The sequence below is a fragment of the Podarcis bocagei genome, assembly GCF_964188305.1.
Source record: "Podarcis bocagei genome assembly, chromosome: 8".
Classification (NCBI taxonomy): domain Eukaryota; kingdom Metazoa; phylum Chordata; class Lepidosauria; order Squamata; family Lacertidae; genus Podarcis; species Podarcis bocagei.
Window position 1 is genome coordinate 28,825,586 of NC_138133.1, and position 55,255 is coordinate 28,880,840.

The 55,255-nt window shown below is 45.3% G+C and overlaps 1 protein-coding gene across 4 annotated transcripts; it reads left to right on the forward strand.

The window, feature by feature from the left end:
- Nucleotides 1–8,383: 8,383 nt before the first annotated feature.
- On the forward strand, nt 8,384–50,781 carry GCNT2 (glucosaminyl (N-acetyl) transferase 2 (I blood group)). Of its 4 annotated transcripts, XM_081206482.1 has the most exons (5): nt 8,395–8,513; nt 12,615–12,748; nt 14,420–15,358; nt 46,909–47,001; nt 48,913–50,781. In XM_081206482.1, the coding sequence occupies exons 2-5, from the start codon at nt 12,730–12,732 to the stop codon at nt 49,101–49,103; spliced, it is 1,242 nt and encodes a 413-aa protein (XP_081062608.1). In that variant the 5' UTR covers nt 8,395–8,513; nt 12,615–12,729; the 3' UTR covers nt 49,104–50,781. The 4 variants fall into 4 exon arrangements, with proteins under 4 accessions (XP_081062609.1, XP_081062608.1, XP_081062610.1 ...); XM_081206483.1 differs by lacking the exon at nt 12,615–12,748 and having other exon boundaries at nt 8,384–8,513; XM_081206484.1 differs by lacking the exons at nt 8,395–8,513; nt 12,615–12,748 and adding an exon at nt 10,457–11,350.
- The last annotated feature ends 4,474 nt before the right edge of the window (nt 50,782–55,255 follow it).

Here is a 55,255-nt window from a genome sequence, read left to right on the forward strand (position 1 = left end):
TGGACAAAATCCATCCCCGGAATGTCCCCAGAATTTAATTAATGTCCCCTGATTTTTCCCAGAGAATGGGAAACCCAAGCTGAGGAGGTGCAGGACAGGCCCTTCCCTCACACACTGGGCCACCGCTCTTGCCCTCCAAGCAGCCGCCACACCCACCTGTCACTCTCCTTGGGCATCCCCAAGTACCACCAGCAGTCCCAGCAGCAGCCAGAGGCACAGCATGCTCGGTGATGGCCACAGCACCAGCAGCAAGAAGGTGCTTGGCACCTCCACCGCTGCACCATTGGGCGGTCTCACTGCTCTTCTGCACAGAGCCCGACCTCTCTGGCTGTGTGACAAACGGGCAGAGAGAGAGAGAGAAGAGAGAGGGAGGGAGGCGGAGGCAAGCTGTGCCCCCTGCGGTGGGAGCAAGTCAGCGGGGCCTGTCGCAAATTCCTCGCTGCGCTTTTAGCAGAATGCTCAGAGTCCCAGGTTCTTTAGTGCAGTATTTATTATTGTGAGCTAAATATATATACAAATATCTACAGAAGCAGTTCATATAATCAGACAGAGTACCTGGCTGCACCTTGAGGCAAAAAGAAGACACTCCTCTACACCCTTTTAAACTGGTGACAGCCAGCACCTCCACAGAGAGTATTGCATCAGCCTGTTGTATAATCTAGCAAACTGAAGCCTGCAGACTTACTTACACAGCATCCTGTGAATCTCAACAGGGCCAGCAGTGTGACCAGCAGGAGAGAAGAGACGTGCAATGGACGGTGCTTGGCTAGGTGAGGAGGAGAGAAGAGAGGGATTGGGGGTGGTGACCAGATGCTTCAGAGAGGCAAGATTGGGTTGCTTTACCCACCGAGGATGCCGGGGGGGGGGGAGCAGGAGAGATTTTGCCAGATTTCACTGAGGGTGGCAACCCCAGGAAGCGTTGGCTTGACAACAGTGCATTATGAAAAGGATATAGGGTATTAGTAGACCAGAAGCTTAATATGCTTCAACAGGCTGATGCAGCAGTAAAAAATGATAATGTAATTCTAGGCTGCATCAACAGAAGTACAGTGTCCAGATCAAGGGAAGTAATAGTACCCTATTCTCCCTTGGTCAGGCCACACCTGGAGTCCTTTGTCCAGTTCTGGGCACCACAGTTTAAGAAGGATATGGACAAGCTAGAATGTGTGCTGAGAAGGTCAGCCAATATGATATTGGGTCTGGAAACCAAGCCTTATGAGCCAAGGCGAATGGGTTGGCCAGGTTGGTTCTGTCAAGAGTGCCTGGGGGAGCAAAAATCATGCCTTGCTACTCTGGCATGGTGTGGCTAGAAGCCCACACACTCCCTGGACTGCTCCTCCACTGCTCTGGGTGACCAGGTGAGATGTGCAGGCTCCTCTGGCAAGGGCAAATGAAGCAGGGGACACCGATACAGCTCCTTGCCAAGGAATTGTAGCTCTGTGAAGGGAATGGGAGTCTCCAAGCAACTCGCACTAGCCTTGCCAAACTACACTTGCCAGGATCTTTGGGGGAACCCATGACTGTTTCAAGTTGTATGAAATTCAATGTAGCCCATTTAGCACCATCCACACACCAGAGGGAACTGTGAGCTTAGAGTAACCTCAAGGTCAGCAGCACTCCCCAAAAATCTTTAGGGTGGGAAATCCTCAAGGGGGACCAAGGCCCAAAACAGCCCAATGCGGACTGGTCACAAAATGCTCAGAAATAGCTCAAAAATGTCCAATTTCTTTGCAAAAAAGCTCAACAACTTCTAAAAACAGGTAGGTAGCTGTGTTATTCTGACGCAATAGAAATGTATTTAAAAATATAACAAAATTGTCCAGTAGCACCTTAGAGACCAACTAAGTTTGTTCTGGGTATAAGCTGTCTGAAGAAGTGTGCGTGCACACGAAAGCTTACACCCAGAACAAACTTATTTTAAAATTCTTTTTTGAAAAAGTGTCCCCGGGTTCATTGAAAAAAATCTGGTAACCATAGGTAGAGTGGAATCTACTCACATGCTGATTTGGGCTTGCATCTCAAGACATCAGAAGCTGTCTTAGGCCTTGTCCACACTTGACTTCTTCTGTGCCTAGGGAGGGCAGGTTCATGTGGATGCTGCTTGCCCTATGCTTCCTATGCACAGATCTGAGCAGCTTTCCATTTGCTCTGCCATGTCCTCCCAGGGAAACCCAAGTTACATTTGCTCTGATTCAGCAGTAAAGGGCAGGTTTTCTGAGGAGAAAACAGCAAGGCAAGCAGTTGTGTGAATGATTGGATCCCAGCCAAGCAAAGCTGTTCAAAGAGAACACAGAGTCCTTCTCACACAGCCTTCCTGGAGCCAGCTCAGCTTTATGAGACTGGGATCGGATCAGATCCCAGCCTTGCAAAGGAGCACAGGGCTAGTTTGGGGAGGGTGGCATGAGTAAAAGGTAAAGGGACCCCTGACCATTAGGTCCAGTTGTGGCCGACTCTGGGGTTGTGGCGCTCATCTCGCTTTATTGGCCGAGGCAGCCAGCATACAGCTTCCGGGTCATGTGGCCAGCATGACTAAGCCACTTCTGGCAAAACAGAGCAGCGCACAGAAATGCCGTTTACCTATTTATCTATTTGCACTTTGACGTGCTTTCGAACTGCTAGGTGGGCAGGAACTGGGACCGAGCAATGGGAGCTCACCCCGTCACGGGGATTTGAACCACTGACCTTCTGATCAGCAAGTCCTAGGCTCTGTGGCATGAGTAGCACCCCCCTAAACACACCCAGGGCGATTGCCCCAGCAGTACTCCTCATGCTATGCCCCTGCATACAAGGAATACAGATCTTAGCACCTCTGCTGGTTGTCGTTTTATACATTTGCCTATGTCTGCCTAACTTGCCAAAGCAGAGTGAGGAGCATGTTCTGAACTGACTTCCAAGACATGTTAAAAAGAAAGCAAGATAGTAACTGATGGTCAGTTTGCACAATGAATGGAATGAAATGGCACTCACCCAGGGTCTGTGTTCCTTTGGAAAACAGACATGGCGGAAGCTGCGTAGCTTTAATAAATGGTTTATTCACCTATTTACACCTCCAGTCTGCATGGAGGGGTCCAGATCTTGCAGCATGGTCATTTCAAGAGGGACAGTGCAGCATCAGAACTCCCAGCCTGCCTTCAGTCAGCCTGCCCAAGATGGATCCCAGTCATTGTTCTCCTTCATCCCAGAACACCTTGCTCAAAAACCCTCTTGGCCTGGCTGCAGGCGGGGTCATCCTCTTATATACCTGCTGGGATTGACAAGGCATCTGACCCTCACCTGAATCTCATAGCTCTCTTGATTAGTTATCATTTAACTCTTGGGGAAAATAATTAGCATCACACGTCATGTGCATGGAAGTTGCTGAACCAATTAACCAACTAGAAGGGTTACTGTTAATAGCACCAGTTTTCCTATAACTTGTTATTACTGGATAGTTCTGATGAACTGTAAAAGCATTTGAAGTTTGCTTTCTGTTGCTACCCTGGAACTTTTCTTTATTAGTGCTACTTTGTTTTGTACGATTCCTTGCAAATGAAGGAAAACAACTTTTCTGCTTATATATGTTGATACTATAATTTTGGTTACTAAGGACAAACAGGATTGTACAAAAACAAGATTGGGTGCAGGCCTGGCCAGGACATAGGCATCCTGACTGTGACAAAGGTGACCTGTGTGCTTGCTTGGTTGATTAACAGCTGTTGGGAACTTCAAGGTCCCTGCTCTTCCTTCTTATGCTCTTTGTATTGGACCTGGAGACTCCAATAGAGAGCATTCCATGTCAAGAAGGAGGGCAAGTGGGCACTCTATCAAATGACAGGGTAGGAGTTACACGGAGCAGGGCCATTTCACTGGTGGTGCCCATTGTATGCCTCGCTCTTCCCAGACCTACTCTCTTTTGGCCTGTATTTTGGAGCTTTATAATTTAGGAAGACTATGGAAGAACTGGTTGACAAGTTTTATCAGTCGCTGATATATGAGCAGATTTTATTTGCTGCTATTCTGGGCTCACCTAATAGCAACAGTTCTGCTACTCCTCCTTGCCAAAGTTGCGCTTTGTGTGTGGAGGGAAAGCGGCAGGTTTAACCTTTTGCGTGGAAGCCTGCTCTCATTTCATTTTAAAGCACATAAATATATATCAGTCACCCCCACCTCCACGCAGTCTCCACTTTTCTTTTTCCCCCAACCGCGATGGATGACAAGAAGGGCAGATGCCAGGAGCACAAAAAGTGTAGCACAACAAGCAAGCCGGCGGGAGATGTGATTGGGGGCAGGGGGGAAGTGTTTCCAAGCCTCAGCCCCCGCTCCAAAAGCAATCACGGAGAGCGACGGCCGTGAATGAACTGCCGCAGCCCCAAAAAACACAGACACCGAGCAAGCCCTATGGCGTGCCTAGAAGAAAGGAGGAAGAAGAGCCGAGCGGAGGAAGAGAAGGAAGAAGAGGAGACAACAGCTTGCTACCTACCTCCCACCCTTTGCACCCTGCTGCCCGCTCTGGCCCCACTTGCGCTGCTTGTCTTTTTTTTCTTTTTTTTTCTTTTTTTTTGCAAATCTATGCAATATTGCACTTGACCTTCCCAGCTCGCCAGAGCCGCCAGCGCGAGACGGGAAGCCGAGGGGAGAGCAGCAGAGCCGGCGTGAGGCCCCAGCCAAGTGGGTGGGGCTCGAGTCGCCTGCAGCCCAGAAACTGGACGGGGATGGGAGCAGAGAAGATAGAGACCCTGTCTGGGCAGAGGCGAGGTCACGTGGCAGGGAGCTGCGCTCACCTCTTGTAAAAGAGAGGGGGCGGCAGAGGGTCTCTCTCCGACACGTCACACCGCCGCCAAGCTCCCGGATTGCACATGGGCGCGCGCCCCAACACATTTGGAGCCTCCCTCCTCCTTGGCCGGCAAGGAGGGAGGTGGAGGAGCTGCTTCTTTTGAAACCCGGGAAATTTAAGGGACTTTATCAATCCGGGACAGCAGCGGGACATGGCGCTGGGATAAGGGACTGTCCCGCTAAATAAGGGACGGTTGACAGCTATGCCCAGAAGAAGGCTGGAGAAGGAAGGGTGTGTGTGTGTGTGTGTGTGTGTGTGTGTGTGTGTGTGTGTAAACCTCTGGCCTTTTGTACAGCTGGAAATGTCACCTACTGTACATTTTCTCACCTGGCCCCACTTAGCACCGTCATGCTGTCCCCATAACGTTGCCCCAGTGAAGCCCTTGCATTGAAAAGGTTTCTCCACCATTGGGGTAAATGAAAGTCAACGAGCCCGGTATGTATTTGTTTCCCTACAGTTCCTTTTTCTCAAGCGGAGACGCACTTGGGAAGTTACTACATGTTTCTTTGAAGGTTGAGATGCCTCCTTCCTTCCACAGTTAGTGTATTTTACAGTGCAGCATGACAGCATGCTGCTGACAGAGAAAGAGAAAAATCTCATATGATTTTTATTGAAAATTAATTGTACAATTTCTCGTTCTTTCTCTAGTAACACTGGCTTACCCTTTCTGAACCAGGCGTGGAGAAAATGAGCCAAGACTACCATCTGCTGGTAGTAAATCATATATATTCCTCCTGGATTCACCATGATCTGTTATCTCACTGTTGCAATTGCTTGGTTTATTTTTTTTTCCATACAGAGAGAGCTTTGAATTATATCCTTGCATTGAAAAGTTCACAAGGTGATATTCCCTTATTTAAAAAAGAAAAAGTTCAGAAGAAGAGGTGCATCTGAGAAAGTGGACTCCGGTCCATAAAAGCTTATGCCATAAAAATTTGTTCATATTCAGGGTCCTACAAGAATTAATTGCTGTTCATTTTGTTGCTTTTAATGAACTGCTCATTTGTATGATATATATTTGATGATGACTGTTCTTTGATTTATGTTTTCTGATGCTCCGAGTACGTTAGAAGGAGAACAGGATACAGAAATAAATAAACTTAGTTTTTCTGAGGTTTTGCTGCAATAGACGAACGTCGCTGGAAATTTTGCCACTGATATCGAGCCCTACAAATCATAGAATCACAGAATTCCCAGTTTCACCCAGACTTGGGAATTGGATTGCAGCTTGTCTGCCTATTTGTCCAATGGCAGGCAGGCTGCAGCCCCAGTCCCAACACTGGGGCAGATCCGACTGAAGCAGCAGGCTTCACTCTGGTTCGCCCCATGGATTTTAAGAAATAATTTTACAGTTTCGAGCTTCAAGGTGTCATATTTACAACAACATATTTCTTTACAATGTTGTAGGATGTAGGTAGAAATAAAGATACATAAAAGAATGCAAATTTGTCACGGCATCCTTCTGTTTGTTTGCTTAAAGAAGGTAGATTTCGATGGGGGGGGGCTGAGTTATTTATTTATTTATTTTCTGAAAAGGGAGTGGTAGGCCAAATAAGTTTGGAAACCTCTGATGTAAATGTTTCACATTTTATCAAAACTCAAAGCATAGGCATGGTGTCCAAATGTAACCACTTCTTCCTTAAAGGAAAGCTTTCTCTAGTCCTTCCATAGAAAGCAAGACATTCCAAACTGACAACTGATGTAGCTATAGATATAGATGCAGAAAGATAGATATCCAACTTCTGCTAATGTGGGCACATGCAAATGTACAGTGGAACCTCGGTTCCCGAACACCCACATTGTCAAACGTTTCAGTTCTCGAACGCCAAAAACCCGGAAGTAAATGCTTCCATTTTTGAACGTTCCTTGGAACTTGAACGTCTAACACAGCTTCCGCTGAGTGCAAGAAGCTCTTGCAACCAAACAGAAGCCACACCTCGGTTGTTAAATGTTTCAGAAGTCGAACGGTCTTCCAGAATGGATTACATTTGACAACTGAGGTATCACTGTACATTAAATTCTTTTCTGTATGTATGTATGTATGTATGTATGACAAAGAGCTCTGTGCAACGCAAAACTTGGCATGTTCTGAATTTATCCCACACAATTTCTCCCTTTTCTTATTCAAGATCTTCTATGCCCTGGGGACTAAACAGTCTATTTCAAGCCTCCTATGGTCACCTGATACACTGGGTGCCTTTGACTCCCATGGTTCTGCTCACATTGCTGACCGTCAGTGGAAGGAAACAGCCAGAGAACAATCTTAGAGAGTGCTAGGCAACATATTGGCAGGTGCTACAGCAGATCTCAACCTATAATTTGGAAAGCTCCAAAAGCAACTGCTGCAGTTCTTTAACACAAATGCAAGCCATAACTAGCAGAGTTCTTAAGATATTGTGTTCCCCCAATTTACACCTTGCCCATGAGAAGATTTGTTACTTGATGCTAACAAGTTCGGGAGAGTTATTTTCCTTTGTTTGCTTTTAATAAGATGATCCCAGTTTAGTTGACTTCAATGGAATTACAGGAAGGTCTGCCCATCAAATGATTAATCCATTTCTTGAACAGATTTAGCCCCCAAAAAACCTGCAAGGATCAAGAGATTGAAAACACCCTTCTTTTGATCACAGGGTTTGATGGTTCAATGGGGAAGAGATTTTTGCTATGTTTTCAATAGACTAGCTTTCTTTCTCATGTTAGCTGCTACTCATTCTTTCTTGCAGGAGAGTGTTTTCTTCACACCCCTCCGAAATGAGGACAAGCTAGAGCCTAGCATATGCTGCAGAGTCTTCTATGACTCCTGTCTGCCAAGCAGGGAGGCATTATTCAAAAGTAGAAAAATCAAAGAAGATGAAGAAACCACCTAGAGTAGGGAACTAAAGTGCAGTTCTTTGATTTCCAAGTGATATTATGTTGTTTTGCAAAGAATAATTGAGCACCTTCACTACCCCTTTGTGTGGTCTGGCTGTACTGAAGCTCTGACACAGCTGGAGCTTTCTGACACAGAAAATTTATTTGCCCTAGCGAGCAGTTCCCATAATGTACCATGTTTGGACTCACAGCATTTCTGACAAGAGTCCAAAATGGATGCTGAGCAGAAAAACTTGTGAGGTGCAGGAGGAAACAGCAACATGGGCACTTGATGGCCTAATTGCAGTGCTGTCTATTGCTGGGAAAACAACTTTACTCAGTGACACAACCCTGGTACGCATCCCTATTACAAAACCCTATAAAATTTGCAGTATAAAATATCATCATAAAACATGTTCTCCGTTTGACATGTGTCAAATGCCATGGTCCAGCTGATTCCACTTCATGCCATATTCTTAGGTTTGTTGGATGAGAACAGCTTCAGCTCCTGGTTATAATTGTTTTAATTATACTGCATTTCCCCTACTGCCTTGAAAACTCCAATTGATGTGTATGTATATATGATGGATGATTCAGTCTGCTTGGCACAGTGGCATCAGATGGCGCTTGTTTATACAAGTGCTTTTTTACTTTGTTTTTTGCTTAGCTCACATCTCTGTTGCAACAAAGCCAGCTGCATTCAAACAGAGAAATAGAGAGAGAGAGAGAGGGAGAGACAGAGAATGCAGTTCAGCAAACTGGCAGGGCAGGAGAAGAGGGGAATTATGGAGCTTGTTCGAAACCTGAGTTCGCCTTAAGAATCTCCAAGCAAAAATGCTGGATGGCTGATGTAAGTTTATGGACGATTTGATATTCTGCCACTTGCTAGATAATGAACTGGCTGGGCCATCTGCCCTTGTAGAGGTGTAAGATGGCAGTGAACCCATCATTTGCTTTTTTTTTTTTGCTAGAAATATATATTGAATGCTGAAATCAGGACATTTTGCTTATGTTTTAATGAGCCAAGATGATACTTCAAGCTCTATTTCCCTCCCACTCGCTTGGAAAATTGTTGCTTTAAAAAAATAATAATCCAGAATCTGTGGAGCTTTTTGTCTTGTCATCAGGCAGGCTTCTATTTTTCTTCCATTCTTTTCTTTGTTGCCTCATTTGAGGACCCTTAGCCAACAGTTGCAGGATAAAATACTCAGAGCTGAAGTTGATTGCATGGAAATAAATGCCAGTCAGTAAGTGGGCATTGCTCTCCAGAGGGAGAGTGCATTGAAACTAAGAGCAAATAAAAAGGGGATATAATCTGAGATTTTAAGGGGGAGGGGGTATTTCCTCCAGAAATGTTGTGTGCATAGCAGAATTTAAATGCATGGACAAGCACTGCCCCTGTAAAATTCAGATTATAAGAAATACACAGTGGCTGGTTACTCACTTAAGAGAGTGTTTCAGCTGTAGAACAAACTACTTCAGGACATGGTGAGCGCTCCTTTGCTAGAAGCATTTAAGCAGAAGCTGGGAGACCACCTGTCAGGGATTCATCTTTAACCATTGATCCTTGCAGTGGGGAGGAGTTGGTCAGGAAGACCTCTAAAATTCCTTCCAATTCTAGGATCAAATGCTAGGATTCTGTGCACCTCACAAATATGCTTGAATCTAGCTCTTGAACAAAAACATAACAGTCCAGTCATGATTATGATTATTTCTAATTATATTTTATTAAGTTTCAATGTTTTTAACATATGCAGTCAAAACACAGTTTCATCTTTTCTCTTGTTTTTGTCGACTTTCCACCCCTTTTCCCCATGGAGTTGTTGTTTCTCTCCTTCTGCTGCACCCTATCTTCAAATCATAACCACAGTATTATAATCTAAATACTTCTGTTGCTCATAGCTCAAATCCTGCTTGCACGTTCCCCATATTGTAATATTCCCTGCAGTAAATAGTCCAAAAAAGGCACCCATTCTTCCATAAAACACGCATTAGATTCTCTAAATTTTGCTGTTCTTTTTGCCAGTTCTGCATAGTCCATTATCTTACTTATCCATGAGGATTGAATAGGAAACATGACGTCATGTAAAATAGTATACTGATCCAAATATCTAATAAAGGGGCAGACTGACTGCAGGGCAATCTTTACAATGGGCATGAATGACATATATGACCAGCACAGAGCAGATGCTGTGGCTAGGGCACACTGCAGGCCCAGCCCTGCTCGCGGGGCTAGTGCCTGCCAGTTGTGTCCTTCTCAGCCACCCTCTGGCAGCTGGCACTCTGAGAGCCCAGCCCCAGGCCACACTGCTTTGGAGAGCAGCATGCCAGGCTCTGGGGTGTCTGGGCTTATGCATCACCTTGGGCTTATGCGTGCCACCCCTAGAGGTAAGTGCCACCGGGGGCGCCCTGCCCTCTTACCCCCTAGCTATGCTACTGTGTCACAGACTCTTCTTGTCCACTAACCCATTATCTATTCAGCTCCTGACATCTCCTCCTCCTCCCAGTCTTCTCCCTCCCCCCCCCAACCACTCATTGTTGTCCCACCAGAAATCCTCTGGCTCTTAGCCTTCTTCCCTTGTGGATTCCCCAACTGGTGCCTCTCACCACTCGTGCATCCAGCCACTCAATGGCATTAAAGGGACCCCTGACCATTAGGTCCAGTCGTGACCGTCTCTGGGGTTACGGTGCTCATCTCGCTTTATTGGCCGAGGGAGCTGGCGTACAGCTTCCGGGTCACGTGGCCAGCATGACTAAGCCGCTTCTGGCGATCCAGAGCAGCGCACGGAAATGCCGTTTACCTTCCCGCCAGAGCAGTACCTATTTATCTACTTGCACTTTGACGTGCTTTCGAACTGCTAGGTTGGCAGGAGCAGGAACCGAGCAACGGAAGCTCACCCCGTCGCGGGGATTCGAACCACCAACCTTCTGATCAGCAAGTCCTAGGCTCTGTGGTTTAACCCACAGCACCACCCGCGTCCCTCCCGTCAATGGCATTAGGGATAAATAAATAATTCTTTGTAACGTTTTCTGTTGCTTTGAACTTCCATGCAAATAAGGAACTATCTCATGCTGCATCAGCTATGTTCCTTTTCCTTTCCCCGTGTGCCCCCAAAATCTGCTCTGGAGCGTCCCCCCAACCCTGCAGAAGTGATCTGAGAGCATGCGGGGGGGGGCTGGAGAGGGACCTCCTTTGAGCACACAGAAGTCTGTTGCACCAGCAAAGCTGCAGCATTGGATATGGCCCAAGGAACAACTTCATCGCCATAGCGTCTACAAGCGTAGCTTGGTCACCAAAAGAGCTCGGATGCAAATAATAATGATCAGGCAGACCCTGCACAGCCAAAGAAACTATTTTTTAAAAACTCCTTTTCAAATGGATATAGCCAGAAGGAAGGGCAAATAAGGAGGGTATTTCTGAGTTGTGTCAGAGGAAGAGAATGTGGGGCACTGTTTTAGAAGGGGAGGGGAGGAAACAAGCAACCAATAAAGCTGAAGAGAACTGCCCTTCTTTTGGGAAATATGATTTCTCTATTCTCCATGGGAGTGTGGGAAAAAGTGGTTTCACAATATATAATTATGTGTGAATCAGATAGTAGATAGGCAGTCAAAAACCTGGGAATCTTACACAACTCATGGATTAAATAAGAGCATTACCATCGGTGTACATAACCTAAGAATATACCGGTAAGTGGTATACTAACACTCTGTAGTTGCTGCAGTGTAGTATTTTTATCAACATGCTACAGTAACACTAATGGGATGATAACAAAATGCAAAAATAATGATAGTACATTACAGTGGTACCTCGCAAGACGAATGCCTCGCAAGACGAAAAACGCGCAAGACGAAAGAGTTTTCCATTTTTTGAGTCATTCCGCAAGACGAATTTCCCTATGGGCTTGCTTCGCAAGACGAAACGTCTTGCAAGTTCTTGCGAGTTTGTTTCCTTTTTCTTAAAGCCGCTAAGCCGTTAATAGCCGCTAAGCCGCTAATAGCCGTGCTTCGCAAGACGAAAAAACCGCAAGACGAAGAGACTTGCGGAACGGATTAATTTCATCTTGAGAGGCACCACTGTAATTGCCATTGATGCGACTTAAGGGAATGAAATGTTGTCAGCATGGTGGGAAACAGGAGACAGGGCAGGTGCACACTTAATTTCAGAAGCTGTAAGTTTTCATATGTGTAGTGCATGTCTGAAGCTGCCGTAATGGCATAATGCTGTGTGTGCTTACTCAGTATGTTCAGTTTGCCTTCCTTCCAAGTCAGTGTGCACAGGACTGCAGCATAGCAGGGCAGTCCCACGTTCCTTTCCTGTGAACATCTTGTATATAAATATTTTTTACAAATAAAGATGAAGTGAAATTAGTTGCAAACAAGTGGCTTTGGAAATAGCAACTTCTGCTCAAGGCATTTGAGCTCTGCAATGCATTTTGCCACCTCAAAAAGGCAAAGGGACCCCTGACCATTCACCTCATACTTGCCAGATAAAATCTCCATCTCTTCTACTGCTGAGTAATTTGTACTCTGATAAGATTGCTCCTATCCCTTTCTAGCATTCTCCTGGGTTTAGGAGATTCCACTTAGATAAGGATGCCGCTGCTCTGCTTCCAGAAATTCAAGTCCTATCCATTTGCATATCTCCTTTCTCACATAGATTCATTTTACTTTCCAACCTGTGCATACTGGAGCCTTTGGTTTAAGGGCATGTGAAAGAAACAGAGATCTTGAATGAGTGTGGGTGAGTGGGCAGGTTGGAGCCCATCTCTTCAGGTTGGTTAGAACCATACTAACCACCAAGAGGGTGCCTGAGGGGAAGAGAGCAGACAAAGATTCCAGTTCTGTCCCATTAGCTGGTTCTTCCAGCTCCTCCAGCTTGATCTCCTGTTTTTCTCTCCACTGTGCTCTTCTGCGCTCCCTCCCTCCCTCTTGCTTTCTGTTCCAGTTTGGGATGCAGCATTCCTACCACCACTACTCTGTTGACAAATAACTTACTCTCCCCTCACCAAATACCTGAAAGGGGCTAGGCCTGCTCAAGGGTCCTTTTCTGCTGGTCACTCTGCTCCATGACTGACTCTCCGGATGGTAAGTGCTTACTTCTGACCATCTTTTCCAATTCCACAGACTCACTTTCATACAAACAAACAAACAACAAGTGTTGACAGGCTGGTCCTAGACCAGGAGTCAGCAAACTTTTTCAGCAGGGGGCCAGTCCACTGTCCCTTGTAGGGGGCTGGACTATTTGGGGGGGGGGAATGAACGAATTCCTATGCCCCACAAATAACCCAGAGATGCATTTTAAATAAAAGGACACATTCTACTCATGTAAAAACATGCTGATTCCTGGACTGTCCATGGGCTGGATTTAGAAGGCGATTGGGCTGGATCTGGCCCCCAGGCCTTAGTTTGCCTACCCATGTCCTAGACCAAATATCACCTCAGGCAAGGAAAGGCTTTGACACCTTTCTTCAAAGTTTTAACTTTTGAAGAGCCTCTTTTTAAAAAATATATTTGCTTTCCAGTTCATGACTGGGATGCATGATTTGCAGACATGATTTATCAGGCTAGGATCAGATTAACTGTTTATATTATTTATTTCAACTGTTGACAGGATATTTAAGTAGATATTTAAGCAGGTGTGCACTCCCCCCCCAAGCCTGGCACCCCAGGGAAATTTAGGGTCAATTGGTCCTAAAACCAGCCCTGCATGCGCAGCACCGATTCACTCAAATACAACAGCATGGACCATGAGAATCTCCCCCCACCCCCGCCTTCATGTGCCCTTGTCCTGTGCTGCAGCTTTGGATTCTTGGTGTAAGAAGTGACTCACTCAGCTATGTATGGCTCTTTTGGTAACTCAGTGGGGAATCAGTGACAAGTCTCAGTGGAACGTTTGTAAAAAGCAGGTTGAAATATACGCTCTGTGCTCAGCTTTGCAGCTAAACAAGCAAGTGTGCAAACTGCTGGATCAGCTACTCTGTTTGTTGATGGTGGGGGTCAGTAGAAAGAATTGAGGGCAAATAGAGAGGACTGTATCAGGGCTTGATTTCCCAGAACAAACTGTATATCTTGTTACGTATATCTGTATATCTCCCCTTTGGGAGAGGGGCAGACTCGCCATAATCTCTAGAGTCGGTGAAGAGTTAGAATTTGAGCAAACTCATAAATTCACGAAGTAAGCAAAGTCTGGTTTGTTAAAACTAAGCCAAGTGCTGTTGCATTCAGTTTAGGAGCAGGTAGCTAGCCAGGGATAAGCCAAGCCGATGACAAAAGGCATTGATAGTCCATCTAAGTAACCACCCAGTAACAATAGCATGTGCATTTGTGGTTTCTTTAGCAGGAGTTGAGGCTGTCTCACCTTGCCTGGGAGAAGCTGCACTGAATTCAATGGGACTTACCGTACTTCTGAGAACACAGGGTTAGGATTGCACTGTAAGTCTATGAATGTGTATACACCATACATTTCAAGCACATGACTCCCTCCCCCCCCCCAAAAAAAACCAATAATGGGAACTGTAGTTTGTTGAGGGTGATGGGAATTATAGCTATGTGGGGGGTAAACTACAATTCCCATTATTGTTTTCTCTGTGTGTGTGATTTACATCCTTTAACTATGCTTTAAATGTATGATATCAGTAATATTTAATCTTTTACTGCACCTTTAGACCAAACATTAATTTGGGGACCCATTTCTCCTTTTTTCCTATTTTTAAAACCACCAACTTTAATGCTGTGTATCTTCTTTGTTTTACCCAGCATTTTCAGCAATGGCCATGAATTCACAAATGCGTCCCATTCTGACTCTTTTCGTCTTTGCGGTTTTCCTCTCCATCCTATTCTACACCTCAAGACTATCGGATGAAAACATCCCAAGGAGATTCAACCAGTCGGCCACCTCGTTCTTAGCAGAAACTTGCAAAGCTATTACTGAAGGGAAAAAGCACTTCTCACCCCGAAAGATGCTGAAGACATCCTTTGGGGAACCCAACTGCAGTGACTATGTGACCCAAAGCCACTACATTACCAGACCCCTCTCTGCCGAAGAAGCTGCCTTTCCTTTAGCCTACGTGATAACCCTGCACAAAGAGTTTGATACTTTTGAGAGGCTCTTTAGGGCCATATATATGCCCCAAAATGTCTACTGTGTCCACGTGGACAAGAAGGCCACCCGTGCATTTAAGAGAAAGGTGGAGCAATTGCTAGGCTGTTTCCCCAATGCTTTCCTTGCTTCAAAATTGGAGCTGGTGGTTTATGCTGGGGTATCGAGGCTCCAGGCTGATCTGAACTGCATGAAGGATCTTGTAAAATCCAAAGTGCCATGGAAATACCTTCTCAACGCTTGTGGGCAAGATTTCCCCTTGAAAACCAACAAGGAGATAGTTCGGTACCTGAAAGGGTTCAAAGGGCAGAACATCACTCCGGGGGTGTTGCCTCCACATCATATTCTTAAGAGGACAAAATACATCTACCGAGAACAGGTTTACAGCATCTTTTCCTTCATGCTGTGGACTTTTCTGCGGAAATCACCAGCTCCGCACAACCTGACCATCTATTTCGGCTCTGCTTACATTGCACTTTCAAGGGATTTTGCAGACTTCATCCTCAATGACGAGAGGTCTCTTGATCTCCTTGAATGGTCTAAAGATACCTACAGTCCAGATGAACATTTCTGGGTGACACTCAACAGGCTTCCAGGTATGCTCCGTTTCCTTCAAAAAGTTGTTCTGTTGTTGATAATAATGGTGGTAATAATAATAGTGTTACAAACATCAGGTGCCCACCCCCTCTGCCAAGCGATGGCAAGAGTTCATGGGGTTCCAGGCACTCACCCAGGGTCTGTGGTCCTTTGGAGAACTGAGACATAACGGAGACTGTCATAGCTTTAAGATTTACACCTTCAGTCTGCATGGAGGGAGTCCCAGTCTTACTGCATGGTCATTTCAAGAAGGATTTGTTCCCTACAGCAGTGCAACCAGCCTTCAGGCAGCCTGCCCAAAATGGATGCCAGTCCATCTTTCACCAGCAACCCTTGCTCAAAACTCTCTTTTCCTATCATGCCCAGTTACCCAGGCAACCTTCCAAACCCCTGTCTCTGTTCACACCTCAGGGCATGGGGCAGGGGAGGACAATTCTCTTGCGTTGCCAATGGCCCTCAATGGCTCTGTATTGTTTCTTAATGGCCCTAGCTTGGCCAGGTCATTTTGCATAGGCTAGCCCAGGAATTCCTCTGCAGTTTCCATTTCTCCCTTCACATCTGAAATCATCAAAATCCTACAATTCATAAATTCCTACAGTCCCACGCCCAATCTATAACAATATTAACCAACTTTTCAAGCCAATCTTCCAGTGATGGAAAGGAGGGATGGGGACCTATGGCCATCCACTCTACAGCTCCCATCAGCAGGTTGAGGGGCTTGGCTCTTCAGAGAGGTGGGCTGCCTTTGCCATCCTGGCTCCTTCCATAGGCTTTGAACTTTGGTTCCCATCAGCCCCAGTCAACATGCCTTAGATCGGAAATGTTGTGAGAGCCCTCCAGATGTCACTGGGATACAGCTCCCATAATCCTTGACCTTAGGCCATACTGGCTGAGGCTGATGGGAGTTGGAGTTGGGGTTCAACAGCATCTAGGAGGTTTCTCATCTCAAGCTTAGATGTAAAAAGATGACTGGTGGCTCTTTTTCAACTTTTAAAAGAAGAGGCTCACAGTGGCACTAGCGCTCCTATGCCCAATCTTTCCATTGGCATTTCCTAAAAGGGCTTCAGCACAATGCAACACAACATGCCATTGTTTTTGCTCTGGTTGCACTCCAGATGAGTATGGCAAGAGGGGGAGCCACAAACTAGACTTCCAGGACTGGGTCTGGAGTGCCTTTATGCAAAGACTCAGATCCCTTCTGTGGACCCCTGTTGGCCCAGAGAACGGGTGGTTTCTGATCTACCTTCCTGCCCTCTGGAACCAGACTTGAAGGTGGGGATGGAGAGGCATGAGTCCTCAATTAAGAGCTTGGACAGAGATATAGACTGTGAACACACCATACATTTAAAGCAGATTTAAAGCCCTTGACTCCCCCCCCCCCATTAATCCTGGGAACTGTAGTTGACTCCTCACAGAGCTACAATTCCCAGAACCCTTTCCAAACTACAGTTCCCAAGATTCTTGGGAGCAGTCATGATCTTTCAATGTATGGTGTGTACACAGCCAAAGATCCACAGCAGTTAACACTCCAGTAGTCAATGTTTGATGTGATGGTCCTGGGGCAGGGTGGGAATTGAAACTGCCATTATTTTTAGTTGGTCTGATATTGTATCCAGTTACTCCAGCCTCCAGTATGGAAGATCCTAAGTGGCTTACAGAGCACATAGTTCTACATAAATACCTAATGCCTCCCCGAATTTTTTTGTGTGTAAGATCTGTGCATTTTATTTCTCAAGCAAAGTTTCAAAAAGGTATGTGTCCTTGACACACATACTGTGAAACTATTCTATAATCAAACCTTCCTGGAAAACTATGTAGATTTCAACTTGAGTTTGTTCTACCTCATTTAACCATGTGATATGTTGTCATTTCTCCACCACATAGTCCTCCAGAACCAAATGCAAATCAAATACAAGCATCTGGAAAGATGATTGAAGTACTTCTCCTTTCTGAGAGAGGGCAGTCTAGAATAACATTTGAAAACTGGTTTGCCTTCAGAGGGAAGAACGTGAGATGAAGTTGATTAGGCAGAGCTGGCAGAAAAAGAGCAACCGTTCCACGCATCTGCGCAAAGTATCCTTCTCTCTCCCCATAGTGGAAACACATTACGTAACATTGTGTTGTGTGTTCCCACCCCTGCGCCACATTATTGGCTGCTGTAAAGGTAAAGGTAAAGGTACCCCTGCCCGAACGGGCCAGTCTTGACAGACTCTGGGGTTTGTGCGCCCATCTCACTCTATAGGCCGTGGGCCAGCGCTGTCCGGAGACACTTCCGGGTCACGTGGCCAGCGTGACAAAGCTGCATCTGGCGAGCCAGCGCAGCACACGGAACGCCGTTTACCTTCCCGCTGGTAAGCGGTACCTATTTATCTACTTGCACCCAGGGGTGCTTTCGAACTGCTAGGTTGGCAGGCGCTGGGACCGAGCAGCGGGAGCACACCCTGCCGCGGGGCTTCGAACCGCCGACCTTTCGATCGGCAAGCCCTAGGCGCTGAGGCTTTTACCCACAGCGCCACCCGCGCTGTAGAGTTTTGTAATTCTATGAAAGGAGGACCTGAATGTGGAGCTAAACATCTGGCAGCAGTGGAGATACCATAGGACCCACTGTGCTTGCAGAAGCTCCTAGCTGGAGCCCTTAGCATCACCAATTAAAGGTACCATGGATCAGATGATAGTAAAGGTGTCTGTCTGAGACCTTGGTGAGCCAATGTTAGTCAAGACTTTGTGCAAGTTAGTCATGGAGGGTAGGATGTTCAATGGCCACTTGCCATGGTGGCATTGCTCTACCTCCGGGAATGGAGGCAGTATGCCTTTGAGCATCAGTTGCAAGGAATCACAAGTGGAGGAAGCAGAACGCAGGTGGTGCTGTGGATTAAACCACAGAGCCTAGGGCTTGCCGATTGGAAGGTCGGCAGTTCAAATCCCCATGAAAGGGTGAGCTCCCATTGCTCGGTCCCAGCTCCTGCCAACCTAGCTGTTCGAAAGCACATCAAAGTGCAAGTAGATAAATAGGTACCGCTCTGGCGGGAAGGTAAACGGCCTTTCCATGCGCTGCTCTGGTTTGCCGGAAGTGGCTTAGTCATGCTGGCCACATGACCCGGAAGCTGTACGCCGGCTCCCTCAGCCAATAAAGCGAGATGAGCGCCGCAACCCGAGAGTCGGCCACGACTGGACCTAATGGTCAAGGGTCCCTTTACCTTTTTACACACTGAGGCAGGGAAGATTGCGGAGGAATCACTGAAGTCCTTGGGAAATGTATGTGTGATGTTTGCCTGAAAGTTCAGGAAATCTGGCTGCATCTGCACCTTCTATTAATAGAGAGAGAACTAGAAATGCCAAAAGAGGAACAAGGAAGAAGAACCAGGAGCCAACAACTTCACTCTCTTTGCTGGTAAGAGAGGAGGTGGTTTTCATTCAGGGGACAGGAATGAGGATGAAACTTATCAAAAGAGAATGGAACCACAGTATTACAATGCATTACAGTCATCATCACAGCAGCTTTCCCTGCAGCCCGTATCATGCCTAACTTCTTCAATCTAGGGAAATGTAATCGATGGGGATGAGATGGGTATCAGGATGGTAAGAGGGAAGGGCTTGTGTTGTTTGTTTATGGAGCATTCAGTCTGATTTGTTTGTGCAAAGTTTGCAGGGAGGTCACATGACACCAGCTGTTTATTGAGGATTCAGTCTGATTTGTTTGCAAGGAGGTTAAGGGATGCCACTTCAAGAAGTTGTTATCCCACACCAGGGGTCAGCAACCTTTTTCAGCCATGGGCTGGTCCACTGTCCCTCAGACCATGTGGTGGGCCGGATTATATTTTTGGGGAACAAATTCCTATGCCCCACAAATAACCCAGATATGCATATTAAATAAAAGCATACATTCTACTAATGTAAAAACATGCTGATTCCCGGACCATCCGTGGGCCAGATTTAGAAGGCGATTGGGCGCATCTGGCCCCCGGGCCTTAGTTTGCCTACCCCTGTCCCACACTTTCCACCAGGGCATTTCCCTGTCACTTTCTTAACCACAAACAGTCCACGGGGCAGGAGGAGAGAGAAAGAGGGTTTGCTGTTCAGGAGCACCTAATCTACTTTAACTGGGCAACCTGAATTTACAGGTATGCATTTTCATCCCACCCACAAAACAGTGACAGTCTGGAAGTGACCCTAGAGAAGAAATTGTGGGCTCAGGCTGTTAAGAGGTGTGGAACAGAAGAAAAGGAGGCATGTGAATTAAGAGATTGTGAGGAAACAGGGATGGGGCTGTGAGAATGTGCAGCAACTCACTCTCTCCAATGTAGCTATTAGAGATACAGCCTGGAGTTGTACTAAATTGAAAACCGAAGCAACAACTTTGAAACAGCAATTGATTAGAAAAGAAAGAAAAGCAAATGGGAATTTGGGAAATGTTTATTGATTATGCATCCTGATGTGTTTGCAGAGAGATTATATGAAGCTGGCTATTTAATAAGCATTCACCCTGATTTGTGTTGCATCAAAGCACATTTTCCAGTGCATTTTCCTGTGTGTGTGTGTGTGTGTGTGTGTGTGTGTGTGTGTGTGTAGTCCAATCTTTTCAGGAACTGGGTTGTTACACAAGAACTCCACCTGACTGTAATGGCGCAACCTGGATTTCTAAGTATGTGATTGATTCCCACCTGAAAGTAGTGATATCTGGAAGCGCCCTTGGTAAAGTAAGAGGGATAGCCATGAAAGGTGTTGTCTGGCTGAACACCTGGTATAGACAAGTTTCATGGAATAGACAAGTAGAAGTATAAAGGTCACATATGCCTTTTGGGAAATTTTTAGGTGGAGTAAACCTAATGGTTGAATTCAATGTCATTTCTGCTTGCCTGATGGAACCATCTCCTCTCTCTTCCTCCCTGTTCTATGGGCTCTCCCAGCCCCTCTAGAGAGGAGCTATGGGGTGCTCAGGGGTGCTGGGGAGAAGGGGGGAAACCCTGTTGCACTAGCAGGACTTGTTGCATTGCCTCCCACTACCTCAACTATTTAGTTGGATCCAACTCAAGGACTTGATCTGGAGCTGTATTGGTGGTAACAGCCCATTCCTGATTTGATAACTGATTGCAACATGGTGGCATCCTCAGCTGAAGGTACAGCACCACCACTCTTATCACTGTTATGTGACTCTTTGTACAACCTTTGGACATTACAGATACCATCTTCGTCATGCTTCCTTACATTTGCAAAATCCAAAATGCCACCCATAGCTTCTTCCCTATCGCACTCGGTAATCAACATTTCCTCTTTGATTTGGAGAGGGTGTTTTCATGTCTTTCATAATCTACCTCCAGGTAACGTATAGGGGTGCCCCATTAAAACAGGACTCTCTGCATTTTTCTCCTCATATGGAGCAAGCACAGCTTCTGTCCCCCAGGGCCCCGGCCTCCAAATGCATTGGACAGAAGAAGCATGTCAGTAGAAGTGTCTGTCTTGCCATGTGGAGTCACTAATGTCTTTGGACCCGTTTGGAAATTTGAGAAAGTATTGTGGGCACCACCCCTCCCCACCTTGTCATTCTGCACATGCAGAGAAAGCACACACACACTTTTTGCTTTTCCATGGCGCTGGGTAAAAGTCGAACCTAGCAGAATAAAAAATGGATCCTCTTGGTTTTACATACGGTACCTCCTCCAAACTACCATCAGATTAAAATTTACATTGGTAGGTAAAGGTAAAGGTACCCCTGCCCGTACGGGTCTAATTTTTTTATTTTTTTATTTATATATTGCATTAGCCATGTGGCCATAGCATGATATACATTAAAATAACAACATAAAATGGGGGTGGGGAGGTAAAGGTAGATATCGTCCTGGGCGATTACTTAGAGAAAGAAAAGAAAAAAAACAAACAAAAAACCACAAAACTGCTGAGGCTGGAGGAGGACCGTTAAAGGGTCCTTCGGCTCCTCAGATTTGTCCTAACTCGATTGTCCTTGTACAATAAGGCTACTTGGAATTTCGTTCGATTGTGCGGTGTGTCGCCTGCAGCTGTGGTGTTAAGGAAGAAGTTAGTGCCGCTTTCCTCTTCATCACACTAAGCAGGAAGTTAGCTGTCATCTCGGTAATCCAACAATCAGAATCCTGCAAAAAGAGGGACACTATCCAAGGTTGGATTGGGAGATGGAACTTATTCACGAGGGGAGTTAAAAACCGAGATCTTTCATCTGTCCAGTTGGGGCAGAAGAGCATTACATGTTCCATAGTCTCCAGGGTCGTGTCATTACAGGTGCATGTTCTATTTGTGATGGGAACTCTGGAATAACGACCCGAGAGAACTGCTGTAGGAAAACAGTTGAGACGGGCACAGGTAAAGGCCCTTCGCTTAGCCTCCGAAGGAATTGTGAAGCAGTATAGAGGGATCCCTTCAGGGGGTGGAATAGCTAGGGCTAGGCCTGAACACGGTCCTCTTGCATAGGAGGCTGTGTTAGAGAAGTCAAGTTGCTGTAGTTTCTTTTTAATTAGAGGTAGGGCCGCCGGGCTGATACACTCTAAGTTAAAAACAGTTTTACAATTCAGATTGAGAAGAGAGCGGAATTTGAGGTTAATTGTAGTTTTCCAAGGGGAGTTATGAATATCTCTTGGGATCAGATTGGAAAAACCACCTCTAATTTGGGCATCCGATGCTAATAGGTGGAGGCTGTAGGAAATGGCTCGACTCCATGCTCGTTTAACAATTGAGGGCTGGGCGAACTCGAGTCGTAAGGCTGCACCTGAGACACATCTCGGGATGCCGGAAAGAGATCTCAGAAACATATGAAGTGGGCGATCCAGGTTACCTGATATTGCTGTGGTCCATACTTCGCATCCATATAATAATTTAGGGACAACTTTGGCATTAAATATTTGAATTGCTGCTGGAAGGTGTTTGCCGCCCTTCTGGTGGTAAAATCGGACAATGGCGTTAGAGGTCATGGTTGCAGCGAGAGAGGCAGATTGTAGATGGGTGGACCAGGAGAGATTATAAGTGAATATTAGGCCTAGATATTTAAAGGCTTTTACCTTTTCTAAATAGCCACCTGTGATCTTAAGCGGCTCCAACTTGAGTTTGCGGGAATGAGTGAAGTGGAGGACTTTCGATTTTTTATAATTAATATTGAGAGCTTCCGCCTTACAATAGGCGATAAATGCATTAACTGCATTTGCTAGGTCCACAGCTGTTCTGGATAAGATGACGGCATCATCAGCATAGAAAAGGGAGGCAACGGGGTGGCCTGCTAAATGAGGAGGATACTTAGATGCTAGCTTCAGAGTGAAAATTGCATCATGAAGATAAAGATTAAATAGTAAAGGGGCCAAGAGACAACCTTATCGGACGCCCTTGGCCGTTGGAAATGGAGTAGTGAGGGAGCCGTTGGGACCACTTCGGACGCGAGCTGTGGTGTTTGAATAAAGGGAAATAATTAGGGAGAGGAGGTGCGGATCAATTCCCAGGTGGGCAAGTTTGGACCATAATCTGTGCCTAGGAATGGAATCAAAGGTGGCCTCCAGATCCATGAAAGCGGCAAATAGGTGGCCTTGCCTTGGAGCAGTGTATTTACTGGCAAGGTGATAGAGAGTTAGACAGTGGTCCATGGTTGACGCTGACTTTCGGAAACCGATCTGTTCTAGCGGTAGAATGTTCCTCTCCTGGACCCATGAGAGAAGTTCCTCCAGTAAAGCAGCGGCAAATATTTTCCCCGGGATGGATAATAAACTGATGGGGCGATAGTTCCTTGGGATGTTTGGCTGACCGCCTTTGAAGATCGGAACTATTATAGCTTCTCTCCAGGAGTCGGGGATGTCTAGGGCAGAGGAGATAGCGGTGAATACAGGAGTCAGGTGTTCGCTCCACCAAAGAGGATCAGTCAGGAAAAGGTTCAACGGGACCATGTCTGGGCCGGGGGCTTTATTTCTTCGCATTGACATTATGATGTTGTAAATGCGAGTTGGGGTAAAGTTTATTGAGGAAGTGGAACTAAGAGAACAGAAACCGAGGTCCGACGGGGACTGAAGGAGATCTGTAAGATGATTTGGAGAAGCGAAACTGGTTAAATAATAGGCAATCCATTCATCAGGGGAAATCTGGGTAGCTGGATTGAATGGTGCCGAAGGTCTAACTAAGCGCCAGAAGGAGCGGGAGTCATGCCTCTCTACAGCCGAACGAAGAGTGGACCAAGTTTTAAAGATGTGCTGCTGCTTCTTGCAATGGATCATATTTCTGTATGTCCTTTTAATCTCTATGAGCTTTGCACGGGTTTGGGGGTCGTTGGAAAATTTGATGATTCTGACCATTTTCCTAATTCGCCTTCTTAGGGCTTTACATTCCTTGTCAAACCAAGGCGATTCAGAGAAAAGGCGTTGGTGAGTAGGCGAGGTGGTGGTTATGTAAGTTGCTGAGAAAGCATCAAGTAATTTCCGGTATTGATCAGCAGGCAGGATTGGATCAGAGAGAGCTGCAGACATATCAATTGATTTTTGTATGTCCAGGGCAAGAGAGGAGCTGAGGCTTGTCCATTTCTTTGCTTTGTATACAGGGTGGCTTTGTACCATGGTTCTATAGTTTGAGGGGACTGAAAATGGCTCTATTAGATTTAACAATAGAGTCAATGGAAGGTGGTCACCACCAAAATATTCAGCCACTTCCATTTTTGTAGAAATTGAAAATAGCTCCGGCGTCAATAAAATGTAGTCAACAACACTACTTCCCCGGGAAGTGATACACGTTAATTGCTGCGAGGACAGGGGAGTAATGTTACCATTCGCGATGCAGAGATCGTTTTGCATGGCCAATTGGGCCATCAGTCTCCCCGACGCGTTTGTTATAGGATCAAGAAAGCATCTGTTTCCCCAAGGGGGCTGCAGGGGGTTGTCCAGGAGTGCTGCGGGGGATACTATATCATCGTCATTGGGACCTATTCTTGCATTAAAGTCGCCTAAGAGGATTTGAGGAAGTCCTGGGTTAGTTGTTTGAAGATCATGGAGCCAAGACGAAAGTTCAGACCACCTTTCATTGCGGTCGAAATCGTTAATTGCTGGGGGCAGATATACTGTAGTTATCAACCATGGGCTTTTGGTCTTTGGGAGATGGATCTTTATAGTGAGAAAGTAAGGGGAAGATTTAATTTCCTCGCAAGTAGTGAGAGATAAGCTGGTTGAAATGAGACAGGTGAGGCCAACTTGAGGGCGACCCCTGTTGGTTAGTTTTCGAGCACAGGAGCTAAAGGAGCAATAATTTGGGAGAGCGATACTTTGTTGGGACCAGGTCTCTTGGAGGCACACAATGTCGAAAGAAGAGATGAAATTCATTGCTTCAGGATCCATTTGCTTTGTCGCCCAGCCGTTAACATTCCAGGAGACAATTTTAAGGCTCTGGGATGGGTTGGGTGCGTCTTTCAAGGAAAGAGCTGCTTTTGCTTGATTTGTGGGTGAGGATTGAGTCTGTTCATATCTAATGATGTCGGATTTCCGCGGAGATAGGGAGCCGGCTGGTGTTTGTCTCTGGTCTGATCTTTGTCAGTTATTTCCCAAGGTGCTTTTAGGGATTACTTTATTATGAGCCGGCCCATTACTCTCCGTACATGGCAAACTAGCCAAGTGTTCTATAGTTTCGGCTGTTAACTGGTGAATACTGACATTAGTAGTCACCAGGCCTTTGAAGTGTGTTATCTCTTTCCGTAGGTATTTTTCCGGTACCTGATTGTGGCCTAGTTCTGCCTCGTCTAGGTACCTCAGCTTGTCCCAAGAGCCTGGTGAGTTCACCTTCGGGATGGTTCTCCTTATTGGAGGTGGTGTAGTGTTCTCTTCAGTGTGCTGGGCTTCCTTAATTGGGGGTAGGCTGATCTCAGCCATCGTCTGAAGGTAGCATGGCCGACAGGCCGCTGGGTTTTGTTCTTGTGTAAAGTTCAAATTATAGGAAGTCTGGTCCTTTTTGTGGGCGTCCACATTGATTTCCTTATTTCTTTCTCTCCCAGCCAGCTTAGCTCTCAGCGCATCCAATCTTTCTAATATTTCAGTTTGTACTGGAGATGGAAAATGGCAAAATTTCCTAATTAGGGTATTTTCTTCCACGGAGAAAAGATCCTCATCTTCATTCTCTTGGAGCTGCAGGTCTTGCAGGTGGGCATCTTTCCTTTTTAGTTTTTGAAGCTCCTGATTCTGGAGACCAGGCCGGGTTTTGGGAGGTTGTTTCTCCTTACTAGGGTTTGCGTGCTTGGCTTCCAGGAGGGGATTCAGTGGTGCCTTGTTTTCAAAAAATCTGAGAATTTTTATCTGGGCCTTTAAGAATATATATCTTGATCTGTAGATAAACTTGGCCAGGTTCTGGTCTCTGAATGTGATCATTGCTCTCATTGAACAACCATCATGATGCAAGTACGGGTCAGTTGTGTCCAACTCTGGGGTTGCGCGCCCATCTTGCTTAAGAGGCCGGGGGCCAGCACTGTCTGAAGACACTTCCGGGTCATGTGGCCAGCGTGACAAGCTGCATCTGGCGAGCCAGCGCAGCACACGGAAACGCTGTTTACCTTCCCGCCAGTAAGCGGTCCCTATTTATCTACTTGCACCCGGGGGTGCTTTCGAACTGCTAGGTTGGCAGGCGCTGGGACCAAGCAACGGGAGCGCACCCTGCCGCGGGGATTCGAACCGCCAACCTGACGATCGGCAAGTCCTAGGCGCTGAGGTTTTACCCACAGCTCCACCCACGTCCATTTACATTTTACCAATACAATACAAATTACCAATTTACATTGGTAGACCGCAGAGTAAAAAGAGAAACAGATCCCGTGCCTGCCAGCACCACAACACCACTGAGCCAAGGCACAGATCCTCATGGATCTCCTTGATTCTCACCTGGCATAACAATAATGTCACTGACAAATAACAGAATACAACTGTGGACACATAAGTGGCCTGTTATTAGATGATGACTTTGAAGAGATCCCTTGTAAAATCCACAAGTGAGTGGAATGGCTGGCTAGCTCACTTGGTAGAGCATGAGACTCTTAATCTTAGGGTTGTGGGTTCGAGCCCCATGTTGGGCAAAAGAGTTCTGCTTTTCAGGGGGCTGGACTAGAGGACCCTTGTGGTCCCTTCCAACTCTACAGTTCTATTATTCTATAAGGATCTATTACTCAGTTTTTGCACAATGGCAGCACTGGAAAGACTCAGATCTGCATTTTTTTATGAGTTATGTCAGTTTAAAATGTAAAACTGCACATGGTGAGAGTATTTTTTTTGTCGCTGCTTATTAAGGTTAATAAATTGATGTTTGTTTTATATCAGGAGTGTGGAATGTAGTAATCAAAACATGGAGTGAGGGGAGATGCCTGCTTTTCTGGCTTGTCTTATTACCACTTTTTGCATCTGAATGCTCTATTACCTTTATAAGGCATGTGTGTGTGTTTTCCTGTTTGAGGTTTTTAATCTGAACTCATCAAGAATAAGGCAATGGAATGGTGGGACAGTGCTTCCCAGCGGAAGTGTTGCAATGCAGTCTCCTAGGGAGATGCAACAGGAAGGGAGGGGCTGGTTAAGTTGATTGCAGGCAAGGTGGGGTGATTATCTGCTTTCCTGCCCATGGGGGCAAAATAGCAGGGTTCTCAAGAGGAATGGTTGCTGCGGGTATGAACATTTCAATGAGTACTTTCATGCCAAAACTCTCAAATCTTGTTTAACTTCTTTTTCACTTCCTGACTTTTGATGATAGCGTTGCAGATAGATATGTTACTTCCTGTTTAAAACAATTTAAATCTTGAGGACTTCCGGGTTGGCGCCATCGCCGAATGGCGGACTCCCTCCGAGCTCCGGAGGGAGTTTGCTCGGCAGGGGCTGGGTCTTACCGCGCCGGCGACGCGGGGACCCTTAAAAACCACGGGCACGGAGCCCGTGGACATGGTGACTCGGCTGGCACCGCTAGCGCCCTCCCGACTCGTGAAGGAGCCTTTTTAAAGGCTTCCGATCGGGTGCCGGGGAGCAGCGTGGTGCTGTGAGTCCTCCGCTTCCCCTGCCGAGCGCAGCCGCATGCCATTCGACGGAGAGCGCTGGCTTCTTCCATTGGAAATTCGGACTTTTAACAACAACCCGTGAGTAATTGGGTAACCGGGTATAAAAGGAGAAAAAAAGAATTTTTTTTCGGATTCGGCACGAGCGGGGGCGATCTAAAAAGGAAGTCAGTCCCCCCCTGATTGTAAACATGCTAAAACAAGGACTGGGTAACCAAGATCGATCCAGAAGTTTACTGCTGATAAAAATTATTAATTCCACGATGCGAAATTACAAGAATTGTGCTGGAGGAGAAAAGTGGAGGGTGAGAGGAAAAGGCAACCCCCCCCTGGGAACCGGGGCGATTCGTAGAACCTGGCGAAGAGAGACGGAGAATTTGACAGCTGTCAAAGTAGCTGTCAAATCTTGAGAATATAAAGAGGACTTTGTTACAAGTATTTTGCTGGTTAATTCTGTTATAATTTGATATAATATGGATACAAACTGTTGGGGGAAAAAAGAAACAACAATTTGACTTTTGGATTAGAGGATACAAAGTTACTGCAATCCCCCTAGAGGGGTTTCGGGACATTACAAGCGGTCGTATGTGGAAAACTACTCTGGGATGTACACAGGTCTTATCTTCTGGGAAAGCTGCAAAACTGAAATATTATTTTGTCTACAGAGGTGTTTATATTAAAAGGAGACAATAGAATTTTCTATTGAAGAAAGGAAGGGACTGGACGTAAGTTTTTGTTCCTGAATAACAAACCTCTGCAGAGATACTAGATTTTGGAATAAGAACGTTTTGCAGCTGAACAAGATAAGAAACCTGAGAAAGTAAGGAATAAAAAGAACAAAGGACCAACTACGACACGGAAAGAACAATGGGAGGAGTAACAAAGACCAAGGAAACTAAAGGCCTCTATTAGACTGGATTTCTGAAGTTAAACATCAACAAAACAAATAAATTTAAAGAAAACCGGCAAGGTGGAATGAGAAAAATTTGGCTGTGGACTTGAGACCTCCAGGCCGATAACATACAGACTGATGGACATGGGGAATTCAAACCGGGGAAGGGAGGGGGAATCTTGGAATCCAAAGGCTATGTAACCAACTTTTCGAATCTTCTTATATCTTTTATCTTCTTTTTCTTTATATAACTTTGGTATCTTGATTTAACATGTTTTCTTTAAAAAAGGGGGGGAATTCGTGGAAGGAAATTGGGGCAGATCTTGGGGGGGGGAATCTTTTTTCTATTTCTGTTAAAGATGAGGAGTGATGGTAAGATTGTATAAATTTAAATTGGCTAATGGGTTAAACATATTAGATTTTAATTGGGAATGAGAGCTTGTGGAACCAACTTAGGGAAAGGGGAATACAGTCGGGAGGGGAAGGAGGGAGTCCTGGAAAGGTTATGAAAGTAAGAATTTAAATTTGTCTTTCCTTTTCTTTCTTTTCTTTATCTTCTCTATTTTTCTTATTCTGTTATTATTGGAAATGCTAATAAATATGATTATAAAAAAAATAAATAAAACAATTTAAATCTTGAATTCATCCAAGAATGGGCATCTGAACAACATTGCTATAAATCTCATTTGCGTTTGGACCCCTTCCACACCTGGTCTCGCACTGAATGTTGCATTGTCAACGCAGGATCAGTTGATGAAAAGCCTACAGTAATATAAATGCTTTGCAATGCATAAAACTTGAGTCTTTTGTGTGGTTTACGGTTGCCTGGTAGAATCCATCAGAGGCGGGTAGCTACCTTGGTCAGTAGATAGAAAAGAGTGCATGGGCATATCCAGGATTTTTGTTGGGGGGGAAGGCCTTGGGGGGCAGAACCTCAGTCAGCTATGTATTTTTATTGATTTTTATTGATTACAGGGGAGCGGCTGCCCCTTCCTGCCCCCCCCTCCTTGGTTATGCCCATGGTAGATTGTTCTGTATTTCACCAGCAAAGATCCCTGTGTTCTCCTAAGTCCTGCTTGGTGCATGCTCAGGCTGATTTGCAGTTAGGGATTGGTCAATGTGCAATTCTTTTTTGGCAACAGAATGTTCAGTATTATTATTATTATTATTATTATTATTATTATTATTATTAGTGGACCAATAATCTAATAATGCACGTATTATAATTACAGTTTCCTATGCATCAGTGTTAGTTTTCAGTGCTCCTCCTGACTCAAGTGCGTTCAGAATAAGATTGCAGGCTTCTTTTATTGTATCACATGCCTGCATGTGACGTATGGTGAGCTTCTGCTTACCAATTTGCAAGGTGCTACCTATGGCCAGGGGACGTGGGTGGCACTGTGGTCTAAACCACAGAGCCTAGGGCTTGCTTATTGGAAGGTCGGCGGTTCGAATCCCCGCAACAGGGTGAGCTCCCGTTGTTCGGTCCCAGCTCTTGCCAACCTAGCAGTTCAAAAGCACATCAAGTGCAAGTAGATAAATAGGTACCGCTCTGGCAGGAAGATAAACAGCATTTCCGTACACTGCTCTGGTTCGCCAGAAGCGGCTTAGTCATGCTGGCCACATGACCCGGAAATGGTACACTGGCTCCTTCGGCCAGTAAAGTGAAATGAGTGCCGCAACCCCAGAGTCGTCCGTGACTGGACTTAATGGTCAGGGGTCCCTTTACCTATGTCCAAGCCAGCAAAGGGTGAGAAAGTTCAACCAAATTAATGTGTGGGCTCGGGCAACCAGTTTATTCAATGGTGTACAGACACGCACACAGTCAGAAGTCACAACAGCTTATTTATAGCAACCTCCTCCTTCCTGAACTCAATTAATATTATATTTCATTAAAAAAAAGTTAAAGTGGCTGCTGTATAAGATAAACTAGGAAGGCTATATTTCTATGCCTGTGAATAAGAAATAAATAAATGGTCAAAAAGGTCAAAATCACACTAAGTGTGTTCTTTCTGTGCCAACATTTCCTCGTATTTGACAGCACAGTATTTTAAATGGATAGCAGCCATGAGGCAGAACATGACCTCAAACTGAGCATTAGGGAAGGCAGGAGTTAGTCATGCCTTCCTTATCCTTAGCATTAGGATTACCAGTAAATATTATTTATTCAGCTTTTGGGGTAGAATTAAGAAGTTTAATATTTAAGTTAAGCTTAACGTAGAGCAACACAATCAACCCTCCTTTAAGTTATTGCCACCTCCTTTATGAATCATATGTTTTATAAATTGCTTTTTATTTCTTTCTCATTTATGAGTTTATTGTCTAAATTATGCCAATGAAGGCTGAATGAATGAATTGATGAATCTCATGGGTGTGAATGTTAAGAATGTTTGGACAAATCAAATCAATCTTGGTTATATATTTGGCTTTGAAATAAAACGATGATTGAAAGGTTGACTTGTCACAGACTTACGGGCTTGCCAGACAAGCACTATTGTTGCCAGAGTCCTTTTATTTTACACAAAGGTCAACGTCCGGATTCAGTACAAGGGTTGGGTAGCCAAAAGGGTAATTTCGGATAGGAGATGCAAGATACCATAATTCTCTGCCTTAAAAATTGCACTGTAACAGCATTAGGCTGTGCCTATGCCACAGATTTACAAGAACTTCAGTTCTCTGCAGTCATTGTGATTCTAGGCTTGAAACTGTGAATTGCAATTGTATGAAAATGAGGGGGTTTGGGGGGGGGGGACACAGAATCAACAACTTTGATATTTCATCCCCTCCTGGAAATGCTTCTGTTTCACTAGGTGTTTTTTGAGAATGAATTTGCTTCAGTGTTAGTAATTTGTTCCGCATTTTATTTTATAATTTTGTGACATTTTAATGATTTTAGTGCATACCACCGTGATAGCTCTTTGAATGAGTTCATGGTTTATAAACACACTTATCAAGCAATATAAGTCATTTTCAGAACCCACTAATTCACTTTCAGACCAGTTTAAATTTGCAATGTAGATATGCCAAATATTAACACAAATTTTAATGGCATTTAAAACAATGAACTTTCAGATGAAGTAGTGCCACCGTGATAGCTCTTTGAACGAGTTCATGGTTTATAAACACACTTATCAAGCAATATAAGTCATTTTCAGAACCCACTAATTCACTTTCAGACCAGTTTAAATTTGCAATGTAGATATGCCAAATATTAACACAAATTTTAATGGCATTTAAAACAATGAACTTTCAGATGAAGTAGTGCCATATCAGCAAATATTTCTATCACCTTAAGGCTTTCTCCAAAAAAGTATCATTGGTCCCCATTCCACTACATTAAGTTCTGAAGTTGTTGAGGGGATGCCAAGGATGCTTTCTTAGGGAGGAAAGTGAGCCCCATTGTATTCAATGGGACATACGTATACTCCCTGGAGTGTGCAGGAGTGCAGTTGTGTTTATGCTGAAATATTGTGCATTCATTTTGTTTTCACCAGCGGCATCCTTGCTGAGCAATAATCTCCCCAGAGAGGCTTGCATGGAGCATCATTATGGCCCTTTTTATGTTTCAGGTTTTTAAAATTCTCTCAGGTTTTTAAAATCTCAGGTTTTATTATACTGGTCACATGGATATTGGTATATTGTGATTGCTGTTATAATATTTTAATATTGCATCTTATGAATTTTTCTTTTCTTTCTGAGCTGCCAATAAGAATATTGTGAGCTGCCTTGAGCACTGCTTTGATTTGTGTGTGTGTGGTGTGTTTTTTTCAAGAGTGGAAAACCAGGATATATGCATATAAATAAATTCTTGCATTGTGGGAGACCTCTGCCACCTGCTACCTGGTTCACCCCTTCCCAAATATAAGGCTTTGCTTCTTCAGCTCTAGGGCCACATTCTCTCACAGGGAACACGGGGTGGGCTTGGAGGGAATGCAAGGGGTGAGCAGAGCCAGAGAGAAAACTGCAAAAAGTGGGCAGAGCAATGGGTGTGACTCTTACCTTTGTACAATAGATTAAATTCCAGTCACATAAAAGTCAGAGGTTCCTACACATGTAAAGGTAAAGGTAAAGGGACCCCTGACCATTAGGTCCAGTCGTGACCGACTCTGGGGTTGTGCCGCTCATCTTGCTTTATTGGCCGAGGGAGCCGGTCTACAGCTTCCGGGTCATGTGGCCAGCATGACTAAGCCGCTTCTGGTGAACCAAAGCAGCGCACGGAAACGCTGTTTACCTTCCCGCTGAAGTGGTACCTATTCATCTACTTGCACTTTGATGTGTTTTGGAACTGCTAGGTTGACAGGAGCAGGGACTGAGCAACGGGAGCTCACCCCGTCGTGGGGATTCGAACCACCAACCTTCTGATCGGCAAGTCCTAGGCTCTGTGGTTTAACCCACAGCGCCACCCTTGTCCCTCCTACATATGTACACACCTCTAAAGGCTAGCAAGAGGCACAATTCAAACTAGGCAAAGAGGACTGGGGAGCAGTGTGGCTTGGGGAGCAGACATGTGTGCCCCAGGGAGAGCATTTCCAAGGCTGGATAGAAAGGGCATGGAGGGCTGCATACCCTTGTTTCAAACATGGCGGCAGTGGCAGAGCTTTATGCTCCAGCACCGGGGGTGGGTGGGAGTGGAGAGCAGGCGGGGATGGGGCTGGCACGTGTCCCAGGGGTGTGCTACACCGCCACAGGGGTGTGACGTGCGTCCTGGAGGTGTGGAGTGCCACCCACAGGGATGTGGCATGCGCCCTCGGGAAGTGGCGCTTAGCGCAGGTGGGGGATGCAACTGCGATAGCACCACATTGGGATTGTGCTGCCAGGGGCGGTGCACTCCCCCCGCACTCCTCTTCCTCCTCCAGTGCATGGCGGGTTTTTCTTTGCATGAATCTACTCAACTACAGTGGTACACTGGGTTACATACGCTTCAGGTTACATACGCTTCAGGTTACAGACTCCGCTAACCCAGAAATATTACCTCAGGTTAAGAACTTTGCTTCAGGATGAGAACAGAAATCGTGCTGTGGTGGCGCGGCGGCGGGAGGCCCCATTAGCTAAAGTGGTGCTTCAGGTTAAGAACAGACCTCTGGAACGAATTAAGTACTTAACCCGAGGTACCACTGTACTCTGCCTGCATGGTTCCATTCTGTGATGCCAAACCAGGGTTTTTGTGTGAGAGAGAGACAAAGAGTCCACTGCAGCATACTAGCACTTCTTACTTTGCTGCCCATGGCAGCCAGTTTGTGCCGGCACCTGTGGCACTTTTATCAATACAGTGGTACCTCAGGTTACATACGCTTCAGGTTACAGACTCCACTAACCCAGAAATAGTGCTCCAGGTTAAGAACTTTGCTTCAGGATGAGAACAGAAATCGTGCTCCGGCGGCACGGCGGCAGTGGGAGGCCCCATTAGCTAAAGTGGTGCTTCAGGTTAAGAACAGTTTCAGGTTCCGAACGGACCTCCAGAACGAATTAAATATGGTACTTAACCCGAGGTACCACTGTATATGCATACCAGAACAATTGTAATTTTTTTTTGAAGTGCAGATCCAATGGAAACTCCCTCCGGATGGTGTGTGAGAATGCTGTTGTGATTTGAGATAGCAGGGATTTTATAAATCCTCACCATAGATGGGACTAGAGGGGGCAGGTGGGGCAATTGTCCCATCCCCCCCCCCCACTGCCACCGCTGCCAAAGGAGCTCACTTCCTCTCTCGCCTCCCCATTTCTGAACTTCTGTCATTAACATCTGCTGTTATTTTTCTTTCGTACCCACCGAGAAATATAACCTGCTCCTCCTGCAACAATTTTTTTTCCTGGTGCTGGTACTTACTTTCACACGTGTGTGTGTGTGTGTGTGTGTGTGTGTGTGTGTGTGTGTGTGTCTGTGTGTCTGTGTCTTCTCTCTCTCCCTCCCTCCCCCTCCTTCCCCTCTCCTATTTACACAATTTTTCAATTGTTGCAAAATTTTGAAATTGCCACTAGCTTCTAGTGCTTGGCAAGCTTGTTCCTTCACCATTCAAAAGCCTGAACATGGAAATAAATAAGCAAAAACCTCTCCTCAGAGCACAGCCAAATTCTGCCTTTTAACACAAAGGTGTACAATCAATAAGAATTAAGTCTGCAGCACACCCAGAAACTGGTTTGCTTCCCCAAATGATGTTGAAAAAACACACCAAGGCTGACCTGTCAGGTTCATGAAAAGCAGGAAGAGGAAACCTGAACCAAGCTAATAGTTACACAATCCAGCACTTGGAGCCATCTGTTACTGTCCACTGCTGGGTTAAAGGCTACAGGAGTCTAGGGCCACACACACCGGCTTTGGGCCTCGTATCAGATCCTTATAGAGCCCTGTCTCCTGCTTCACAAGGCGAATGAGAATGCAGGTTCACAGTCTTGAGCACTCTATAATATTGTAAAACACCACCCCAATCTCTGGAGCTGGATCTAGACGCAGCAAAGAAGCATTTCAGTTTAAAGAGTTGTAAACTTAAACAGGGAAAACAGGTAGAGGAAAAGTGGGATTCCACGTTGGCATCTGTGGGCACAATGTTATACTGCACATACAAAGCATATGAATCGCTTTTTCTTTACCAGTCTAGCTGAGTCCTGGGCAAATGAGATATTCCAGCGTTTCCAGGTGCTCACCCAGGGTTCAGTTTCCTTGGAAGGGCAGCAGATGCCATGGCGTCTTAATTATATAAGTATTATTTACACATATATACAACCTGGGGCTAATTTGGGGGGACCCACAGTGTTAACACCTCAAGAGGTCTTGCTTCTCCCATAGTCACAGCCTTGGGTTCAAGCAGAAATCAAGCATGGCTCTCATTCTCTCACTTCTGCCTGTTTATAACCCATCTCTCTCTCTCTCTCTCTCTCTCTCTCTCTCTCTCTCTCTCTCTCTCTCTCACACACACACACACACACACACACACACACACCTCTGACTTTTGTTTTTCTCACTACCAGCCAGGTGATGGAGGGACCCCCCACCCACCTGCCCTCTGGCACAGAGCCACTTCCTCTGTTATGCTAAAAACACTATTTAAGCCATTATCTCACTAAGAAGCTTACCTGGCTAGTTCAACAATGGAACCCTCTATTAGATTTAGCCCTCGCTGGATTTTACCCCAGGAACTAGAAAGGCCTCAGGCATCATGCCGACTAGACTAACCACACACACACACACCCCAGCTCACAACATTATTTTTTAGGTCTGGCAACTAGAACTGAACACATCATTCCAGGCGTAGCCACACCCCAGATTTGTACCAACAGTTTTATTTTCAAATAATTTCCTCTTCCTTCCTAACACAGAGAATACAACCCCCCCCCCCAAAGTTACGGTACTCCATACTTTAATTCAGCTGTCCATCTCTTTCTTAGCTGGTCAATGCCTGTTCTAGCCCCATAGGCATAAATGTGAAGTTTGGATTTCTTTTACCACAAAATTCCATCAACCCCAATCAATACGGTCAATGATCAGAGAAGATGCAAGTTGTATTGCCGCAACATCTGATGGGCACCACATTTCATACCTCTGACCTAGGAGGAGTCATTGTTAATACTGGAAATTTTCCTCTGTTCGTGTTTCCCTACATTTTATTATATACATTATATACTAACGTTCAAATAGTAACAAACAAATAAAAAGACACCTGTATTTAAGAAAAATCATTTTGCAAGCTGAGTACAACATGTCACACACTGGTTTTATTAGTTTTCTTCCCCACCTTAGGTAAATTTGGACTTCGGATAACTAGGTTCTGTCCTAACCAGGAAGTATGTATAGCTCATGTTAACAGTAAATCCATTAAAAATAGCTCTAGTCTTTCACAATCCTCAAAGCCTGTACATGGGGTGTTAATTTCCTATGCTGGCTATTCATATCTGTAAGATTTCAGCCTTAAGACCTGTGTTTTATACTAGTGTGTACTGGAAGGACAACACTAAAAAAAAATCACTTTAGAATTTTAATTATGCATTTGAGGCACAAGTCAAAGTGAAGATATATCCTTTTTATTACTAAGCTATCTTATTTAATCTATCTTTTCAATAGGTTATTGATAGATACTGACATTTCTTTCAAAATACAGTGGGCTATGATGGGAAACCCATTATTATCAAAAACTGGGAAAGTACCTTGATCATCCTCTAGTCCAGGGTTTCCCAAACTTGGGTCTCCAGCTGTTTTGGTCTACAATTCCCACCAACCCTGACCACTGGTCTTGCTAGCTAGGGATGATGGGAGTTGTAGTCCAAAAACAGCTGGAGACCCCCGTTTGGGAAACCCTGTTCCAATATCCTGCTGATACAAGAAATGCATAATAGGGGACCGTCTAGGCTCTGGTTTAAAAACTCCAATGAAGGAGAGTCCATCAGGCCTGACCTGGGAGCAGGATAGGAGGAGAGATGGTGGCAGCACCACTGGGCTGCCCAGTCTACCAGGGGAGCACCACACTTGCCCCGCCCCGGGAGCCAGCAGCCACTGCTACGCCACTGGTCCCTCATTTCCCTAAACTCTTGATTCATGCTGCTTGTGTCTGTGTGTGTGCATGTGAGCTGAGTTTGATGGGGAGGGGGGAACAAGCTGTCTTAGTCTCTGGGGAGATCTTCACTCCCCTCCCATTCTGTTATACCAGAACCACCTTTGTTGCTCAGGGTGACAAAGCCCTCAACAGTTCATATACAAGTACCCATTCAACAACTTGCAGAGAAGTAGCCAGTCTCAGTGCATTTCTGCAGAAGACAGAGGGATGTCCAATGCCATATAGCAAAATTTGGTGCCTTCCATGGTACATAGGCCTACCAACTGAAGATAAAACACCTGATGCATCTCACGACTGGTCCATGACTGTCATCTGTTAGTCTTCAAGGTGCCACAAGCCTCTTTTGAGGTATTCGTTTATATTCGTGTAAACGTGGATATGAAGAACAGAGGTTATGGTGACTGAAGTATAAAAGACGTGCGGCGTAAACGGTGGAAGTCTTTTAAAACATTTTAATTAAGGCTGATATCTTGTAAGATGGAAATATATAGCCGTATGCAAGTATAGATCTGAAACTGCTGTTTATGGTGAAAACTTTTCTATTTTCTAAATTTCCATCTTTAATTTTTCTTTCTTCTTTTATTCTTTTATTCCTTTTTTCTTTCTTTGTTTCTTCTTTTTTCCCCTCCCCGCTTTCTTTCTGAATATTGCTTTATAGATGTATAAATAACTATGTTTATGTGTATATGTATGAAATTTGTTTCGTATTTCTTTTCTTATTTGATATTCTTTTTTGTATTCAATAAAATTTACAATAATTTGAAAAAATTAAAAATTTGAAAAAAATTATTCGTGTAAACGTGGCTTGCTCAATGGAAAGAAGACCCTGGGTTGCTGGTCAGCTCTTTGTTTCCCAATATGTTCGCCTTGGCTTGCAGGCCTTCTTCTCCCTCCTTCACCCTGAGGGTTTCCCTTTCACATGCTAAGCGGGTCGGGCGCCCCAAACCTGCTCCACGCGCGCCCGGAGGATTCGGGCCCAAAGCCGACAGGTGGGCGGGGAAGCCGCGGCGCCAGCAGCCAATCACACGGCCGGGAGCAAAGAAGAATCCCGTTCCCCGAAGGCGGGGCCGAGCCGCTGAATCAAAGGGCTACCAAAGAAGAGCCGGCGAGGAGTCCGGCGAGGAGCGCGCGCAAAGAGAGAGGCTCTCGCGCCTCTGCGCTCTGAGGGAACGCACAGCCTGCTTCCATTGCGGCCGCTAGGAAGAGGCAGCCCGGCGGCTTGCTTAGCAACAGGCTGAGCGAACACAAAAGCCCTGCCTTGGCGACCTCGCTAGCCGTGGGCATGCGGGAAGAAGCCCCATGCAGCGCGGCGGCGCCCAGCTGAGGAGCCGCATGCCTCGCGCGCAGCAGGGCTGCAGCCGGCGGGAGCTCCTTCCTGAGGCGGTCGGCGGGGGGAAAGGCGCGCTGCGCCTGGCGGCTTTGGCGTCGCGCGCCACAATGCTGCCTCGCAGGCTCTCCTACCTTCTGGTAGCGCTCGCCCTCAGCAGCCTGACGGCGTTGCTGGTTTTCCTCCGCGGCCAGCCCGACCCTCCGGGCCCCAAGGAGGAGGCCCGACGGCCGCGGGGTCAGCAGCCCTGGCAGCAGCCCCAGCCTGGGAGAGAAGGGGACTTCCTCCGCGGGGCTTGCGGCGCCCTGGCCGCTGAGGAGAAGGCGTTCGTGTGGGGCAACCACCTGCGCACACCCTTCGGGCAGTCGCCCGGCTGCGCCGAGTACGTGGAGGGCAGCCACTACGTCACGCGAGCCCTCTCGGAGGAAGAGGTCGCCTTCCCGCTCGCCTACGTCATCACCCTCCACAAAGAGTTCGCCACGTTCGAAAGAGTCTTCCGCGCGCTTTACGCGCCCCAGAACGTGTACTGCGTCCACGTGGACGAGAAGGTGTCCGGCGACTACAAGCAGAGCGTGGAGAGGCTGGTGGGCTGCTTCCCCAACGCCTTCCTCGTGTCCAAAGCCGAGCCGGTCATTTACGCGGGGATCTCGCGTCTCCAGGCCGACCTGAACTGCATGAAGGACTTGCTGCGCTCCGAGGTTCGCTGGAAGTATGTCCTCAACATGTGCGGCCAAGACTTCCCGTTGAAAACCAACAGGGAAGTCATTCGCCACCTGAAAAGCTTCAAAGGGAAGAACATCACCCCCGGCATCCTCCCTCCTGAGCCGATCACCGTAAGGACCAAGTACGTTTACAAGGAGCACATAGACAGAGAGTCCTCTTACATGAAAAGGACTGGTACCCTCAAATCACCTGCGCCCCACAATCTGACAATTTACTTTGGCTCTGCCTACATTGCCCTCACCAGGCCGTTTGTGGAGTTCCTTTTCCAGGACAAACGGGCCCTCGATTTGCTGGAATGGTCCAAGGACACCTACAGTCCGGATGAACATTACTGGGTGACGCTCAACAGGATACCAGGTACGTTAATGGCATCTGGCAGTTTCTGATTTGGGTGGTTTCTGGTCTCCCAAGGCGTGCGTATTTTCTTTTGTCCTGTAGCCAGGACTTGCTTGCTAAGGGCATTTCCAGATGGAGCCTCTTTAGCGTGGGAAATAATTCACTGCATCTCTCAAAACTCCAACCTTGAGCTGTCCAAACCACAGAGCAAAACCCTATACAGCTTTCCACCTTGCTTTTATTTTTCAAGGACACATTTCCCACCCTTTCCAGTTCAAAAATAAATCACATTGTTCCCAGTGGTGCAGGGAATAATTGCCTGGATACAGGCACCGCTGTTAAGGGTTGATCACACAAGACCCATGATTATTGAACTCTGTAATAATAACAGCATATGGAACTTAGTTCAAAAGTCCTGGAACAGTGGGACTTGGCAGATGCAGGATGAGAGGACAATGCCGCTTTCTTATAGATAGACAGATGTATCAGAAAGAAGGAAGTAGTGGAGTTTCCCAATAATCTTGTCCTGGGGCTATTTAATGTAATTTATTTGTGCGTGATCTGGAATTGAGGGTAAGCAGTGAGGTAGCCAGGATGAAAACTCAAGGAGGTAAAGCGCTCCAAAAGAATCTCACCAAATCTATGCCTGCAGGTGAGAAAAGGGAAAATGAAAGTGAATGTAAGTGGTGTAAAATGATGCATATCTGGGGCAACCACACACACAGCTTTCCATATGCACTTATGGGATCTGAGCTGGCTGTGATTAACAGCACCACAGGTATGTCTGGAATGCCTGCCAGTGGCTGTTAACATGAAAACTAACAGTGAAGCGATATGCCTATCTATTTAGAAGTAAGCTTCATTGAGTTAGGTATTGCCACCTAAATGTTAGAGCCTCCATGCGTCTCAAAACCAGTTGCTGGGTAACTTACAATGGCGATGAGCTGTTGCCTCCACATTTTACATTTTTGGGCTTCCCTGGTGCATCTCCTTCAGAGGAAAGGTTAAGCTTAGCAGGAGAAAACCATGAGTAAGGAGAGGGTGGCATGATAGAGATGTGTAAAATTATGCGGAATGTGGAGAAAGCAGACAAACTTATTTCCTCCATCTTTCATAATGCGATAACTTGGGTTGCTTCAAATTAAGCAAAGAGTTGGAAGATTCAGGGCAAACAAAAAGGAATCACTTTTTCCACACAAAACCAAGCTAAAATATGTGGTTCATGTGATTTTACCATTGAAAAAGTGAATCCGTTCCTTTTGGCAATTGAAAACCTTAATTCCATGACAAGTTTGTAGCAAATGAATGGGCTGTGATGTTCCTAGCAACTGACAAAGCTCTATGAAACATTGTGTTAAGAGTTGAAATCGAGAAATGATATAATACTGTGCTTGATGGCAGGACCTAGGGCTCAGAACAGGCATGCAAACTTGGACTCCAAGCATGTTGATTATGGAAAAGATAAACAAATAAACCTGATATTGTGTTAGGCTTAACATATTTTAACAACGTCAGAATATTTTCAATGTTGTCTCCCTTGGTTACCTCATGTGGTCAGAAGAATGTGTGCAGTATATATTCGTTATGGTCTTCTGGTTTGTGATGCATTTCATTGCAGTAGCTGCAGTGATTTGGGGTGTCACACAGAATGTGAGGCACTCTCCCAAATCTTGCTTCAAAGGGAAACTCCACTCAGAGGCTTCCTAGCTTCATTTGCAGTGCCTGCCATGCCTCTATGCTGGCTTCATGCTGCATTCTCAGTAGAGTGTTATCTTTGGGTACTGAACCAGATAGTAAATCACACTTTCCTTTGACTTATAGAATCATAGAACTGTACAGTTGGAAGGGATCATGAGGGTCATCTAGTCCAAACCCCAGTAATATATACACTCCCCCCTCCCCACTTGTAGGTTATATAGTGGGTAAGCTTTAGACATAAAATGTGTCGTGAGATGCAACATGAAGATTCAAATGTGGCTGGTCATTCCACCATTTTCTACAGACCCTCATTCACTCCCCCGCCCCGCAATTTCCCCCCTTTTCTTATTTATTGAATCAGTCTTATTGTAGCCCACTCTCCCCGCCCGCCCCTCAGTTTTCACTTTTCCTCTGAGAAAGATGTTTTCTTTATCTAACAGCCTGCTACCTTTGCTCTTTGGGTTGGGTACCACACAGTGGCCATACCAGCTCCCTGAAGGTATGGTAATAGCTAGTTAGTTGCCTCCTCTAACAAGCCCAGGCAGGTGAATTGGGCCTGTGGAGCAGGGTGGTTGCTATTATTGTCCATGCATCCTAGACACAGGAACATTTGGCACAGAGGGAATTATCAGTGCCCTTGCCTTTTCTTCCTTTCAGATCTGTGGTTTCTCTTATTAATGTTGCTTCCCGAAAGAAATAAAATTGCAGAAGCTTTGTTCACCTGTGTGTGTGTGCGCGCGCGCGCAATTAGAATTTGCAAACTATTTTCCAAAGAAATATAATAGAACTTGAAAGAGGGGGACCCACCTCCAGTACATAAAGAAGGTTATTAGATGTCAGTGTCTTAATGCATTTCTGATAACTCAAAGGGATGTATCTGACTCTCCCACATTCACAGCTGACCTAATGAAATCAATAGTCTTAAGTTAATTGCATTTGATTTAAATCCATTCATTTCAGTGGGTCTACTCTGTGTACGTCTTGAATATAACTCAGTACAGGAGATTCCTTCAAAAGAAATACTATATTTTGCCAAGAAACCTCTGTAGGTGCTCTGGCCAGCTGATGATCTTGGAACATAAGAACCTCTACTGGATCAGGCCAATGGCCGAACTGGTTCTGTTCTTGTTGTTGTTGTTGTTTAGTCGTGTCCCACTCTTCGTGACCCCATGGACCAGAGCATGCCAGGCACTCCTGTCTTCCACTGCCTCCCGCAGTCTGGTCAAACTCATGCTGGTAGCTTCAAGAACACTGTCCAGCCATCTCGTCCTCTGTCGTCCCTTTCGCCTTGTGCCCTCCATCTTTTCCAACATCAGGGTCTGTTCTTGTAGTGGTCAACTAAATGCTTGTGGGAAGCACATAAACAGAGCCTGATCACAAGAGCACTTCCTCGACCTCAGCCCCCAGCAACTGATATTCAGAGGTATAGTGCTTCTGATAGTGGAGGTGCAACATGATCATCATGGCTAGTAGCCACTGATAGTCTTATCCTCCATGAATTTGTCTGATTTTCTAAATCAACCAAGTTGGTGGCCTTCACTGCCCCCTGTGGGAGTGAGTTCCACCATTTAACAGTGTGCATTGCTGAAGAATATCAACAATGGCCTTCATGGTGGAACTGGATGATTACTGTACTGGGTGCTGAAGCTTTCGAAAGGCACAGATTGCAGAATTATCTCATAAATCTGTTCGTTGGACTAAAAGGTCTGCTATGAATGTTCTGTAAACCTTGGGACCTCACAAATCAGGTTGTTCTGTGGTTTTGTGGCATGGAACATGTTGCTTTTCTGATGTTGTTAAATTCCATCTCCCATGAGACCCGGCTAGCGTCTTAGTGTATTTTTGGTCTCTGTGGAAGCCGCCCAGAGTGGCTGGGGAAACCCAGCCAGATGGGCGGGGTACAAATAATAAATTATTATTATTATTATTATTATTATTATTATTATTATTATTATTATTATTATTATTATTTATTATTATTTATTATTATTATTATTATTACTAGCATGGCCAATAGTCAAGGGCTGTAGGAGCTTTAGTCCAGCAACACTTGACAAACTGGACTCTGGCACACAAAGGCTTGTGCCATTACAAATTTGTCGTTTTTTGCTGCAGTGGAGCAACACCACTATCCCTTTGGAAACAGGACTGTGGAGAGGCTGAGCATCAGCACAAAGCAGAGATGGGGAAGCTGTAGCCCTTCAGTGCAGCCAATGGTCAAAGATGATGGGAGTAGGGGGCCCAGGAGCATCCGGGGGACCATAAGTCCCCATCCCTGGCAGTCTGCAGAACATGAGACTCCTAATCTCAGGGTCGTGGGTTTGAGCCCTATCTTGGGCAAAAAAAATCCTGCATTGCAGGGGGTTGGACGAGATGACCCACGTGGTCCCTTCCAACTCTGCAGCTCTATGATTCTATGATCAGCCAACCAATCCTTCTAGGAATGCCCATGATGAGCAGCCTGGTAAAGTAGCACAGCCACCCTGGCTAAAGCACGCAACAGCTTTGATGTATCGCAACAGTACTTGCTGCTTGTTGTGTAATTCATTTTCTAAGAGCCCAGCCCTTTTCTTCCCGAGCTACTTTTCCTGACCTTAAAACCTCCCCTGAGGGCACTCCTTTGTTAGGAGCGTTGCAAAGTGCTCATACTTGTCACCTGGGGTAAAGTAATGTTTCAACTATCTTTCAAATTATACCCTTTGGCAAAAAAAAAGAAAAGAAAACCCACCTCCTTGGATCTTGTGAAAGCTACACTGGCTGGAAAGACAGGTCAGCCCTCCTGAGAGCTTCTGTTTCGCCCTTTCCATTGCTCCGAGCTATTTCTCAATCTTCAAGAGTGAAACCTGAACAACAACGAAATGTCCAGATATTTACATGCCGTTTCATCCATTTCCTGGGGGGCAAATGAGCCAAAGAAAAGGAAGCAAGGATCTTAGGCATAACCTTGGGGTGGGGTGGGGGGACAAAGTGTTTGGATGCCAGAAGTGCATAAAAGATAGCATAAAATTGGTTTCACCATCATGAGATTTCCAAAGAAGCTGGCCTGAGGATTATAGTTGGGGGGGGGAGTGTCCCAAGTAGTACTCACCTGAACCCCCCCCCCCCCAAAAAAAAAATTCCATTGGACTGCTGCTATTATTAGTTTATCTGCAGTGACTTTGATCCAAGATAAGGTTCTCATATTTTTCTTGGGCTCCGGCAGTCTCCTATACACAAACTCCAGAAAAAGCCTCATGAACAATAGATATACATACTTACACATGTACATACATACACATTTGATGCATTTCCATAGGTAAAACCATGCTCAAAGCAGCTTACAACATGAAAAAGAAACCAGAATTACAAAAGTTGAGAGAAACAATAAATAAAACATATCAAAAAGCACACAACCAAATTGAACAGTTCCAAGATAAATCATAGTAAGATAGCCAAGAAGATGGTCTCTGGCCTCTTCAGCAGCCTTAGCGTTTGTAGCTGGAGTCAGTCAGGGCCCCTCCCTCCCAGACCAGGTGGGGAAAAGCCTGCAAGGCAGGGGGGAGGCAAGGTCTTCCAGGACTCACAGCCAATATGGAATCATCCAAAACAAGGCTGTGATCCTAAGCTAAGTTGACTGAAGGAAGTACATAGAAAGAGCATTTCTGTCCTTTCCTTCTGCCACTCTCCGTACTCAAATTTGCCAAGGCTGTGCCAAAGTGACTGCTGCTTCCAGGCCACCTCTGCCATCAGCAAAGCAGACATTAGGAATCTGTGGCCTTCCAGATCTTGGTTGCTGGACTCCAAACTTCCATCAGCTGCAGCACCCTGCAGGGCCAGTGATTGGGGATGATAGGAGTTGTAACCCAGCGACATCCGGGAGGCCACAGGCTCCCCAGCCTAGCATGAAACCCAGTGCGGTGGGGTGACTTGCTGGAGACACTTCTCAGGGGCCCTTCATGCAGCTTTGCATGCAACTATCAACCTAGCAGGTTGATAGACTAGCTAATAACCTGGGATTATTATTTTTTATCCCTCTTGCTTGAAAACTGGCACCACAATGCCAGTCTTCCAAACTCAGTAGGCTATTCCTTTTCCATTGATTGTGGCGAGTAATGCCACAAGACCAGAATGCCACCAGTTAAGGTTTGTTGTAGGGATTTGTTGCCCCCAAGAACCTTGGAGCTACTTACCATTTTTAATGAGATTCCGTTTCATTGGGGAACAAAGGAAGCCAACTAAGTATATCATCTAAGAACCAGTTCAGTATATATATATCTGTGGTATTTGGAAGCTTAGCTGCTGAGCAGTGTCCTTGAAACACGCTGGGAATTGTTATTGTGATCAGCCGACACTGAGAGTCAGGAAAGAAGCCCATCTGCTTCTACCATAGGAAGGAAGTGGAATTAGGGAGTTGAGAGTAAGTGACATTTATTGAGCATAATTTGCTGTTTCAGGTTTGTTGCAGAATGTTGTGCGTTGATTCTACTATTGCGTTGTAAATAATCTTATGCATGCCGTGTCTACTGTTACCTTAGTGCTTTTCCTCTACCCCAGAGATGGGTAAACAAGCAGATCAAAATCTGCTGGTAGATGTTTGTGTGATCTGTAGTAGATAGCCCTGGCTTTCTGACTCCCAGTTGCTTAACAACAGGAAGTAAAATATGCAAGTTAAAAAACAAAATTATCTGGGAGGAATTCAACATCATTATATGGCTAGCGGTGCATTTAGGGCAGTGCGACTGGTTCCCCTGCACTGGGCGCCAAGCCTAGGGGGTGCTGCAGGACATTGCAACTATAACGTAGTGAATTGAGCAGAACAGAAGATGAGAAGTGGGGGGTGCTGAATTTTGGGCCCACACAGAGCACTGCTGAAATTTGAAAGATCAAAATCTGCCTCTGCTATGGCCATTGTTCCACCAGTGCAAACATTTCAGTTTGCCAGGTGGAAGGGTCCCCCATCTCTTGTCTCCCCCTTGCACTGTTTTTTTTAGGGGGGTTCTCCCACCCACCTACTGAACCAATTTTGGGGGCACAAGGACAGGGGTAAGCAGCTCTGCATTACTAGCAGTCTTTGTGTGGGCTTCAGTTAGCAAGGCTCATTTGCCGAATCTTTCCCTCTGTGTTGTTCACCTATAACAGGCTTCCTCAACCTTGGCCCTCCAGATGTTTTTGAGACTACAATTCCCATCATCCCTGACCACTGGTCCTGCTAGCTAGGGATCATGGGAGTTGTAGGCCAAAACCATCTGGAGGGCTGAGATTGAGGAAGCCTGACCTATAACATATTCATATTCATTGGTTCCCTTTTACCATATCTTAGTGCAACCCTGTGGGGTAGTTTTAGAGGTTTGTGCTTAGAATCCTTAATCTGCAGTAACTCAATACATATATACACCTGGAGAATTTGGGCTACAGTAGGTAAGGCTCCCATGCTCCAAAAGCACCGTTTTGCATTGTTCTGCAGCTGCTATTTTGCACCGGCTCTGACTGGTGGACCTTTGGGCCATAGTAAAAATGAAGTAGATGCCACAAATTTCACCTTTGCTGTACTCCATTCATGTCTGTGTACAGTGCAACCAGTTCTGTTGACTCTCAGCATTTCTTCCAAAAGTTGGTATTGGGTCCAGGAACACAAACATTCCTCATGGCATTTGCAGGACGTATCATAAGCAGCACATGCAGACTGACCGGAGATAGTATTTCCTCCAGGCTCGTTCTTGTGCATGGACATTCAACTTTGTTTTACTGCAGGGTTCACAGGTCGACAGGAAAACCATACCTCCCTTTGTGATGCAGAAACTATTTGTACAGCTGGAGATTTTGGAAATAAATTTTAGAGATCAGGATATGTGTGTTGTTTTTAACACAACCTGGCTCGGGCAAAAGCCAGAGGCTTCCAAAGAAAAACCTTTGCCTCTGAAGAAACTGAGATGAATGAGGATCTCCAACAGGGTGGCACAACAGTGTTCACTTCTTCAAGAGCGAACCACCTCATTTTAAGAATAAGACTTATCTTTCTCTTGTGTTCTCTCTTCAACAAACAGGTGTCCCCGGCTCCATGCCAGATGGTAGATGGGAAGGTGACCTGAGAGCTGTCAAGTGGAGCAATGATGAAGCTAAACATGGAGGATGTCACGGTAAAGAACACGTAGTTCTGGCATTTTGTTTCAGTCAACTGCAGGAAGCTTGATTCTCCCCAGTGATTTTTTCCCCCAAACCATTGTTAACATCCATAAAGTAGTAAATATAAAGATCCAGTTAGCAAGGTAATAGGGTAAAATGGGACTTTGTTTTTAGTAGACCTACATAAGACTGCTCAGCTGTCTCACGTACAGAACCCTTGCTCGGTTGACTATATCTGGGAACAAATCTGTAGGAGTTGGGACTGTAAAGAAAAAGAAAAGGAGAAGAAAAGTCAGATGCACAGAGGTGGAGGAAAGGGAAGAGTAGGAGGCAGAAAGAGTGGCATATTGAGAGGAGGGGCAGAAGGAAGGAAGGAAGGAGTAAAGAACAGGAGAAAAACAAAGATGTAATGAGCAGAAAACTATTGACAAAATAGGAAAGAAAAGAAGAGGAGCTAGGGAAAAAATAGAAGGGAAGGCGCACAAAACAATGGTTTTGAACTGCAGCCATAGTGAACAAGCTTAGAGGAAATGACAACAAGGAGGGAGCAGCAGCCAGAATTTTCCCGGAAAGGGAACTGCCTGCTACTCCCTTCCCTCACTAGTGGTGCATTGTCATTTTGCTCAGCCGCCGGGGATGGAGCCACCAGCCAGCGTGGAGGGAAGGGGGCTGCTTGGGGACAGGGATCCAGGGTGTGGTCGTTCCACCCCTCCTGAACGTCACACCTGAAGCAAACTGCCTCCCTTTGATTCCAGACAGGGCAGTCTCCTAATTCTGCTTCCTTTCTTTATTGCTCTTTTGTTTATTTCTCTGTAGCTTTGTGTACTTTGCTCATCCAGCCATGTAGCACTCATCTCCTTGAATCTGAAAGGAAAACAAAGACGGGAATGTGGTTTTGCTACACAGCAGAGATTTCCCTCTTGCAACACAGCTCTCGCTACTATGTGGTCACATTAAATGTTTCCATTGGTGATACACTGAGAATGCTCCACTAGCGCCCCCCCTTTTTAGTAATATGTTAAAATGACTGGAAATTACATAAAATATTTACACACATAGAATCATACAATTACAATTACACACACAGAATCATAGAACTGTAGAGTTGGAAAGGACCCCGAGGGTCATCTATCTCAACCCCCTACAATGCAGGAATCTCAACTAAATCATACATGGCTGATGACCACCCAGCCTCTGCTTAAAAACATCAAAGGAAGCAGCTGGGATTCTGTTTCACTGACAAACAACTCTTACTGTCAGAAAGTTCTTCCTGATACAGTGGTACCTCGGGTTAAGAACTTAATTCATTCCGGAGGTCTGTTCTTAACCTAAAACTGTTCTTAACCTGAAGCACCACTTTAGCTAATGGGGCCTCCTACTGCCACCACACCGCCGGAGCACGATTTCTGTTCTCATCCTGAAGCAAAGTTCTTAACCTGAAGCACTATTTCTGGGTTAGCGGAGTCTGTAACCTGAAGCGTATGTAACCCGAGGTACCACTGTATTTAGTTGGAATTTCCTTCCTTGTAACTTGAAGTCATTGGTTCGGGTCCTAGCCTCCAGATGATGAGAAAACAAGCTTGCTCCATCCTTCACGTGACAGCCCTTTAGATATTGAAGATGGCTATCATATCTCCTCTCAGTCTCCTCTTTTCCAGGCTAAACATACCCAACTCCCTCAACCTTTCCTCATAAGGCTTGGTTTCCAGACCCTTGATCATCTTGGTTGCCCTCCTCTGCACACATTCCACCTTGTCAATATCCTCCTTAAATTGTGGCAGCCAGAACTGGACACAGGAGTGGTCTGACCAACTTAAGGTCTTGGGCACAGGCATGCATTCCAGGCCCTTCCTGTCTTGTCCACAAAAACAGAAGAAAAGTTTTTGTGTGTGATTATTATTTTTTCTTCCCCTATTCCTTGGCAGGTCGTTATGTCAGAGCCATTTGTATCTATGGAACTGGTGATCTGAAGTGGCTGCTGAAATCCAAAAGCCTTTTTGCTAACAAGTTTGAACTGGAAACATACCCACCAACCGTGGAATGCCTGGAGTTGAGTGTTAGGGAGAGAACACTCAATCAGAGTGAGATACCGGTGGAACAAAGTTGGTACCTATAGGAAAAGATACCTTTTAAGTTGGTGAACAGAAACAGTCATGGAAAGCCAGCATTTTGGCTGGACCATTCATCGCACCTTGAAGCTGCGCTTCTTCAGGATACTCAATACGAGCCGTTTTTATAACACTTTGAACACCTTTGCACTAAGCCTGAAACAAGATTTCAGGGCAATCAATATATTAGCTGAGCTTCCTTGATATTTTAAAGATTTTGGAACAGGGTTATTCACCCTGCCCAGAAAAAACACTCAGGTATTATTTATTAATACTTTGGGAACTGGTTTGTATTAACCAAGAGAAAGACAGTGACTTCAGATTTCAAGTTGGTCATGTTAGAGCTTGCCCTTTGTTACAGTCAGGTCTCACTAAGTGATGGTTCAGGTCAGTGGATTAAAATTGACTACATCTCCTCAGCTTCAGCTTTCAACTCGTTAGCTGGGCAACTTGTGCCAGCTTCTGCTGTCCTACATACAAGCGTTGTACTTGATACTGAATTGACCTCTGCCAACAATTTAGAAACCTGGTTCCTGGACCTCCAGGATTCTCTCAGTAGAAGGAGAACCCCACACCCAACCCCACAAATGTTAACTGAGTTTTATCTCCCCTCTTTAACCCAGGAAGTATTGCATGTATGGCAGGGTAGTGTGGGAAGTCTGAATCACAGCCCCAGAGGGTTAAGTAGGAGAGTGAAATAGAAACTCAGAGATGGGAGGGCAAATGTTTCTATTGGACCAGTTGCCTGTTTACACTTGCCATATTTGGCTTGACTGTTAATTGATCCCAGAAATAAAAAAGAAAGGGGCTATCAGTGGTGTCCAGGACCTAGTTCATTAGGCCCAACTCTCTTTGTGGCAAGGAACTGTTGCTTGGGAGAAACGAGACTGCTTTATTCAGAGGAAATGAGCCTAAGCACTATTGCACACATTCTGATAAAGTTAAGCCAGATCTGTATCTAGCCAGGGTTTTTTTTGTCCCAGGTGAAGCCTCCAGGGGGGCACCATTGAGAATCCCAGCCTGTGTATGTGTGTACACAAATGCGCGTGGGAGGTGGGATGCAAACTGGGTCTTTGACTCAGGTGAAATAAAGTCTAGTTTCACCTCTGGTTAAGCAGAAGTCATTTCCACTTCTGAAAACATTTCTGCCCACAATCTAAATCTCCCAACTTCTGGGATTTAGAGAGAAGACAGAAAAGGTAATTAAGAAGTGCTTAAAAGCATTGGGGAGAAAGCTAAATAGCCGAGAGACATTTCCCTCTCCAGATGTTAAGATTATAAGATTACACACACACACACACACACACACACACACACATTTTGTGCATGATTCCAAACTTCTCCCCATAAAAATGCAGAAGTTGGAATCTTGCACAAAATGTTTTATCCATCCCAATGTCCACCAGCTCTTCTGAATGCTTGAAAAAGGTGTGTTAACATTTGGGGTTGATGGATTTGTTAATAAAATATCCACTTTGAAAACAGCCCTTCAACTTGTGATACAAATTTTAGTTAAGCTCTTGCTGTGAAACATAACCTGTCTCAGATATGATCCATTGACTGCTGCATTTTTAACTGAGTCGTATGTTTTCCTACTAAGGAAGCACATTTGCACATACCAAGGATTGGAGGCTACTCACTGTAAAAAAAAAATAATAATAATAAAGTTGATTGGTTTCTTGTTAATTTTTAAAAGCAACCCTCACCAAACTGACAAATTGCAGGTATAACTCAGTGCCTCCATGCTACGAAAAGTGTTACCTGCTAATTTCTACCAAATTGCTTTAAAATGCAAAGACCACTGTATGAATTGGTGGCAGAAGCTTGGGCCAGCTGTAGTAACAACTTTCAGGACAAGGAATTCACCATTTGCATGGTATTGACCATGCCATAGGGGCTACAAACAGAAAGTGTGTGGGTGCCAGAAAATCCAAAGGTTCTAATCTTCTGATTATTTTGAATATTTTAAAAACAACATGAGGTAGGATAGGTTGTCAACACTTTGGGAACAATGGGCATATTTGGAATGCTGAGAAAGACTGGCTGCTGTGGGCGCCAGTCACAAAATGGCTACCATGGAGGTTACGATCCTCAGAGGAAGGGCTGTATAGAAATTTAATAAACATATAATAATAATAATTTATTATTTATACCCTGCCCATCTGGCTGAGTTTCCCCAGCCACTCTGGGCTGCTCCCAGTCGAGTGTTAAAAACAATACAGCATTAAATATTTAAAACTTCCCTAAACAGGGCTGCCTTCAGATGTCATCTAAACGTCAGATAGTTGTTTATTTCCTTGACATCTGATGGGAGGGTGTTCCACGGGTGCCACTACCAAGAAGGCCCTCTGCCTGGTTCCCTGTCACCTCACTTCTCGCAATGAGGGAACTGCCAGAAGGCCCTCGGCGCTGGATCAAACAAACAAATAGCAGACCAAGCTGTTTGCTAAGTGCTGCATATCAGGAATGTTGGGTGTACCTTGTGGAATCTCAGTCACAGAAAACAGCCATTTAGTAGAGTTGTCTTTACTAGGTTAATCACCAACATACTCGCAAGGTTATCAGTGCATAGACAAACAGTAGTTAGGCTATCTGTCAAGATAGGGGTGCAGCTGGGCCACTAGATGAAGCTGGTGGCCACTGAGGCCACCTGAGCCTCAAGCAAAGGTTCCAGAAGTAGTCCCAAGCTATGTACCTGCTCCTTCAGAGGGAGCATAACCCCATCAGGAGCAGTTGTTACAAGTAGTCATCTCTCTCTGACCCCAGAGAGGGTTCTTTGCTTCAAAGTCCTTGCTCTGTTAGTCCACAGCCAAGTCCTTAGTTCATTGGCTTGCAAAGCTCTGCAACAGATAAAGAGGTTTCAAATTCTGAAGTCTGGCAATATCCCAACTTCTTCCTCAGATGTTCTCTTCGAAAAATCCGAACTTGAATCCACAACCCCAACAGAAAGCTTTCAACAATTCATGCAATCTCCTCCCACAACCCACACATTATACATGAAGTTACACACAACCCACCCTTGTATACATGAAGTTACTTGCCAAATCTGCCCAATAGCACACATAAAGAGAGTCGCAAGGTGCCTGCAGGTGCATTATGGGTGGTTGAGTTGTGTCTGCTGACTTATGGAGAATTAGCCCATTAACTGCATTACAAGGGACGCTAAGCAGTGTTGCTAGGCTATAGAATGAATGCTGAAATGCACATTATACAAATGAGATACTCCCAGGTGTTCCTGTCATCCTTTAAATAAATAAAAGGTACAGAGAAACATGAACCAGAACTGACCTTTGACCAACCTCCCACCCCCCCCCATTCTTGAGGATGTGTGCATTGCAGCTACTTTTGACCTTTCTCAAGGTCAGATATGTAGAGGCGAATCTTTTCATAGCATGCTTAAAATAAAATTAAAAGTAGTGGAAACAGATTCTGCTGCCTAATTTGTGTGCATCAAGCTGTTGTTAAAAGGCACAGCAGACCCAAAGCTGCAACTGGAAATCAAGCAGTTGTTCACCATTAAAAAAAAAAAAAGGATTATCAGCTGCGTATTTTCCACACTGGCTTGTTTACTCCTATAAGTTCTGTCTAGGCAAAAACGATATCTGATAACAAGGAAGTGTAAAATAGAGACACCAGTATTGTTTTGCATCGTTTGCCTTTTGAACAGCAAAAAGTTCATGAGTTTCCATCAACAGTTTTAAGGGCATGTCTTATCACTGGCATTTCTAAGCTGCTCTATGAGCCTTTTGGGTGAGTGAGCAGGAAATTAAATGAAAAAATAACAATGCACGGCTAAATCATAAAACCTGTTTAGTTAGAATTACAAACCCTCTCAGTTCAGCAAAGCTTTCTTCCTAGTGAGCAGGGTTAGGATTGCAGCTTGAATCTGTGCAGGTTACTCAAGAGCCAGCCGCACTTTGCTCAGTGGAAATTCCTTCAAAGTTGGTGTGTTCAGGATTGCAGCTTTGGAGTCCCGTTGACTTCTGCAAGGCTGATATTCTATCTGCAAAGGCTACAGGTGCCTTTCCTTAGGATCGCAACCTAAACAGGCAATGAGAATTCATGTTGTGGGGTGGGGGAATTACATGGTCAGTTCAGAACTCTTAAAACGACCTCTTTCCTCACACATATCACTATAATCAGTACAAATATATACAGGCAGAGTGGGTAGGTGTCATTCTCCAACCAATCTTTTCCCTGTTTTGTATACTTCATTCTAGGGACCTCTATGTTTTTGTGCAATGGAAATTAATAAAACATGTTATTCAGATGCATTCCATGATAACGGATTACTAGAAGAAACATGAACTTCCTTCCCCGCACTCTTTTAAATCCGTTAATTACATGTTTGTTCAGTTGCATTTATTGTATTTTAATGATCTGCTGGAAGCCGCCCAGAGTGGCTGAGGAAACCAAGCCAGACGGGCAGGGTATAAATAATAAATTATTGTTGTCATTTATATTTATGCAGATGCATTTATATAGTTCCCTGACCTTTTCCTGACACAGTTCTGATCTCTGTGAAGAGTTCATATGTAATAATAATATTAACAACAGCTTCACACAACACCCTCCCTTTAAAATAATACACTGATCAAATCAGCTCTGTACATTTAAAGCACAAGGCTATCTCCAAAGAATCCAGGGACCTGTAGTTTACCCCTCACAGAGCTACCATCCCTAGCACCCTTAACAAACTACATTTCCCAGGATTCTTTGGGGGGGGGAAACATTGTGTTTTCAATACATGGTCTGGATGTGACCAGGGTTAATTTCATGCCACCACTTAAGTAGGAAAGCCACTTCAGATTATTGTGTGCTCTGTTGTCACAGTGTGCCAGTGAGTAAAATCACACCATTCAATGTTGTACTGTACTTAACTCTTTATTAACAAAAACATGATCTCCACAGACCTGGCTGAAGGTCAGGTATAATGAGCACAGCAGCTCATTCCTTGTGGGTCTTACTCCATGAAATCAGTTGCTGAGACTAAGGTCCCTGCCTCCCCACAGCTGTCTATGTTACCTCCTCTCCAAGGTGTTTTCCAAACAATCGGAGACTGTGCCTGCATGCAGCCAATCTCTTCATCCTTTTCATGCCTCTCCTGATTCTGGGAGATGGGCAGGAGGAGCTTGTCACAGCAGGAGTCAGGAAGCGCAGACACCTGTGACTCTCCACCAGCCTGACTCATCTCTGTCTCTTGACCTTTCTCATCCCAGTCGCCAGCTTCAGCTTCTGATTCTTGACTTCTTTCTGCCACAGACTCTCCCAGCTCACCAAGCCCTTCCGCTTCCGACACCTACTCTTTCCAGTCTTCTCCCTCTGACCACTTATTGTTATCCCATCCCATCCCCCAGACTCTAAGCCCTCTTCCCTTGGTTGGTTTCCCAACCTGGTTCCTCCCACCATTCCTTTGCATCCAACCAGCCCGTGACAATTGTCCACACATAGTACACACAACACACACTTTCACACATATGTGATTAGGGTGCTACTAATTCTACCTCAGTAGCTGTGCCTAACAACAGCTTGAGCCATAGAAATAAGCAAAGGAGGCATTTCATCTCTCATGACAATGTGGTAGTGAAAGGATTGGGTTGGGGAGATTTCCACTGAGCCACAAACTGGACTGACTCAAGAAATTTTGCTGACTGAGACTGCAAGACAGGGTACCCCTTTCCCCTCATAAGACTAGTCAAGTTACTTTGGAACTTGAAGGCAGAAAATCACACAATTGCCTCTTTCTGGCAGCAGAAATAGTCATAAATCAAAACTATCCATTTGCTGCCTTTCTACTCTTTCTCTTGCCTCACTCTGCCTAGTGGTAGGTCTATCCCTATCCACAAAGGCTTACTGGGCAACCTCGAGGCAGTCACTGTTTCTCAATCTAATCCACCTCACAGTGTTGTTGTGAATATAAAGGTGATGTATCCCTTTACAGCAGCCTGGAATCTTGGAGGAAGTATGGGGACACAGAGCTGATAGGCGGGGTATGACATTTATCTTGTGAAATCTGAGAATTGCTGCAAAACAACCCACTGTGACAAAATCCAGTTGAAAAGGTGCTGAGCATCGTAACCTCCACCGACCTTAATGGTATTTCATGCAGCTTGCACCCAATCTTTTCTGCAAAGAGGCACAACAGGTAAAGTAGATGCTG

Coding starts and splice junctions, on each gene's coding strand:
- GCNT2 (XM_081206481.1), top strand. CDS start 38,101: ATGCAGCGCGGCGGCGCCCAGCTGAGGAGCCGCATGCCTCGCGCGCAG. Junction 39,209..46,908: donor GACGCTCAACAGGATACCAG/GTACGTTAATGG, acceptor TTCAACAAACAG/GTGTCCCCGGCTCCATGCCA. Junction 47,002..48,912: donor TAAACATGGAGGATGTCACG/GTAAAGAACACG, acceptor ATTCCTTGGCAG/GTCGTTATGTCAGAGCCATT.